The sequence below is a fragment of the Heteronotia binoei genome, chromosome 19, assembly GCF_032191835.1.
Source record: "Heteronotia binoei isolate CCM8104 ecotype False Entrance Well chromosome 19, APGP_CSIRO_Hbin_v1, whole genome shotgun sequence".
NCBI classification, from domain to species: Eukaryota; Metazoa; Chordata; class Lepidosauria; order Squamata; family Gekkonidae; genus Heteronotia; species Heteronotia binoei.
The window spans coordinates 8,587,539-8,659,627 of record NC_083241.1 but is presented as its reverse complement, the minus strand read 5'-3'; the positions used below and the strand labels follow the sequence as shown (position 1 = coordinate 8,659,627).

General features: G+C 45.7%; 1 non-coding gene across 1 annotated transcript; it reads right to left on the bottom strand.

Moving 5' to 3' along the window:
- Positions 1-49,987: 49,987 nt before the first annotated feature.
- On the bottom strand, positions 49,988-50,060 carry TRNAT-GGU (transfer RNA threonine (anticodon GGU)). Its single transcript has one exon. It is a non-coding gene; the product is annotated as a tRNA-Thr (tRNA).
- Between the last annotated feature and the right edge of the window lie 22,029 nt (positions 50,061-72,089).

Genomic DNA, 72,089 nt, shown 5'->3' with positions numbered 1-72,089 from the left:
AACATAAGAGAAGCCATGTTGGATCAGGCCAATGGCCCACCCAGTCCAACACTCTGTGTCACATAAGATCATAAGAGAAGCCATGTTGGATCAGGCCAATGGCCCATCTAGTCCAACACTCTGTATCACACAGTGGCCAAAAAATTTATATATTTTTTATCTAACCCCTTCTTGAAGCTGGCTATGCTTGTAGCCGCCACCACCTCCTGTGGCAGTGAATTCCACATGTTAATCTCCCTTTGGGTGAAGAAGTACCACCTTTTATCCATTCTAACCTGACTGTTCAGCAATTTCATCGAATGCCCATGAGTTTTTGTATTGTGAGAAAGGGAGAAAAGTACTTTTCTCTACCTTCTCCATCCCATGCATAATCTTGTAAACCTCTATCATGTCACCCCACAGTCGACATTTCTCCAAGCTAAAGACCCCCAAGCATTTTAACCTTTCTTCATAGGGAAAGTGTTCCAAACCTGTAATCATTTTAGTTGCCCTTTTCTGCACTTTATGCAGTATTATGGATTTTCTCAGTATTATGGATTTTCCCGATACAAACAAATTGTTGTGTATTTGTTTGTTTGTTTTTTTGCTTAACAACATGGGTGAAGTTCTTATATGCTGTGGCAAAGTTCCTATATGCTGCTGTTCTTATATCTAGTAACATACTGTAAATTTGCAATATTTTAATATGGATGATTTCAATCTATGACTCATTCCACGTTGAACTCTTTATCTATTTTAATCAGGGGGGGAATTCTAGCATGAGCTCCATTGAATATCAGGCCACGCACCCCTGATGTAGCCAGTCCTCCAAGAACTTACAAAAAAAGAGTCTTGGAAGCTCTTGGAGGATTGGCTACATCAGGGGTGGGTGGCCTAATATTCAATGGAGCTCCTGCTAGAATTCCACCCCTGATTTTAATTAACCTTTATCTGTAATGCCAGTAAAGGTAAACTGACTAACCAAAAAAAGCAACATCTTTTTTATCAGCTACACAGAAATGTGGCGGAGAAAGGCTTTTTCATTCTGTGAAGACTTTATTTCACTCTCACATCTTCCATATCCCCCCCCCCCCCCCGCCCGCCACTAGTCTCTCACATAGCATTCCTACAGTACAACCCTGACACAGCAGAGAGCCAGAGACTTGGTGTCTCCAATTACACTTGAAAAGACATGTATAAATCGTCTGACAAGTTAAAAATTAGCGGCAAGTTATGGGCCTAGCAGGATTTCCTAAGGAGCTGTCATAATTTATAATGCTTTGCCCTGAATTTCATGTGAATTCTATATATCCAGGACCTTTTAATTGGTAAGCATAAAGGTGTATCGCTACTCACCTAATGTATTCTATTGCTCAACAAAAGATTGTTGCAGAAGCCGGGGATCGTGACAAATGATTTACTATTAAGAACATTCTGTAATTATTGTTCGGTGGTACCGCAGACCGATACATCATTAACATGATAGACGATCTTTTATATCAGCAAAAATAACTAAATTAATAAAAATGGCTTCATTCCAAACCCTGTCAGAAAGCCAATACTCGGAACAATCGCAGAGCAGGGGTACCTGGGAAGAGGCATTAAGAAATCTTGCTTAGGAAATAAAGCCTTGAGATTTCCCCCTCCGGAACAGAGCAGCAGAGGCGGAAGCTTCAAATGGAACAGTTCTTCAAGCCTTCACTCATAGAAAGGGAACTCCTAGAACGGGGGTCCCCAACTCCTGGGTCATGGACCAGTACCAGGCCGTGACCTGTTAGTAACTGCCGCCGGGCTCTTTTTTTAGCAGGAACTCCTCTACATATTAGGCTATGCCCCCCTAATGTAGCCAATCATCCTGGAGCTTACAGTAGGCCCTGTATTAAGAGCCCTCTAAGCTCTTGGAGGATTGGCTACATCAGGGGGGCATGGCCTAATATAAGAGGAGCTCCTGCTAGAAAAAGAGCCCTGGGACCGGCCTGTGAGTTGTATAATTCTTTCATTATATAATACAATGTAGTAATAATAATAATAAGACGACATTGGATTTATATTCTGCCCTCCACCCCACCCCCCCACCCCCAAATTTCAGCGTCTCAGAGCAGCTTGCAATCCCCTTTCCCTTCCTATCCCGCAACAGACACCCTATGAGGTGGATGGGGCTGAGAGAGCTCTCCCCAGAAGCTGCCCTTTCAAGGACAGTGCTGTGAGAGCTATGGCTGACCCAAGGCCGTTCCAGCAGCTGCAAGTGGAGGAGTGGGGAATCAAACTCGGTTCTCCCAGGTTAGAGTCCGTGCACTTAAACACAACACCAAACTAATATAAATAAAGTGCACCATTGTATCATCCCAAAACCATCCCCACCCACCCCATCCGTGGAAAAATTTTCTTCCACAAAACTGGTCCCTGGTGCCAAAAAGGTAGGGGACAGCTGTCCTAGAGTAACAATGCAAAAGGTTAAGTCCCTAGCAATATTCCAGCGGTCATGAGCATGATGGTGCTAGCCAGTACCTTTCTTGCTGCCCACTGAGTACTTTTGGAAAACAGCTATGGCCAGTGGGCCTCTATCCCAGCAGGGCCTCTGATTGGGCATTGGCAGGGGTCATTTTGTAGAAAAAGAGGTACCAGAGCTCATTAGCATAACTCATTTGCATATGCCACACACCCCTGACATCACTGGAAGGTGTACTAAATTAGATCAGCTCAGCATCTACCTTAAAATGCTTCTTGAGTTAGAATTGCCATAATAAAACCTTATTCCCATCTTACTTTTCTCCTATGTGGCCACAGTTGCATGATGAAGATTTCCATCTAGAATCATGGAATCATAGAGTTGGAAGGGATCTCCAGGGTCAACTAGTCCAACCTCCTGCACAATTCAGGACGTTCACAAATACTGCCCCTCCTAAATTCACAGAATCTGTATTGCTGTCAGATAGCCATCCAGCCTCTGTTTAAAAACCTCCAGAGAAAGAGAGCCCACCACCTCCCAAGGAAGCCTGTTCCACTGAGGAACTGTTCTGTCTGGAAGTTCTTCCTAATATTGAGCTGGAACCTCTTTTGATTTAATTTCAACCCGCTGGTTCTGGTTCTACCTTCTGGGGCACAGAAAAAAAATTCTGCACCATCCTCAATATGACAGCCCTTCAAGTACTTGAAGATGGTGATCATGTCACCTCTCAGCTGCCTCCTCTCCAGGCTAAATATGCCCAGCTCCTTCAAACTTTCTTTGTAGGACTTTGTCTCCAGACGCCTCACCATATTTGTTGCCCTCCTCTGGACCCGTTCCAGCTTGTCTATATCCTTCTTAAAATGTGATGCCCAAAACTGAACACAATACTCCAGGTGAGGTCTTAGCAGAGCAGAGTAAAGGGATACCATCACTTCACATGATCTGGACACTATACATCTGCTAATACAGCCCAATATTGCATTTTCCTTTTTAGCCACTGCATCACGCCATTGACTCATGTTCAGGGTATGGTCCACTAAGACCCCGAGATCCTTTTCACACATATTATTGCCCAGACAAGTCTCCCCTATCCTATGATGCATGGGATTTTTCTTACCTAAATGAAGAACATTTATCCCTGTTAAAATTCATTTTATTGGTTTCAGCCCTGTTTTCCAGCCTGTCAAGATCATCCTGGATCCTGTTTCTGTCTTCTACTGTATTTGCAACCCCTCCCAATTTAGTATCATCTGCAAATTTAATAAGCATTCCCTCAAGGGCTTTTTTGGTAGAAAAAAACCAGCAAGAACTCATTTGCATATTAGGCCACATACCCTGAGATCACCATTGATTCATGCAGGGGGGCTTTGTAGAAAAGCCCAGCATGGGCTTATTTGCATATTAAACCAAACCCCCTGGCACCAAGCCAGCCAGAACTGTGTTCCTGTGTGTTCCTGCTCAAAAAAAAGCACTGATTCCCTCTATTCCTTCATCCAAATCGTTTATAAAGATCTCGAACAAAGAGGCCCTAAGACAGATCCTTGAGACACTGTACATGTCACTCCTCTCCAAGAGGATGAGGAACCAGTCACAAGCACTCTTTGGGTGCAATCTGTCAACCAGTTACAGATCTACCTAACGGTAACAGGATCCAAACCACATTTTACCAGCTTGTCAACAAGGATAGTATGTGGAACCTTATCAAAAGCCTTACTGAAATCAAGATAAACGATGTCTACAGCATTCCCCTGATCCAGCAAGGTAGTCACTTTCTCAAAAAGAGAGAGAAAGAGAGAGATCAGGTTAGTCTGTCTGCTTTCTATGTTATTTTCCCATTTTTTGTGGAGAAAAATATTAGAAAGTTTGTCAAATCTTAAGAACATACAAACATAAGAGAAGCCATGTTGGATCAGGCCAATGGCCCATCCAGTCCAACACTCTGTGTCACACAGTGGCCAAAAAAAAAAAAAACTGCCATCAGGAGGTCCACCAGTGGGGTAGAAGCCCTCCCACTGTGCCTCCCCCACAAGCACCAAGGATACAGAGCATCACTGCCCCAGACAGAGAGTTCCAACAATAAGCTGTGGCTAATAGCCACTGATGGACCTCTGCTCCATGTGCTTATCCAGTCCCCTCTTGATGCTGGCTATGCCTGTAGCCGCCGCCACCTCCTGTGGCAGTGAATTCCACATGTTAATCACCCTTTGGGTGAAGGACTTCCTTCTATCCATTCTAACCCGACTGCTCAGCAATTTCATTGAATTCCCACAAGTTCTTGTATTATGAGAAAAGGAGAAAAGTATTTCAAGAACTGGCTGAGTAATAGGAAGCAGAGAGTGAGTACAAATGGGCAGTCTTCGCAGTGGAGGACAGTAAGCAGTGGGGTGCTGCAGGGCTCGGTACTGGGTCCCATGCTCTTTAACTTGTTCATAAATGATTTAGAGTTGGGAGTGAGCAGTGAAGTGGCCAAGTTTGCGGATGGCACTAAATTGTTCAGGGTGGTGAGAACCAGAGAGGATTGTGAGGAACTCCAAAGGGATCTGTTGAGGCTGGGTGAGTGGGCGTCAACGTGGCAGATGCGGTTCAATGTGGCCAAGTGCAAAGTAATGCACATTGGGGCCAAGAATCCCAGCTACAAATACAAGTTGATGGGGTGTGAACTGGCAGAGACTGACCAAGAGAGAGATCTTGGGGTCGTGGTAGATAACTCACTGAAAATGTCAAGACAGTGTGCGATTGCAATAAAAAAGGCCAACGCCATGCTGGGAATTATTAGGAAGGGAATTGAAAACAAATCAGCCAGTATCATAATGCCCCTGTATAAATCAATGGTGCGGTCTCATTTGGAGTACTATGTGCAGTTCTGGTCGCCACACCTCAAAAAGGATATTATAGCATTGGAGAAAGTCCAGAAAACGGCAACTAGAATGATTAAAGGGCTGGAGCACTTTCCCTATGAAGAAAGGTTGAAACGCTTGGGACTCTTTAGCTTGGAGAAACGTCGACTGCGGGGTGACATGATAGAGGTTTAAAAGATAATGCATGGGATGGAGAAAGTAGAGAAAGAAGTACTTTTCTCCCTTTCTCACAATACAAGAACTCATGGGCATTCGATGAAATTGCTGAGCTGACAGGTTAAAACGGATAAAAGGAGGTACTTCTTCACCCAAAGGGTGATTAACATGTGGAATTCACTGCCACAGGAGGTGGTGGCGGCCACAAGTATAGCCACCTCCAAGAGGGGTTTAGATAAAAATATGGAGCAGAGGTCCATCAGTGGCTATTAGCCACAGTGTGTGTGTATATATAAATTTTTTTGCCACTGTGTGACACAGAGTTTTGGACTGGATGGGCCGTTGGCCTGATCCAACATGGCTTCTCTTGTTCTTATTTCTTTCTCTCCCTTCTCTATCCCATGCATAATCTTGTAAACCTCTATCATGTCACCCCGCTGTCAACATTTCTCCAAAGAACCCCAAGCATTTTAACCTTTCTTCATAGGGAAAGTGTTCCAAACCCTTTAATCATTCTAGTTGCCCTTTTTTGTACTTTTTTTCCCAGGGTTCTTAGAGACCATCTTAGAGTTCAGCAAAATTCTCACAGGGGGTTTGAATAATGGGGCCCAGAAGCAAGGGTTTTTTTTGGGGGGGAGGGGTTAAGAAAGAAAGAGCACAATAAAATCTAGAGGTTCGGAAGCTGTGCTCCTGTGAGCTCCTGCCAAAAATGAGGCCTGGCCATTGGCAATCTTTTTGACTTGCAAATATATATTTTAAAAAGTTTTGGTAGCAGCTGCCATCATGGCAAAAGGATTTTCACCGCACGACTGAAGGTCTGCGTATATGCAAGAAGAACATTTTTGTTTGGGTTTTTTTAGAAATAATACTAATACAGGCATCTTGTTAAGCAGAGATTCTGACTGAAAGATTGAAGGGTTACTATTAGAGTTATGCATAGATAAATCGTATTGGAATGCATTTTTAATAGAAAGTGTATTTAATTGTTTTAGTCATTGTTGTGACCCACCCTGAGCCGTGTTGTGAAGGGGGAGGGAGAGCTAGAAACAAAATCAAATCAAAATAAATAAATATTGAATATATATATTAATCTCCTAGAGATGGCTATTAGTCCAAAGCACCGACAGTCTCACTGAAGGGCTCTTTTTCTAGCAGGAGCTCCTCTGCATATTAGGCTGCACCCCCTGATGTAGCCAATCCTCCAAGAGCTTACAGGACTCTTAGTACAGGGCCTACTGTAAGCTCCAGGAGGATTGGCTGCATCGGGAGTGTGTGGCCTAATATGCACAGGAGCTCTTGCTAGAAAAAGATCCGGAACAGCAACACGCATCTTGGACTTTTAATGACTGTAAAATGTCTGGGAATTATTTTATTGCATATTCTGCTTTTAATATATCATGTTGTTTTTAACTGTTGCTAGCTGCCCTGAGTCTGTTATGGGAGGGCGGGATGTAAACTTGATCAAATAAATAAAAATAAAATAAAATAGAGCCTTTTTAAAATAAAATTAAAAAATCAGAAATGAAACCACGCATCATCAGGAGAGGGGGAGGAGAGGGAGTGGTTTGACGATGAGGACAATCCAATCAGTGAAAAGTGGTCTGGGGGTGACTGGGAGTGGGCGGGACAAAGGAAAGCGACACATGAGGAAAAAGGCAACTTAAAATCATCTTCTGAGGAGAAAAAAAAAACCGTTGGAATAAAAGTGGTCTCAAAACTAGGTGATTGCCTAGGGCGCCGGCCTTTTGGGGGTGAAAAATTTGGAACTCCCATGTGACTCGGTGATGGTAGACAGTCTAGGGCTGTCCCTGTCAAAAGGACTAAAACAAACATGAGGGAAAACAAACAACATGAAGTGAAAACTAAAGGCACAAAAAAGGCACGCGGCAAATGGGAATAAACCAAGCCATATGGGGCCGGAACTGATTTTAAAAATCCATGCAGAAATTCTTCTGTATTTTTCAGCGGACAAGAGAGACAGTTAATGCGATCGTGTTCCCTGCTAGCAAGTCCTGTCTGAAAAATGATTTCTTTCACCAGTTTCGCAACTCACTTGCTGCGGAAGGCTTGCGCCTTTTTTCCACAGCTCAGGCAAATGAAAGGAAGGGATTTGCTGTCCCCCCTGTACAAACAACCCATTGAGAGAGACAGGCGAAGCACCCCACAGGAGTGAAAGATGTAAATGATTTGCTCAGTTACTCTGTGAAATGAAATCTCCTTAGAGCCAGCAAGTATGAAGCTTTTTCCTTCCACAGTATTTCAAGTCACATATTTCCAATGAGAGAATGAAGATTGTCATCACAATGCCAGGCACATTCGCTGCCCTGGAAAGAAAGCTGACTGTCCTGTAAAGTAGTGGTTCCCACCGGGAACTGGTTTTGGGAAGACCGTTTTTCCATGGACTGGGGGGGGGTGGGGCTGAAAATCCCTGGGCCAAAGGAGGCCAAGCTAGAAACAACAAGGGAGCAGGCCTTCTCGATAATGGCACCCCAATGGTGGAATCAGCTGCCAGAGGAGGTGCGGGCCCTATGGGATCTTAATCAGTTCCTTAGGGCTTGTAAAACCGCCCTCTTCCAACTTGCTTTTTAAGGTGGAACCTTGGCAATAATATTAAGCCGTTTTATATATACTGAGACTGTAGCATCATTAAATTATACTGGTTTTTAGATAATTATTTAATTTAAATTAATTTAAATTTATGAATTGTATTTTAATTGTTATTATTCTGATTTTATTGTTATATCATGGCATATGTACCATGTCTTGTAAGCCGCCCGGAGCCTGCCTTGGCGGGGAGGGCAGGGTATAATAAAAATTTATTATTATTATGGTGTTGGGATGATGTAATTGTGCACTTTATTTTGTTGGGGTGGTTAAGTGTTCAGACTCTTATCTGGGAGAGCCAGGTATGATTCCTCCACTTGCAGCTGCTGGAATGGGCTTGGGTCAGCCATAGCTATGGCGGAGGTTGTCCTTGAAAGGGCAGTTTCTGTGAGAACTCTCTCAGCCCCACCCACCTCACAGGGTATCTGTTGTGAGGGAAGGAGATCATGAGCCACTCTGAGATTGGATATAAATCCAAAGTCTTATCATTATTAGTAGTTTTACTACATTGTAATATATAATGAAATAATTACGCAACTCACAGCCCGGTCTATCCATTATGTATTCAAAATGCTAAGCACCCAAATCTACCAATTGCAGGCCCTCCACTCCCCCCCCCCCCCAGTAACACCCCAAGCATTCCCAGTTACAAAGAAATGAAAGTACATTCTCTGAGAGTCAGAAAACACTGCATGACCTTGGCACTAATGTGCACATATTCCCAGGGCAGAAGAGATTACTAGGGATGGTAAAGACATAACAGGCAGGCAGTTACAAGCAGAATAATAACAAGGCAAAGCATGGGCCCTTTATGTCATGGGTGTCAAACATGCAGTTCGGGCGTTGAATGAGGCCCCCGGAGGGCTCCTATCAGGCCCCCAAGCAACTGGCTGTCATCTGCTTCCTCCTCCCTCTCTCTTGCTTCCTTCTGCACTACAGCTTGCTTTGCAAGGCTCACTCAATCGCACAGGAGCTACAGAGCAAAACCTCTGTTTTCTCAATTGATGGAGGAATAGCTTGCTTTGCCAGGCTCTCTCAACTACTGAACCCAGCCTCTCTTCCTTCTATTGGCTGAGGTTCCCTCCCTCCTGGTCCCTGGGGAAGGAAGGAAAAAGCCAGAGCTTCCTTTGCCATGTTCTCTGGATCCCATGGGAGAAATATAAAATTGGTATCTCTGTGACCTAATCTTAAATAGGTGCACACACGGTCCGGCCCGACATGGCTCAGCCCAACCCTACATGGTCCGGCCCAGCAAGGTCTCATTTATGACAGATCTGGCCCTCGTAAGAACATATATATGAACATATGAAGCTGCCCTGGGTCCATCAAAGTCAGTATTGTCTACTCTGACTGGCAGCGGCTCTCCAGGGTCTCAAGCTGACGTTTTTCACACCTATTTGCCTGGACCCTTTTTAGTTGGAGATGCCGGGGATTGAACCTGGGACCTTCTGCTTACCAAGCAGATGCTCTACCACTAAGCCACCATCCCTGCCCTGCTCTCCAGGGTCTCAAGCGGAGGTTTTTCACACCTACTTGCCTGGACCCTTTTTAGTTGGAGATGCCGGGGACCGAACCTGGGACCTTCTGCTTCCCAAGCAGATGCTCCACCACTGAGCCACCATCCCTCCCCTGCTCTCCAGGGTCTCAAGCTGAGGTTTTTCACACCTACTTGCCTGGACCCTTTTTAGTTGGAGATGCCGGGGATTGAACCTGGGACCTTCTGTTTCCCAAGCAGATGCTCTACCACTGAGCCACCGTCCCTCCCTAAGAAATGAGTTCAACACCCCTGCTTTATGTGTTCAACAACCATGGCAAGAGGCACCCTTGACATGCACCCTGGCAAGCCGGCCACTGGGGTAGGATGTGCACATAACGCACAGTATTGCACTCCTGGCAGCTAAAAAGGTAAAGGCAGTGCCCTGTGCAAGCAATGAGTCGTTACCGACCCTTCGGGTGACATCACGTCATGACACTTTCTTGGCAGACTTTTTTTTTTTTCTGGGCTGGTTTGCCATTGCCTTCCCCAGTCATCTACATTTCCCCTCCAGCAAGCTGGGGACTCATTTCACTGAACTCGGAAGGATGGAAGGCTGAGTCAACCTTGAGCCCAGCTACCTGAACCAGCTTCCACCAGGATCGAACTCAGGTTGTGAGCAGAGCTTGGACTGCAGAACCGCAGCTGACCGTTCTGTGCCACGAGGCTCTACAACGGTGCTATTCCCAGCTGTGCTCGCTGTCCAGTGCTGTTGGGGAAAGGGCACACATGCTGTGTAGGCAGCTACAAGTCAGCGTTCTGGCAGGTCTGATTAGGACTGCTAAACCCCCAGTCCGGGCAGGGGTCCCCCCTCCTGGGAGATTCCCAACCCGTCAACCCACATTGGGCCATTGAGGGGAACCTCCCCCAATGTCGTAAGCACGATGATGTCACCTGGAAGTGATGTCATCATGCTGGCGATGGCTCGCGGCGGCTGCTCTAGCCATTTCCGGGGAAACTCTATGGTTTTCCCAGACGTTCTAGCCATTTGGGAGGGAAAACTCTATGGTATAATAGAAAATGCGGGGGACTTAGCAATCCTAGAGCTTATGAGCAGGTGGCATGGTCCTTGCGAGTGGACAGGAAGGGGGAGTGAGTGGGGGGGGGGCTTTAGTTTCGTTTATTCGATATATATCCCCCCTCCTTGCCAAAGCAGGCTCAGGTAAGCACGAGTGGGGGACTCTGGCCTTTCTTTCTTAGAGCTCTCCAAAATCTGAAACTGGCCTTATAGCAGAGAAAGAGGAAGAGATTGGATTTATACCCCACCCTTCACTAACCAAAGGAGCCTCAGAGTGGCTGATGCCCTGTAAGGCAGGTGGGGCTGAGAGAGCTCTGACAGAAGTCGCTCTTGAGCAGAACAGCTCTGAGAGAGTTGTGAAGCAAGGTCACATCAGCAGGTGCATGTGGAGGAGGGCTGGAGAATGAAACCCTGTTCTCTCAGATAAGAGTCTGTGCACTTAACCACTACACAAAACTGGCTCTCTTAGCGGTTGAAGGGAAGATAACTTGGGGCAGAAATAGTTCCCCACAGTCTGAAATCCACCATCTTAAGTACCTACCTGTCATGTTATCCCCCCTCCCACCCTTTAAAACTACCAATAAATTATCATCTATGGAAATAAATTTGCCCTGCTTTATTATAATTCCTCTGGTAGAAGCACACGGAAGCACTTAGGTAGCTATTTTGTATCCCTTATTATGCAAACTCTAAATCTTGATGGATAGGGTGCCCTTAGTGATTCGGAAGGCCTGACCATGGGAAGAAATTTGTTTCGCTAAAAGTCTCGGGGCGGCAGTTAACCTGGAAAAGCGCAGGCCTGAACTGCAGCGGCTACAAAGGGAGGGGAGAGTTATTGGGGGGGGGGGGAGAATCGAAATAAAAAGCATACAAATGTACTCTCAGTCTGACTTAAGACACAAGGTTGTCTTCCCAGGGAAAATCATCTCACACTCACTGGGGAGGGGATCCTGATTATCCCTGAAGAGGAATAGAAAATATTGTGGCCTTTTTTTTTTTTTTTTAAATTACTGCGATTGAAACAAGAAACATATTGTGAGAGATGCTGTTAGTTGTAGGGTTGCCAGGTCTGACTCAAGAAATAGCTGGGGACTTTGGGGGAGGAGCCAGGAGACTTTGGGGGAGGAGCCAGGGACAAGGGTGTGAGAAGCATGATTGAACGCCGAAGGTCGTTCTGGCCATCACATTTAAAGGGACCACATGCCTTTTAAATGCCTTCCCTCCATTTGGAATAATGAAGGATAGGGGCACCTTCTTTGGGGGGGTCCTGGTCCAATCTTTTTGAAACCGGAGGGGTGTTTTGAGGAGAGGCACTGGATGCTATGCTGAACATTTGGTGCCTTTACCTCAAAAAACAGTTCCCCAGAGCCCCAGATACCCCTGGATCAATTTTCCATTATGCCCTATGGTAATTGGTCTCCCTAGGGTATAGTGAAGTACCCAGCGGACGTTTCCTCCCCTTTCACTTTCTGCTAACTCTGATTTGGGGGGAAGGCCTCCAAACCAGGGGAACCCCTGCCCCCAACTGGGGACTGGTAACCCTAGCGTGATAAGGAGAGAGAATAGAGAAGGCAGAAGATGGCAACCTCAAAGCAAGTTTTGATGGCAATCAAGGGTGGAATTCTAGCAGGAGCTCCTTTGCATATAAGTCCACACCTCACTGATGTAGCCAATCCTCTAAGAGTTTACAAAAAAGAGCCTTGTAAGCTCTTGGAGGATTGGCTCCATCAGGGGTGTGTGGCCTAATATGCCAAGGAGCTCCTGCTAAAATTAATAATAATAATAATAATAATAATAATAATAATAAATTATTTTTATATCCCGCCCTCCCCCGCCAAAGGCAGACTCAGGGCGGCTAATTCTACCCCTGAATGGCATGGTTGCAATTCACCTGCCGCTGTTACACTTTTGTTGCTCACCTGTGGCTCCCACTCACATTTCACCTACTTATCTTTGTGTATTGACCTGATTCCGTATTTTAGCTGCAATGAGACCTTCTTGTGTTGGAACAATAGGGTACAGATATTTGCAAGAGATCATCAAAAACTTACCACGCACCATAGACCACATACCATAGACCTTTATTGCCATTAATACAAGAATACAATATACTTTAAAACCAACAGTGACACTATAGAATATAATAAAACCTTAAAAAACCAGCAAAAGTTAAATGACATATAGCTGTGGGCTATGCATGAGTAAAAGCCTCTCTGATTTGGATCGCAACCTGTAAAAAGCAAGCAACGTGAGCAGTGACAAAGTTGTGTTTCCCGTGGAGCAAAAAACGAACCTTGGCATTGTCAGAAAGGCCTTGATGGTCAGAAAGCAGAGCATCTAGGTATCTTGTACGTGGACTGCTATAAAAAGGGCAGTCCAAAAGAACATGAGGGACCGTTTCGATGACTCCTTGACTACAAGGGCATCGTCTAAGATTGCGGGGGATTCTGTGGTATCTTCCGAAAAGGATGGCCGATGGTAATGCATTAAATCTAGCCAAGTCACCAAAAACTTAAGAGGAGCTATGTTGGGTCAGGCCAATGGCCCATTCTGTCCAACTGTGTGTCAGAAGTCTAGGGGCCATCAGTGGGGCTAGAACTCCCTCTCTCACTGTTGCCCCTCCAAGAATACAGAGCATCACCGCCCCAGAGAGAATGTTCCATCCATGCCTTGTGGCGAATCCCCACTGATGGACCTCTGATCCATATGTTTATCTATAGTACAAAAATCCCGTTCTACCAGAAAAAGAAGTGGTGGAACAAATGCCTTCACTAAAACAATGAAGGCTTTATTGCCTTGCCTTCAAGTCTTGGCCGAGCTGTCTGTGCCGCAGGCTTTCCAGATGGGGAGAACTTAACCTCTGGCCTGAATTAGGATCCATGAAAAACCCCACCGGTGTTCACTGAACATGATCCAGACAAAGCACTGATGTAATGTTAGAACCAGACAGTACCGTACACACACTTGGCTGCTGCTGAAAATAGCAACTATGCATTGACGTTCCCTTCCTTTGTGTCAAATGCGAACACAAAAAGGGTATGCTCACACCAATACTCCCTCTAAGCTGTGGAGTTCTGTGAGCAAAAATTCTGCTTGGTGAGCTATTGTCGTTAAAGTTGTGAGCTACTGCATAAATTACTTTACTCTGGGGCCATTTATCCTGGGCTAAGACAAAAACGTGTGAGCCGGAGGCTAAAAAATTGTGAGCTACCCAAGGGTGGAATTCTAGCAGGAGCTCCTTTGCATATTAGGCCACACACCCCTGATGTAGCCAATCCTCCAGGAGCTTACATGGCTCTTTTTTGTAAGCTCTTGGAGGACTGGCTGCATCAGGGGTGTGTGGCCTAATATGCAAAGGAGCTCCTGCTATAATTCCACCCCTGGAGGTAGCTCATACTAACTCAACTTAAAGGGAACAGTGGTTTTCACCATTGGTCCATCAAGGTCTGTATTGTCTGCTCAGGGCTGCAGCGGCTCTCAAATGGATATTACACCTTTTAGTTAAACCCCATTAAGTTCCATGGATTCAGGAGGACATTAACTGTTTAGCATGACATCGTTACTTGTGTATTCAGAGATCATGACTGAGTGAAGATGTCTCTTTCCCTTTTGGATTGTGTTAGATTCACTGGTATAACATAGCCACAAATCTCTATTAGGCTGCAGAGTACAGAAGGCTTACATGCAGCAGTGGGGAAGAAGAAGAAGAAACTGGATTTATATCCCGCCCTGCACTCTGAATCTCAGAGTCTCAGAGTGGCTCACAATCTCCTTTATCTCCCTCCCCCACAACAGACATGCTGTGAAGTGGGTGGGGCTGAGATGGCTCTCACAGCAGCTGCCCTTTCAAGGACAACCTCTGCAAGAGCTGTGGCTGACCCAAGGCCATTCCAGTGGCTGCAAGTGGAGGCGTGGGGAATCAAACCCGGTCCTTCCAGATAAGAGTCCGGACATTTAACCACTACACCAAACTGGCTTCTTGGCACCACGTATGCTACAAAGAAACAAAGTTTATTTATTAGGGTACACCATTCTAGATAGTATAGATACAAGTGGGCAGCTGTGTTGGTCTGAATCAATAGAACAAAATAGGTGTCAAGTTGCGCCTTTGAGACCAACAAAGTTTTATTCAGAACGTAAGCTTTCGTGTGCTCCAAGCACATTTCCTCGGTTGAGGAATCAGGCACAGTGAGCAGAGCTACATATAGCTGGTGGTAGGCAGTGATTTAGAATGCAAAATGGTACAACTTTAAGATCCAATGACAGAATAGTAAAATTAACAAATTGAGCAAAAACTTTGATCTGGGTTGCATGAGCATGAGAAAGCAATAAAACAGTAATGTGTTTTATTCTCACACTCTGAGACTCTGAGATTCAGAGTGTAATGCAGGGTATAAATCCAATTTCTTCTTCTTCTTCTTCTTCTTCTTCTTCTTCTTCTTCTTCTTCTTCTTCTTCTTCTTCTTCTTCTTCTTCTTCTTCTTCTTCTTCTTCTTCTTCTTCTTCTCCTTCTCCTTCTCCTTCTCCTTCTCCTTCTCCTGTTCTTAATGAATGATTCCAAGCTTTTTTCTGTGCACACCGCAATATATTAATTTTAAAAGCCCCAAACCTTCCCGAAGTAAGTGGCAACCTTGCCTCTTAAAAGTTGAACTGGCTGTTCTGTGACTTTAAATGAAAGCTTTCGGCATTGTTGGGCAAATAAATTTAAACCACTTAACATGGCAGAGAAGGTCAGGAAAGCTTATTATAGTGATCATAGCGTTACTGCGCTCGCCATTGACCGCTGTTCTGTAGAATCGCCAATAATCAGAGGCCGCAAGCTGTGTTTGTCGAGAAAGGTCATCGTTCATTTCTCCCCACCCCCCCTCTGAAGCATTAATATCTTTTGTTTGTTTGGCTCAACATGAAACAGGAATCGATAGAGGTAATTCGGGCAGCAATTAGCCACTCATCTGTCAAACGGTGTCTGGGTGTATTTAACAAAAAGACCCTCGGAAAAGGTTTGGAGGAAGAAGGAAAGTGGCTCTATAATCAACAATTTATATTTTCGACATGACATGTTGTGTATGTAGCTGCAGAGCGACAGATCCCTGGATATTTAAGCAAATATACAGAGCGCATGTTATAAACCTGCAGTCGGAGGCCCTGGAAGTCACGGGAAAGGGAGGGAGTTGGATGCTTTGGGAAAGGTTTGACCTACGAGACCTTTGGGGAGATGTGGAATTTGAACTCGAGAAAGAAACAGGCCTTGCAGATGGGATGAGGCAGCAGCGAACCATCTACCACAGGGGTGGCCAAACTGTGGCTCGGGAGCCACATGTGGCCCTTTCACACATATTGTGTGGCTCTTGAAGCCCCCACCGTCCTGTCAGACAGCCTGGAGAAGGCATTTCTCCCTTTAAATCACTTCTCAAAGCCAAGCCGGCCAGTGGCTTGGAGAATGCATTTAAAGTTGCTTTCTTTCTACCTCTACCTCCCCATCTTCCTTCCTTCCTTCCTTGCAGCTCTCAAGGAGAGCCAGTTTGGTGTAGAGGTTAAGTGTGTGGACTCTTATCTGGAAGAACTGGGTTTGATTCCCCACTCCTCCACTTGAAGCTGCTGGAATGGCCTTGCGTTAGCCATAGCTATCACAAGAGTTGTCCTTGAAAGGGCAGCTGCTGCGAGAGCTATCTCAGCCCCACCCACCTCACAGGGTGTCTGTTGTGGGGGGAGAAGAAACAGGAGATTGTAAGATGCTCTGAGTCTCTGATTCAGAGAGAAGGGTGGGGTATAAATCTGCAGTCTTCTTCTTCTTCCTCTTCTTCCATCATCTGACTTTCATGTTCTTCAGCTCTCAGACATCTGACATTTATTCTGTGTGGCTCTTATGTTAAGCAAGTTTGTCCATCCCTGATCTACCATAACCCAAACTGGTACAATGTGCCCTACGCAACAAGCTAGAAATATGTGGTCACTAACTTCGTATTTAGATAGTCAGTTGGTTAAACCGTCTGTTAGCTGCCTTTCTCCCTTGCTGAACTCTAAGCAGCTTAGGGTCCGAATAAACTAGAATGAAAAACACAACAAAAGCAACCGTTACAAAACCGCAAAACCCACAGGTTAAAAAAAAACTCCAATTAGGACTGCCAATAATAGAAGCTAACTCAATCAAAATGGAAAAAAACTGGCTTCGAGGGCTTCCTGATGATTGACAGCGAGGGGGCTAGATACACCTTCCTGGGCGAAGGGTTATTCACAGAATGCTCAAGGCACTTAATGCAGCAGAGTTTATCTGGTTCGTGGGAGCAGACAAGAAACAAAGTGACACGTGGAGCCCCTACAACTGTGCAAAGCTCATATGAGTCCTTCATTTTGAGGACCTCCATTCTAGACATGAGAGAGATAGGGTTCTAATCTCGTCTATCTAGCTAGGTTGGACAGAGATGCAGAAGGCATGGCACAACCTCATGATGCCAAGATGTGAGAAGTGTGGCACAGTGTGGAGAAGAAGATATTGGATTTATATCCCGCCCTCCACTCCGAAGAGTCTCAGAGCGGCTCACAATCTCCTTTACCTTCCTCCCCCACAACAGACACCCTGTGAGGTAGAGGAAGATATTGGATTTATATCCCGCCCTCCACTCCGAAGAGTCTCAGAGCGGCTCACAATCTCCTTTACCTTCCTCCCCCACAACAGGCACCCTGTGAGGTAGATGAAGATATTGGATTTATATCCTGCCCTCCACTCCGAAGAGTCTCAGAGCGGCTCACAATCTCCTTTACCTTCCTCCCCCACAACAGACACCCTGTGAGGTAGAGGAAGATATTGGATTTATATCCCGCCCTCCACTCCGAAGAGTCTCAGAGCGGCTCACAATCTCCTTTACCTTCCTCCCCCACAACAGGCACCCTGTGAGGTAGATAAAGATATTAGATTTATATCCCACCCTCCACTCCGAAGAGTCTCAGAGCGGCTCACAATCTCCTTTCCCTTCCTCCCCCACAACAGACACCCTGTGAGGTGGGTGGGGCTGGAGAGGGCTCTCACAGCAGCTGCTCTTTCAAGGACAACCTCTGCCAGAGCTATGACTGACCCAAGGCCATTCCAGCAGGTGCAAGTGGAGGAGTGAGGAATCAAACCCGGTTCTCCCAGATAAGAGTCTGCACACTAACCACTACACCAAACTGGCTCAGGTGTCAGAACCAGAAGGAAGGAAGATTCCCTGGAAGTTGCAATTTAAACATTAAAGGGATAAAATCAGAGTAGTAGAAGGGAAAGATGATAAGTGTCCTGGCTCAGGGCTTTTTTTTTTTGTAGCAGGAACTCCTTTGCATATTGGGCCACGCCCCTGATGTAGCCAATCCTCCTGGAGCTTACAGTAGGCCCTGTACTAAGAGCCCTGGAAGCTCTTGGAGGATTGGCTACATCAGGGGAGGGGGGTGGCCTAATATGCAAAGGAAGTCCTTCTACAAAAAAAATCCTGTCTTGTCCTACCTATCTCTCTGACTCTCTGATCTCTCTCGGCTTGACTTCGCGAACGAAGATTTAAGAAGGGTGCAGTAGTCCACGTCTGCTGCAGGCTCGCTGGTGGCTGACAAGACCAATGTGGGACAGGCAGATCCGGCCACAGTGGCTGCAGGGAAAAGTCTGATTTGGGGTTGGTGCTGTAGCAGTGCGATTCTTCCTCAATCTCCTTTTGTCCTCAAGACCAGCTATGCGTGCGTTCTCAAAGGAAGAGACAGCCTGGTGGATGGTGTGCCTCCATGCTTTGCGATCTGAGGCTAGGTCAGACCACTGGTGATGGTTGATGCGACAGGTGCCAAGGGATTTCTTCAAAGAGTCCTTGTACCTCTTCTTTGGTGCCCCTCTATTTCGATGGCCAGTGGAAAGTTCGCCATACAGAGCAATCTTGGGAAGGCGGTGGTTTTCCATCCTAGAAATATGCCCTGCCCAGCGCAAGCTGCGTCTTCACAGCAGTGCTTCGATGCTTGTAACCTCCGCCCTCTTGAGCACTTCAGTGTTGGTCACAAAGTCACTCCAGTGGATGTTGAGGATGGTGCGAAGGCAGCGCTGATGAAAGCGCTCAAGGAGTCGCAGGTGATGACGGTATTAAAACCACAATTCGGAGCCGTAGATGAGGGTTGTCAACACAACCGCTTTGTAAACATTGATCTTTGTGCCTTTTTTCAGATGCTTGTTGCTCCATACGCTTTTGTTTAGTCGGCCAAATGCACGGTTTGCCTTTGCCAGCCTGTTGTCGATCTCCTTGTCAATCTTGGCATCTGAGGAGATGATGCACCCCAGGTAGCTGAACTGCTGGACTGTCTTCAGTACTGATTCACCCACAGTGATGCAGGGAGGGTGATAATCTTCCTGGGGTGCAGGCTGGTGGAGAACTTCTGTCTTCTTCAGACTAACTTCTAGGCCGAATAGCTTGGCAGCCTCTGCAAAGCAGGACGTCATATGCTGCAGAGCTGATATCGAGTGGGAGACGAGTGCAACATCATCAGCAAACAGTAGCTCTCAGATGAGTTTTTCCATTGTCTTGGAGTGAGCCTTTAGTCGCCTCAGGTTGAACAGACTGCCATCAGTGCGATAGCGGATGTAGACACCATCGTCATCATCTAGATCTACTGCGGCTCTTTGAAGCATCATGCTAAAGAAGATCGTAAAGAGAGTTGGCGCGAGAACGCAGCCTTGCTTTACACCTGTGCCTATTGGGAAGGGCTCCGAGAGGTCGTTGCAGTGTCTGACTTGGCCTCGCTGGTCTTCATGTAGCTGGATGATCATGCTGAGGAATCTCGGGGGACATCCTAAACAAAGGAGAAAAGTCAGACTGCTCCAACTACCAAGGGTAACCCTGCTCTCCATCGCAGGCAAAATCCTTGCCAGAATACTTCTGAACAGACTGGTGCCCACCATTGCAGAAGAACTCCTCCCAGAGAGTCAGTGCAGCTTCAGAGCTAACAGGAGCACCACCGACATGGTATTTGTTCTCAGGCAGCTCCAAGAGAAATGCAGGGAACAGAACAAGGGTCTATATGTGACTTTTGTCAACCTTACCAAAGCTTTCGATACCGATAGCAGGAAAGGCCTGTGGCAAATCTTGGAACGTTTAGGATGTCCCCCGAGACTCTCTTATAGGCCCCATCTATATAGTCCCCATCTGAAGTCTGTGTCCCCGGCCCCTCCGATCCCCTGCTACCCCTAATTCCACTCCTGAAAGATCTTTTTTAGCTTTCAGTGGTTGTTGTTTTTTAAAGCTTTGGTTTGTAATGAATTTGAAAAGGAAAGGCCACTCAGTCTGTTAGGGAGGGGGAAAAAAAATCAGATCATGAAAATATTTTCAAGAGCTCAGTATTTGTTTTCATTTTTCAACATTCAACAGATGGATCAGCAATTAAGCCTTCTCTGTGGGAGAATTTGAACCTGAGTCTCTGAGATTTCATCTAGCACAGGGGTGGCCAAACTTGGTTAACAAAAAAGCCACATAGAATAAATCTCAGATGTACGAGAGCTGCAAGACAAGGAAGGAAAAAAGGAAGGAAGGAAGGAAGGAAGGAAGGAAGGAAGGAAGGAAGGAAGGAAGGAAGGAAGGAAGGAAGGAAGGGAGGGAGGAGGGAGGGAGGGAGGGAGGGAGGAGGAAGGAAGGAAGGAAGGAAGGAAGGAAGGAAGGAAGGAAGGAAGGAAGGAAGGAAGGAAGGAAGGAAGGAAGGAAGGAAGGAAGGAAGGAAGGAATAGATGTGGATGGAGGAGGGAGAGGTGGAAAGAAAGCAACTTTAAGCACATTCTCCAAACCAGCAGACAGGGCAGTGGAGGCTTCAAGAGTCACACAATATGTGTGTAAGAGCTGCGGTTTGGTCACCCCGGTCTAGTATTTGCTGAGCCGTGTTTACAAAAAAAAAAAAGATACATTTTTTAAACTTTTATTACTAAAAGTCAAAGTGTGTGTGGGAAGGGGACAGGACGATTTGGGGGACAACACCAGAGATGAAGAAGGAATTTAAAAAAAAAAAAAAAACCTTCCCAAGAAGAGAAAAAAGGAGTGTCACCTTCTCTTCCATCATTTTAGAAACAAAATACAAGTCCAAACGGGTGTTGCCTGGTTCTAATAAGCCAAAAATTCTGCCCCCCCCCCGCCCCAGCCTGCCATACAGAAAGATAAAAACAAAGCAGGGATAATTGCTCTTTGGCATGAAAGGTTTTGTTTGTGTTTATGGCAGAATTTCTTAAAAGCTGAGCTTCTCGTTCATCTGTGGATTTCGTTAAGAGGAGATAAAAGCAAAGCCATTCCATTCATGGATAGTTTCTACTTGGGGATTTTTTCCTCATTGCAAATCTATGCTGTTAACAAAAAAAAAATACTTGCACATAATTAAAAAAAATGTTAAAAGAATACAAGGATAAGGAGGATGCGACTGGTTTTACCCTGAAAAAAAAATGTGAAATACCATTTTGGACACTAAAGTTGTTCTCCCTACCCCACTTTCAGACTCTGAGCTGTTAGGGGAGGACGGATATAAATTTGACAATGAATGAATGAATGAATGAAATTAAAAAGAAAACTGCAGCATAGAAGTATTGGAATGGAGAAGTTCCGTTGACTATCAGCTAACCAAAACCCAGTGCCCTGAGTCTTTAATACAATTATTACGACTAATCTCAATTGGATAATTAGTTATAGGAATATTCAGAAACATTTGCAATTGGCTGTTATTCCGGGGCTCAGCTGTCTAGCTTAGAGTCTGAGGAGATCAGAGGGCAAAGTCAGAGTGTGTATAACTGACATGGATCTTCCCCAATCAGCAGAGTTACGCAGAGCTTTTGTCATCAAAGAAGAATGTGCTGCTACCAACCAGGGGCTTGGGGCCGAGGGCCACTTCCATGCATGTAAACTGTCATCTGTAATACAGAGAATGAGAAACAAGATCAAACCAGACAAAGTGGGAAAGAAATAGGGTTGCCAAGTCCAATTCGAAAAATATCTGGAGACTTTGAGGGCGGAGCCAGGAGATTTCGGGAGTGGAGCCAGGAGACATTGGAGGTAAAGCCAGGAGCAAGGTTGTGACAAGCATAACTGAATTCCAAAGGGAGTTCTGGCCACATTTAAAGGGACCGTGCTCCTTTTAAATACCTTCCCTCCATTGGAAATAATGAAGGAGAGGGGTGCCTTGTTTGGGGCTCATAGAATTGGACCCTCTTGTCCAATCTTTTTGAAACTTGGAGGATATTTGGAGGAGAGGCTCTGGATTCTATGCGGAAAACTTGGTGCCTCTACTTCAAAAAACACCCTTCCAGAGCTCCAGATACACAGAGTCCCAAACGCTTGGGACTCTTTAGCTTGGAGAAACGTCGACTGCGGGGTGACATGATAGAGGTTTACAAGATAATGCATGGGATGGAGAAAGTAGAGAAGGAAGTACTTTTCTCCCTTTCTCACAATACAAGAACTCGTGGGCATTCGATGAAATTGGTGAGCAGACAGGTTAAAACGGATAAAAGGAAGTACTTCTTAACCCAAAGGGTGATTAACATGTGGAATTCACTGCCGCAGGAGGTGATGGCGGCCACAAGCATAGCCACCTTCAAGAGGGGTTTAGATAAAAATATGGAGCACAGGTCCATCAGTGGCTATTAGCCACAGTGTGTGTATATATATAAAAATTTTTGCCACTGTGTGACACAGAGTGTTGGACTGGATGGGCCGTTGGCCTGATCCAACACGGCTTCTCTTATGTTCTTATGAGATCAATTTTCCATTATGTCCTATGGAAATCAGTCTCCATAGGGAATAATGGAGTGCCCAGCAGACATTTCCCTCTCACCCTGAAGTGGGGGAGGACCTCCAAACCAGGGGATCCCCTGCCCCCACCTGTGCATTGGCAGCCCTAGAAAGAAAAGTCATCGCTAGAACACTCTTTTCCTACTATACATTTCCTTCCTGGACTCTATTGGCTCTACCATGGAGTTTCATGCAGTTGTAACCTTTACTGTTATGAGCTCTTCATTGGGCCAGACTTCCAGACTTCTCGGAAGCTTCAGTGCAGAATTTATTTTATTGATTTGTTTACTTGTTTTATAAGAGCCCCGTGGCGCAGAGTGTTAAAGCTGCAGTACTGCAGTCCTAAGCGTTGCTCACAACCTGCGTTCGATCCCCGGTGGAAGCTAGGTTTTCAGGTAGCTGGCCGGCTCAGGTTGACTCAGCCTTCCATCCTTCCGAGGTCAGTAAAATGAGTCCCCAGCTTGCTGGGGGGGGAAGTGTAGAGGACTGGGGAAGGCAATGGCAAACCACCCCGTAAAAAGTCTGCCGTGAAAACGTTGTGAAAGCAGCATCACCCCAGAGTTGGAAGCAACTGGTGCTTGCACAGGGGACCTTTCCTTTCCCTTATTTATTTTACACCCTACCTTTCTCTCCGGTCAGGACCGGACGTGGCCTACATTGTTCTCCTCTCTTCCACTGTGCTCTCACACCAACCCTGTGAGATTAAGTTACGCTACGGGTGCATGACTAGCCCAAGGTCACCCAGCAAGCTTCTGTGGCAGAGTGTGGGTTTGAACCGGGGTCTTTAAGATCTGAGTCCAGCCACTGCACCACACTGGCTGCTGCCTGTTTGTTCACTTCACATTTGGAAACGACTGCATGGCATGCCTATTTGCCTCCGGGCTCAATGGAAGAAGAAGACTGCAGATTTATACCCCACCCTTCTCTCTGAATCAGAGACTCAGAGCGGCTTACAATCTCCTATATCTTCTCTACCCACAACAGACCCCCTGTGATGTAGGTGGGGGTGAGAGAGCTCTCCAAGAAGCTGCCCTTTCAAGGACAGAGTCTCAGAGTGGCCTACAGTCTCCTTTACCTTCCTCCCTCACAACAGACACCCTGTGAGGTGGGTGGGGCTGAGAGAGCTCTCCCAGAAGCTGCCCTTTCAAGGACAGAGTCTCAGAGTGACCTACAGTCTCCTTTACCTTCCTCCCTCACAACAGACACCCTGTGAGGTGGGTGGGGCTGAGAGAGCTCTCCCAGAAGCTGCCCTTTCAAGGACAGAGTCTCAGAGTGGCCTACAATCTCCTTTACCTTCCTACCGCACAACAGACACCCTGTGAGGTGGGTGGGGCTGAGAGAGCTCTTCCAGAAGCTGCCCTTTCAAGGACAGAGTCTCAGAGTGGCCTACAATCTCCTTTACCTTCCTCCCCCACAACAGTCACCTGTGAGGTGGGTGGGGCTGAGAGGACTCTCACAGCAGCTGCCCATTCAAGGACAACCTCTGCGAGAGCTATGGCTGACCCAAGGCCATTCCAGCAGGTGCAAGTGGAGGAGTGGGGAATCAAACTCGGTTCTCCCAGGTAAGAGTCCGCACACTTAGCCACTACACCAATCTGGCTCTCTTTAAGCCAGAGCTTCTCTTTAAGGCCTTCTACGATCTAGGAAGTGGGAGCCATGCAGCAAAAGAAATGCATCTGCCTGTATGAATTGCCCATCGTTGATCTGTTTCTGCTCAGATTTACCTTCTGAGAGCCAGTTTGGTGTAGTGGTTAAGGGCGCGGACTCTAAACTGGGAGAACCAGCTTGGATTCCCCACTTCTTCACATGCAGCCAGCCGGGTGAGCTTGGGCCAGTCGGTTCTCTCAAAGCTATTCTCTCAAGAGCAGTTCTCTCAGAGCTCTCTCAGCCCCACCTACCTCACAGGGCATCTGTTGCAGGGAGAGGAAGGGAAGGAGATTATAAACTGCTCTGAAATGCCAAGTGAAGGTCAGGGTATAAATTCAACTCTCCTTCTCCTCCTTTAAGAGTAGCCTGTTCCTCCTCTAGTTGAGCGTAAGTCTTCGCTTTCATGGGGTTATCAGAGAGCATCTTGAGATGGTCCTTGCCAGGGGTCATTTTGTACAAAATTGGTGGTGGAGCTCATTAGCATAAATCATTAGCATATGCTCTCCCAGCCAAAAACAACCAGATGAAAGAAAGAAGAGCCTCAGGCGAGCGAGGTCTGTTTGGGCTGGCTAGAGATCCAGCCAGCCCAAGCAGGCCTTGCTTGCCTGCGGCTCTCCTGGGCTGCCCCGCCTCAGTCAAAAGGCCAGCAAGCCACCCGCCACCCAAAATCACATCAGAAGTGGAGAAAGGGTGGGGGGGGGCTTCTCCAGGGATTAATGAGGGCTGCTGTGGGCGTGGCAAAGCCCCTGGTGGCTGGCTGGCTGCCCGCTCTCCTAATCCAGGGATTGTTATGCAGCTGCACCTCCTAGTCAATGGGCAAGGTAGGTGGGGAAGAGGAGGGGGAACCCTCAGAAAGGTTTAGGAGCTTCGCTCTTGTGAGCTCCTGCTGAATCTGAGGCCTAGTCCTTGTTTATGACCAGGCAAGAGTGCCCTCTGCAATGGATGGCTTGAATTCAGAATTCCATCTGCAGAATATGTGGAAAAAGGAAAAGTCTCCTGTGCAAGCACCAGTCGTTTTTGACTCTGGGGTGACGTTGCTTTCACAACATTTTCATGGCAGACTTTTTATGGGGTGGTTTGCCATTGCCATCCTGAGTCCTCTACACTTCCCCACCAACAAGCTGCTGGAATGGCCTTGGGTCAGCCAGAGCTCTCTTATCTGGGAGAACCGGGTTTGATTCCCCACTCCTCCACTTGCACCTGCTGGAATGGCCTTGGGTCAGCCAGAGCTCTCTTATCTGGGAGAACCGGGTTTGATTCCCCCCTCCTACATTTGCAGCTGCTGGAATGGCCTTGGGTCAGCCATAGCTCTCAAAGAGGTGGTCCTTGAAAGGGCAGCTGCTGTCAGAGCTCTCTCAGCCTGACCTACCTCGCATTTGACTATTGTATAACAACTCAATACGACATTTACGTATATATTTCTTAATTCCAGTGATAAATAAGCCTCCAAACTGAAGAAAGACGGATGAAATGTGTTGATATCTAGAACAGACATCTTTGGAAGGGCTTCTTTATTTCCATGAACTAAATACTGGAAAATTGTCCCTCCTCGGTGATTGGAAAGACTGTTTTTGAACCGTCTTTCATTGATGTCTTCTTGCTACATGCTCTTGTCTGTTTGAAGTTCTATGTGCAAGCTCTGTCAGGACACCACTGACCTTTACATTACACTGTTTTGTTGTTTAAAATTTATGGTGTCTCTTAGCAGTTTTTCTATTTACCCTGCTGACCTACCTCACAGGCTGTCTGTTGCGGGGGAGGAAGATAAAGGAGATTGTAAGTCACTCTGAGACTCTGAGATTCGGAGTGGAGGGCAGGATATAAATCCAGTATCATCCTCCTCCTCCTCCATGAATCCTTGTAATCAGGGCTCTTTTTTTGCAGCAGGAACTCCTTTGCATATTAGGCCACGCACCCCTGATGTAGCCAATCTTCCAAGAGCTTACAGGGCTTTTAGTACAGGCCTACTATAAGCTCCAGGATGACTGGCTACATCAGGGGTATGTGACCTAATATGGAAAGGAGCTCCTGCTACAAAAAAACCCCTGCTTGTAACAGCAATTTTGGGGGGAGGGTTTGAACCTGGGACCTTAGGAATGAAAGGTAGGTGCTCTGCCAATGAGCCATGGCCCTTCCTATCCTATTAGCATTTTGCTGGAGTTGCAAAGCCTTTTCCCCCCGGTTTTATAAAGCATTTGCATCGTTGTTGGCACCAGGTTCTGCCTGAGAGCCCTGCGCCATGTTGCTGACTGTTTTGTCATTTCAAATCACATCTTGAATGGTGAAAAGGCAGGGCACGCATTTAGAAAATGAACAGGAAAATACTGAAAGGCCAAGGCAGCTCGTGTGGAGAGTTTGAAGAAGAAAGTTAAAGTTCCTTCCTGATCCGCAGGTATTTGGGACTCTGGGGGCTGTTTTTTGAGGTAGAGGCACTGAATTTTAAACACAGCATCTAGTCCCTCTCCAAAAAATACCCTCCACGTTTCAACAAGATTGGACCAGTGGCTCCAATTCTATGAGCCCCAAAAGAAGGTGCCCCTATTCCTCATTATCTCCAAATGGACGGAAGGCATTTAAAAGGTGTGTGATCACTTTAAAAGTGATGGCCAGAACTCCCTTTGGAGTTCAATTATGCTTGTCACACCCTGGCTCCTGGCTCCGCCCCCAATTTCTCGTGGCTCCAGAGAGAGCCAATTTGTTGTAGTGGTGAAGTGTGCGGACTCTTATCTGGGAGAACCAGGTTTGATTCCCCACTCTTCCACTTGCAACAGCTGGAATGGCCTGGGGTCAGCCATAGCTCTTGCAGGAGTTGTCCTTGAAAGGGCAGCTGCTGTGAGAGCTCTCTCAGCCCCACCCACCTCACAGGGAGTCTGTTGTGGGGGGAGAAGATATAGGAGATTGTAAGCCGCTCTGAGTCTCTGATTCAGAGAGACAGGCGAGGTATAAATCTGCAGTCTTCTTCTTCGTCTTCCATCACCTCCAACATCTCCTGGCTCCACCCCAAAAGACCCCAGACATTTCTTGAATTGGATCTGGCAACCCTACTGCTTCCCAAGTGTTGTCCTCTTTGCATTGCCTCTCCAGTGCCAACCGAGATGGGAGGTATAATATAGTGGGTTCAATGCATGGAAGAGGCGAGGGGGTGGCGAAGCATCAGCTCTTTATTGATTACAGTATCCTGAGGCATACCCATAAGACTGCTGGACCGGGCCCTCAGGGCCAAATATATACACACCCCTGTTCCCACGCAAGCGTTTGATTGGTCCATTCAGACCAGTAGGGGGCCCTTGATTGGAGCAGGGCAGCAGGGTTTTGGATCCTGCTGCCCATTGTTCCCACGTCCCCAAGCTCTGGCCATCTGGCTCCAATGAGCCAGGCAGGAACATGCATTCAGTTCTCACTTGAGTCCGCATACATTAGAAGAAGAAGAAGAAGATATTGGATTTATCTCCCGCCCTCCACTCCGAAGAGTCTCAGAGCGGCTCACAGTCTCCTTTACCTTCCTCCCCCACAACAGACACCCTGTGAGGTAGATGAAGATATTGGATTTATATCCCGCCCTCCACTCCGAAGAGTCTCAGAGCGGCTCACAGTCTCCTTTACCTTCCTCCCCCACAACAGACACCCTGTGAGGTAGATGAAGATATTGGATTTATAGCCTGCCCTCCACTCTGAAGAGTCTCAGAGCGGGTCACAATCTCCCTTCCCTTCCTCCCCCACAACAGGCACCCTGTGAGGTAGATGAAGATATTGGATTTCTATCCCGCCCTCCACTCCGAAGAGTCTCAGAGCGGCTCACAATCTCCTTTACCTTCCTCCCCCACAACAGACACCCTGTGAGGTGGGTGGGGCTGGAGAGGGCTCTCCCAGCAGCTGCCCTTTCAAGGACAACCTCTGCCAGAGCTATGGCTGACCCAAGGCCATGCTAGTAGGTGCAAGTGGAGGAGTGGGGAATCAAACCCGGTTCTCCCACATAAGAGTCCGCACACTTAACCACTACACCAAACATTACAGGAGGCCGGTGTCCTCCTTGGTTGAACTGACACTTGCTTGACTCAGTCCCCATTCTAGAATGTCTGAAAGAAATCCTTCTTCTGTAATCCTCCACATTAAAACTGCATGATATCCCGGCGAGGGGAAGAGCACAGGGGAGTTAAACGAAAGCAAAGTTAGAGGGTTTTCCTCATAAAACCAGATCTTCCTTGACACTTTTAGTCAATGCAAAAATAATTGTGGAACTATAAAAGGTTTTTTATGGCCAATTATTCTTGTCTTAGTAAGTACCTATAATCATAACTGCCTCTGGAAAAAAAAAAAAAAAGCAAAAGTAATAATCCCCCGCAGACAAGACTCAAACTTTCCCTCCAGGATTATAAGGCGAGAGCAAATGGTTTCTCATGCATGCATAAAATATATGAATATTGAGACAGAACTGGCGTTAAGGTCAGGGAGTTTGACATCTTTTTATTTTCTCGCCCACTTTCGAGAAAATATACAATTCATCCTGATTGGGCCGCTGACACCCGACGGATTTGCATCGCTGCCGCCTGAGAAATGTCTATACGTGTGTTAATGCCTTCGATATTACAAGCTCAGGTAAAAGCTTCTGTATGAGAACCGAAAGGTGGAAAGTGTAACATAAGAGATTAAGATGACACTGGAAAGCGTCAAAAGGAGATGCCATTCTTCAGTTAGTGGGAAGGGATAAAAAACACTGGGTAAATCCAGACCAAGGAAATCAGCGTTGGAGGGAGTAATGGATGCAGATTTTTCCCTCGCTGAGAGTGAACAGGCCTTCCACCAAGTCCTCCCCACAGTGAGGCTGATTCCGCACTAACCTTGCTCCGCGCCAGGCTTCCATTTCTCTCCGGAGCAAGCTAGTGGTTTCTCACCAGCTGTTCCACGTCTGCATTTTGTGCCAGGGCAACCCGTAACGTGCCACACCGCAGCATAAACCTGGTTTTTTTTGTGTGTGTTTTTTCAGATTTACGCTGCAGAACAGCAAATCACGGGTTGCCCCAGTGCAAAATGGCAGTGCGGAGCAGCTGCTGCAAAAATTGCTAGAGGAACAGAAGCCTGGCGCAGAGTACGGTTAGTGTGGAATCAGCCTGAGATGCCATTAAAAAAGTAAAAGTAGTCCCCTGGGCAAGCACCAGTCATTTCCGACTCTGGGGTTACATTGCATCATGACGTTTTCATGGCAGACTTTTTGCCCTTGCCTTCCCCAGTCATCTACAATCCCCCCCCCCCCCCCAGGAAGCTGGATACTCCTTTTACTGACCTCAGAAGGATGGAAGGCTGAGTCAACCTTGAGCCGGCTACCTGAACCCAGCTTCCACCAGGATTGAACTCAGGTTGCGAGCAGAGTGTCAAGATCGACTAATAAAGACTTAAGACTGGGGGATCCCGGCCTAGCAATAGGCCCTGTTAAAATCATAATGGATTCACTGCTGCTAATATTTTACCTTTGTTGCTTCCCTTCCCCCCTTTGTTCTTATTTTGATTTGTAACTGGTGTGAAGGAACTAGTTGGCGCCTTCTCAGGGCCTGAGGTGGGAGGAAGCCCTGCATAACAATCCAAGGACACTGGCTAGCTATCACCTGGGAAGTACCTTGTAGTTGTGTGTGAATGTTCCCTCATGTAACCCCCCCCCCCATAGGAATGCTTTTGAAATGTATCTTAAAACCCATGTATCAATGTATTGGTTTCATTCTTAGCAAGCTAGAGACTTGTGCCAGAGTACCGGTTATCAATAAATGAACTCTTAGTATCAACTTTGACTCATTCTTGAATCCATCGTCTTGACACAGAGAGCTCAGACTGTAGTACTGCAGCTTTACCACTGCGCTACGGACCTCCTAAGATGCCATTACCTCTATGAAATCCCCAGCGAGAGCCATGGGATCTTTCATCCACCCCTTTATAGGAGGCAACACAATGTGTTTGGAGGATCCATTGCAAGCGTCTTCCTACAATGTTACACAGGGAATGCCTCCAAATGTCTGAAGCACCTCCTGCTCCAATATGGCAGAGGAAGGACTGTATTGGCTATGGTTGCCAACTCCAGGTTGAAAATAATTGGAGAGTGGGGGGCGGAGCCTGTGGAGGAGAGGGAGCACAGCAAAGATGTGACACCAGGGAGTCTACCTTCTGGAGCTGCCATTTTCTCCAGGATGCCTGTAGCTAGAAACATAGAATCCTGGAGAAAAAGGGACCTCCAGGGTCATCTAGTCCAATCCCCTGCACAATGCAGGAAACTCACAAAGACCTCCCTCTAAATTCACAGGATCTGCATTGCTGTCAGATGGCCATCTAGCCTCTGTTTAAAAACCTCCAAGGAAGGAGAGCCCACCACCTCCCGAGGAAGCCTGTTTCACAGAGGAACCGCTCTAGCGGTCAGGAAGTTCTTCCTAATGTTGAGCCGGAAACTCTTTTGATTTAACTTCAACCCGTTGGTTCTGGTCCTGCCTTCTGGGGCCACAGAAAACAATTCCACTCCATCCTCTCCATGACAGCCCTTCAAGTACTTAAAGATGGTGATCGTATCACCTCTCAGCCACCTCCTCTCCAGGCTAAACATCCACCTTTCCTCATAGGACTTGGTCTCCAGACCCCTCACCGTCTTCGTCACCCTCCTCTGAACCCATTCCAGCTCGTCTATATCCTTCTTGAAATGTGACTTATGATTACAGGCAGGGTTTGTTTTGTAGAAAAAGCCCAGCTGGAACTCATTCACATATTAGTCCACACCCCCTGATATCACCATTGTTTTGCTTGGGGTTTTTTTTTTTTTTAGAAAAAGCCCAGCAGGGGGCTTATTTGCATATTAGGCCACACACCCCTGACGCCAAGCCAGACGGAAGTGTGTTCCTGCTCAAAAAAAGCCCTGATTACAGGAGATCTCAAGGCCCTACCTCGTGGCTATCGCCCAAACAATCAGCTCTGATTCCAGAAAGAAGTGACTGGGCACCAAGATGCACACTTATGGGCACTTTTGCAGCCTCAGCTACCCCGATGAGGATCACTCAAGTACAATACAAGTAAAAAAATGTGCTTTTTAAAAGTTATGTTGCCTTTTAAACTGTTCGCTGCCCTTGAAGGCCCTAATCGAGTGGAAATGGGGGGTACAAATGTTTCAAATTATTATCATTAGGGTTATTTTTTGGGGGGCAGCAGGGACTCCTTTGCATATTAGACCACACACGCCTGATGTAGCCAATCCTCCTGGAGCTTATAGTAGACCCTGCTGCAAAACAACAACAACAACAGCCACAAAAACCTGATTCTCATCATTATTTATGAATTGTCACATTCTAACTGGTAGAGGGTATTTTGCAACTGGAGATCTAGCCAAGTTCTTGGGAATTGCAGATGTGACTTTGAAGGATTCTTGCTGTTCAAAATAACACTATTAGGGTTTGTAGAATCTTTCGGGATCAAGTGCCGTGTTCTACTGGGGAAAGTTTTCCTTCCAGACGTTTCGTTCTCAGCTGCGGAGAACATCCTCAGTGGCGTTGCAGCCGGAGCAGGCGCTCAGACCTTCTTGGCTGCTGTGCATTGCTAACACTGTCAAAATAACACTGTCTTGTGGAGCTAAGCTGAACGCCCAGAATGCCCAGGTGTCTCCCAGGACCTCCAGTCACTGCTCCAGGGGTTCAAATGACATCTGGTATGATGGTCCCTTCCAACTCTTTGATTTTATGATTCTTCTAGAGGCGCTTTAACTCTATTTGTAGGTCTTGGTATATTGTGGTATTCACTTGCTCTTTCTGAGAACCAGTTTGGTGTAGTGGTGAAGTATGTGAACTCTTATCTGGGAGAACCGGGTTTGATTCCCCACTCCTCCACTTGCACCTGCTGGAATGGCCTTGGGTCAGCCAGAGCTCTTGTCGGAGTTGTCCTTGAAAGGGCAGCTGCTGTGAGAGCCCTCTCCAGCCCCACCCACCTCACAGGCGGGGGGGGGCTGGAGAGGGCTGTGGGGGGGTGGGGAGGGAAAGGAGATTGTGACCGCTCGGAGACTCTGAGATTCAGAGTATAGGGTGGGATATAAATCCAATATCATCATCATCCTTTGGTAGTGAAGAGCAGTTTATAAATCCAATCTCGTCCTTGTCCTCCTCCTCCTCTTCTTTTTCTTTCTGGGGTGGCTTTTTAAAAACCAAGAGACTGCCATGGCAGGATCAGTGATCCAAGCCCTGTTTCACATTTGATGATGGTGATGATGATGATGATGATGATATAGCACAGGGGTCCTCAAACTACGGCCCGCGGGCCAGATGCGGCCCGCTGAGGACGTTTATGCGGCCCGCCGGGTTATGGCAAAATCAGACCGGAAGTGACATTCGACCTAAACTCGTGTTAGCAACGCACACTTCCGGCACTGGGCTGAGGCGGCGGAGACAGAGTGTGAGGTGATACCGAGGTGAGGTGAGTTCCCAGGCCGGGGTGTGTGGTGTGGGGAAGGGAGAGAGATGCAGAAGACGGAGAACTGACGGCCCGCGGCCTTGTACAGTAACGGCAGTCCGGCCCTCCAACAGTCTGAGGGACAGTGAACTGGCCCCCTATTTAAAAAGTTTGAGGACCCCTGATATAGCACATTGGGGAAACCATGCAAAGTCCCCCTCCCAGATGTAGTCCACCGGGCTCTGCCTAAAGTCTTCTCGATGCACTTGTTCAGTCGTTTAGTCCCTCCCAAGTTAAATAAACTTTCCTGAGATTACTTCTCTTATCCCTGTCAAGGATCTTTCACCCTGAGGTTGTAGAGGCTGAGTGGATGATCAATTCATTGCCAGCCGGTGCTGTAATTTAACTTGCTGTGTCTGACAGGAGATGGGGGAATGGCTAAACAGAGGCTTTGCTTGTAATCTTCTTATCATCTTATCCTGGAGAGGTTTGGAGAGGAGGAGGAGGAAGCCTTTTCCAGCCCCGACTTGGAGTCGAGGGTTGCCGCAAAGGGGGGAAAATAGTCTTCCCAGGTGTCTGAAATAGAAACACTGGAACACTCCCTGTCTGCTGACTGACTAGCAAAGCTTTAAGATCATTCATGACGTCACAGTCCTGGCTAACATAGAATCATAGAGTTGGAAGGGACCTCCAGGGTCATCTAGTCCAACCCCCTGCACAATGCAGGAAACTCACAAACACCTTCCCCTAAATTCACAGGATCTTCATCGCTGTCAGATGGCCATCTAGCCTCTGTTGAAAAATCTCCAAGGAAGGAGAGCCAACCACCTCCTGAGGAAGCCTGTTCCACTGAGGAATCACTCTAACAGTCAGGAAGTTCTTTCTAATGTTGAGCCAGAAACTCTTTTGATTTAATTTCAACCCATTGGTTCTGGTCTTTACTTCTGGGCCACAGAAAACAATTCTGCACCATTTTCTCTATGATAGCCCTTCAAGTACTTGAAGATGGTGATCATATCACCTCTCAGCCACCTTCTCTCCAGGCTAAATATGCCCAGTTCCTTCAACCTTTCTTCATAGGACTTGGTCTCCAGACCCCTCACCATCTTTGTTGCCCTCTTCTGGACCTCTGGACATCTTTGGCTTGATTGTCTACAGGGGTTTGCTTAGATCTAGGCCTGCCCAGCCTCTTGTTATGGTGGGAGGCCTCTCGCTGGCAGGTTTTGAAGGCAGGAGGGAGGGGGGGAATAAAATAGTCCCATCACTGACGTGGTTATGTCACTTCCAGGTACAACCTGGAAGTGACAAAAGGAAACGCCAGAAACTCTATGAAAAATTCCTGGGCTTGGACACTTCTCCCTGTCACAACACAAGGAGCAAAGTTGTCAGACATTGTAACTTACTCTTAATTGTACCTTGAGTAGATATGTTCCCTTGCTCTAACTAACGCCATTTTGTATGCTGTTACTAACCGTGAGAATAAAGATCTGCATTTCAAACAGAGAGAGACAGTTGCTAACCACAAAGGAGGAATTCCTCACTTGGCACCAGCAAGCGCCTTGAGCCTTTGAAGATGGCATGCCCCAAGGTAACCAGCGGGGTTCCTTCCCTGGGAAAGAGATAAGGGAGTATGGGAACAGACAACTGTCTCTCAGGGTGTGAGAATGGTTTTATTGTTTTGCTTTCATGTACTCTACAAAATACCAGGCATAGCCTTGGAATGTATCAAACTCAATCTGCTTCTATCCCAGACCGCTAGTTCTCAAATAAATGGATTAATTTTGAAACAAAATGGTTCGTTTTCATTTGAAGTTCCAAAAGTCTGACAAAAGTCTCCCCTCTCTCTGGAAACTGAAACAGAACAGTGTCTCTTCCTCATTGCAAAGAGCTAATCCCAGCTTTTTTCTTTGAGGGTGCTTCAGAAGAGCTTAGAAGGCATGACCTTTGTGCCTGCAGAGAGAAGTCCATTCAGGAACAGTCGCCACCATTGCAGGACATTCAGTTTGGTACTTCATAACATTTTGGCAGAACTTCTCAGCATTTTGTCAGTCATTTTTGTGGTGGCCCTCACTACCAACCGATTTCGCACTCAGCTTACCCCGCCGTCACGTTCCTCTTCTCTGCACAGCGTCCTCCCGATTTTCCACTATCTGCTCTGGAGCTACAGCAAACATCACGGTTTTCGCTGGACCAACGGAAACTGGTTTTTAGCGGTTTCCATTTGCCACGCAAACCCTGCGATATTTGTTGCCACTCCGGAGCAGATAGGGGGAAATCTGAAGGATGTTGCATGGAGAAGAGGAACGTGACAGTGGGGAAAGCTGAGTGCGAAATCGGTCACCCAATGAGGTGAAGGTGGCCAATGAGCTGATTGTCATTGGAACTCTTGGAGCAGTTAGAAGTCTCCAGAAACACCTGGGCATTCTGGACAGCGTGTGGACAGAAACACCTGGACAGCGTCCTCCCAATTTCCCACTATCTGCTCTGGAGCTACAGCAAACATCGCGGTTTTCGCTGGACGAATGGAAACTGGTTTTTAGCGGTTTCCATTTGCCACACAAACCCTGCGATATTTGTTGCCACTCTGGAGCAGATGGGGAAAATCTGATGTTGCATGGAGAAGAGGAACATGACAGTGGGGAAAGCTGAGTGCGAAATCGGTCACCCAATGAGGTGAAGGTGACCAATGAGCTGATTGTCATTGGAACTCTTGGAGCAGTTAGAAGTCTCCAGAAACACCTGGACATTCTGGGCATGGAGCAAATAACCCCAGCTCACCTCTGTAAGTCAGTGTTGCTTGGACTGGCAGGAATCCTCTGCAGTTCCCAAGAACTCGGCCATATCTTGAATTGCAGAACACCCTCTAACAGTCAAATCTGTGACAATACACAACAAACATAAGGCCTGTTCAGACGCACAGTTTAATCAGTTGTTGCTGCTGTTTCCTACTGGATTAAAAGTGGCTGATCAGACAGCAACATAGGCCTCCTGGTAGTCAATCCTTGTCGCCCCCTCCCAATCCTTCTCTGAACTGGATTATTTGTTACCCGCTCCTTTGCGGTGTTTTTTTCAGTTGTCCAGTTTCACCTCGTAGTTTTCTCCGTTAGGATAGTTCTGCTGCGAGATTAACCAACTTCCGGATGTCTGAAGGCTGTCCCAGAGCAAAAGGAGCCTTAGACATCCAGTTTACGCCGCCATTTTGTTTTTACTACTTAGCGATATGTGCATAATCACATAATGAGCTTTTTCCCACACAGCTTACCGCGGAGCGAAGTACCTCCTCACCGCGCAGCGTCTGCTCGGATTTCCCACCAACTGCTCCGTGGAAGCAGGAAGTGCCGGGCCTTTTGCATCACAAATGTAAATCGCTAAAACCCAGTTTACGTTAGTGACGCAAAAGCCGCGGATCTTCCTGCTTCTGCGGAGCAGTTGGTGGGAAATCCGAGCAGACGCTCCGCGGTGAGGAGGGACTTCGCTCCGCGGTAAGCTGTGTGGGAAAAAGCTCAGTGTTTTCTGATCTATGCACATATGCACATAGTGGCGGGGGGGGGGGGATAACTGCATGGTGCTGTCGTGTGGATGGCAGAAAATCGTTTCACCACAGAACGATTCGAATTGTAGTATGGCAGTCTGAACAATAATATCTGGAACAAAGATATTTGGAACAGAACCAGGTCAGTTTAACACAGACTCAACACGCTGTGAGAACTGGGCCATAGTAAATCATTTTTCCTGTTTGTTTCCATTCCCACCTTTTCCATCAGTAGGTTCCTCAATCTTGTTAAAAGTTCTGCTTGACTTTTTTTATTATATATTTCTCCCCTGGTGGTTTCATTAAGAAATATGTCCGTCTGGAGGTTTTCATTTTCTGTTTTCCATCCAAACCTTTTCATACTGCTCAAGTATTCCAAAAAGTGGACTTTTCACTGAAAAGAGCCTCCTTGCCAAAGTCCAAACAAACAGGAAGCAGGGTCCCAGTTTTATATGCGCTCAAATGCAAAATACATCTCTGGGCTGGCATTTCTTTACTTCCCATTCAATTTGCGTGAGGGGTGAAGAGGGTGAGAAGAAAAGGCGGGGCAGGCACAAGAGACGTCATTCACACTGCGGCCACATGGGCGTCCCCGGGAGGAGGACGAGTCAAGCGATTTGGTTTTGTAGGATATTTGGATGTATTGGGGTGACGTGTGTGAGGGACCAAACAAATACACCATTTCGCACAGGGTGGAATCTTTGGCCACAACTGTGGTGGAGAAAGAAATCAAAACAGTTTGTTTATGCTGGCCCATTTTAATATTCTCCCATCAATGGTGCTATATGGGAGTTTTAAGGGAATTCCATATCCAGACAGGTTATGCCCATGTGGGATGAGGGCGACTGGGCCTGTAAAACAGAGCTCTCTTGACAGGCTTTCAGCGGACAAGCAATGAAAGTTAAACAACTAGTGTGATATGCTGGCTAACAAAGTTTAATAAAACCATTTGAAAACCTTCATATATTTTAATAATTCATATAGTAACAGAGGTCCAATTCGAACATTCCCATATTACCAAAAAAAAAAAAAAAGTCCAGTTTGGTGTAGTGGTTAAGTGTGCGGACTCTTATCTGGGAGAACCGGGTTTGATTCCCCACTCCTCCACTTGCACCTGCTGGAATGGCCTTGGGTCAGCCATAGCTCTGGCAGAGGTTGTCCTTGAAAGGGCAGCTGCTGTGAGAGCCCTCTCAGCTCCACCCCCCTCACAGGGTGTCTGTTGTGGGGGGAGAAGATATAGGAGATTGTGAGCCGCTCTGAGACTCTTCAGAGTGTAGGGCGGGATATAAATCCAATATCTTCTTCTTCTTATGAGCACCCAGATGTAAGCTCATTTTGTCAATAGACTTCCTCGGGAGTAATCCTTTCTATGTTTCTTCCAGGGTTAACAGCCTCTAGTACCAACCAAATGTTAATATTCTTCTGCAACATCTTCTCTCTCATTCACTCAATGACACTTAAGTGTACATATATATTTTATATAGGAGCTTGAGACAGTCCAAACTTATTCATTTAACCAGATTCACAAGCCTTCTGGAGTTTGCTGGCCTAGCTCGCCACAATATATTACTAAAAGCAAGCTTTTCTTTAGATGGTCAGTTGCTCTTATACTCTATAATTAATTGTACGTTTTAAATTTTAATTTCAAGCAAGTCATTCTTTTGACAGCAATTTAGCTCAAAGCCACTTAAGTGTATTTGAGGCTTTCAGCTGAGGCAGTAGACATCGCTTGTAACCGGCTTTCCCCCTTCATTCCATCCCAGAGCTGTAAGACCTGCTGAACCTGGACATTAGGCCGTGTCTGTGAGGCAGAAGTCGTCATTTTAGTCTCTACTATTATTTCGCAATTTTAGATTTTATATATCTTATATTGGTTTTTAACTGTTGATTGTTCTATGATGTAACCCGTCCTGAGTCTGTTCCATGGGAAGGGCGGGCTAAAAATCGGATCAAGTAACCAAATAAATTGAAGATAGCAATCGCATTTTCTTGCATTGTAAATTTTAACACAATCTTCGCGTTGCGTTTTTAAAGCCTTTTCTGCAGCTGTTAGAGGGTCGATCTGATTCTTGTAAGGCCTTCCGACTTTTAACCTCAAATAAGGGCAAAATCAGAGTCAACTCTGCAGCAAAATTCCTCTACTCTGCTTTTAGGAGATGTTCCTTTTGTCCATAGATTCTATTGCAATCCATTTGAATCATGCTGTTATGTCAACAAGAAGAAGATATTGGATTTATATCCCGCCCTCCACTCCAAAGAGTCCCAGAGCGGCTCACAATCTCCTTTACCTTCCTCCCCCACAATAGGTACCCTGTGAGGTGGGTGGGGCTGAGAGGGCTCTCACAGCAGCTGCCCTTTCAAGGACAACCTCTGCCAGAGCTATGGCTGACCCAAGGGCATTCCAGCAGGTGCAAGTGGAGGAGTGGGGAATCAAACCCGGTTCTCCCAGATAAGAGACCACACACTTAACCACTACACCAAACTGGCTCTCCAAAGGTGATGAGGATGAAGAAGAAGAAGAAGAAATCAAAACAGTTATTCGTAGGTCATATTATTTTGAATCTGAAATTCAAAATTGTCCCTCCTAGAGAAGGCAATAATTGGGTATGGCCTTTCACAGCTCTAGCCTATGTCTGACAAGAAGCAACAAGAAGAAATCCAGATGAAGCTGGTAAAAACAAAAATAAAAGAGGAACGAGTCGGGATTTTAGAGTTATCCACCAAGCTATTAAGCAGCAGCAAAGTCCTGAGAAGCAAACCATCCACGCGCTGCCTTCAAGTTTCCCCTCGCAGTCCGGCTTTCGAGTTGAGACTCCTGTCGGAGCGCATGGAATTAATTAATGCTGCGTTTAAAAGGGCTATTAAGGGGGACTTCCAACTCCTTTACTGTCTGAAGGCTATTTCTCACAGTTGTTATTTATTAGACCCAAGTTGTAAAATGGTCTGTAAGAATTACAGTAGACTGAGGCGATTAGCAAAGGGCATGGTGGGTGTTCGTGGTTCAGGCTTTAGCCGATCCTGGTCAAAGGGGCATGAATACATCGCTGAGAGAGAATCCCAATCCTTTGAGAGGAATATGATGAAGACAAGAACATTCTGCTAGGTGAGACTTGTGGCGTCTGGGAAATATGCACTGGCACGCTCCTTGGCACCCTTAGGCACTGATTTGGGAACCACTGTTTTCAGGTTTTATACGATGTTTTGTTGTTCTTCAACAACTAACTAAGCTTTAGAGTTGAGGTGGAGAAAAAGCTCTCCCCCATCCATCGCCCATCCGGCTTTAACACTTTGTCATGATAGAACTAACTTTAGAACATAAGAGAAGCCATGTTGGATCAGGCCAATGGCCCATCCAGTCCAACACTCTCTCGCACAGTGTCCAAGAAACCAGGTGCCATCAGGAGGTCCACCAGTGGGTCCAAGACACTAGAAGCCCACCCATTGTCCCCCCCCCAAAAAAAATCAAGAATACAGAGCATCACTGCCCCTGACAGAAAGTTCCAACAATAAGCTGTGGCTAATAGCCACTGATGGACCTCTGCTCCATATGTTGATCCAATCCCCTCTTGAAGCTGGCTATGCTTGTAGCCGCCACCACCTCCCGTGGCAGTGAATTCCATGTGTTAATTCCATGTGTTAATTCCATGTGTTAATTCCATGTTCACCTTTGGGTGAAGAAGGACTTCCTTTTATCTGTTCTGACCTGACGGCTCCACAATTTCATTGAATGCCCACGAGTTCTTGCATTGTGAGAAAGGGAGAAAAGTCCTTCTTTCTCTACCTTCTCTATCCCACGCATAATTTTGTAGACCTCTATCATGTCACCCCTCAGTCGACATTTCTCCAAGCTAAAGAGCCCCAAGCGTTTTGACCTTTCTTCATAGGGAAAGTGTTCCAGTCCTTTAAAGCAATTTAAAAACCTGGCCTGTAAAGCAAGAAGGACATGGGGCAAAATAGGGTTTCCTTTTTTTGCTTAAATTATCCAGGACTGCCACTAACTCAAATTCTGCAAGACGCAAGTGCAGACAGACCATAGCCTGCCCTGTCAGTTCCTCCATGCTTGGTCTCTGTAATTCATTAGACCAAGAAATCAAACTCACACCCTAAATAAGCTACAGCTGCCACCGGTGGTGGCGGCAGCTGCTAATGAGGGAAAATGGAAAGCACAATCAGATTAATTGGCACGCATGGGGTGGGGCAGGATGGAGGGAGGAGAGGAGAAAGCAGACGGTGGCCAGGTTTTCCAGCAGTCTACTTCGGGCTTGGAACCTGTGAGCTGCAATTCATTTGCTCTCACAATTCCAGCTCAGAGTTCTCTTTCAGAGATTCCCGGGTTTGACATTCTAGTCCCATATTTATATTTGATAACGTGTCATTCCGCCCCCCCCCCCCTAATTAGCCAATGTCACTTGGCAGAATTTGAAGGTACAAAACTGCCTTTTACCAAGTTTGGTGCAATGGTTAAGTGCACAGGCTCTTCTCTGAAAGAACCAGGTTTGATTCCCACTCCTCCACATATACCTGCTGATATCACCTTGGGTCAGCCACAAATTCTCTCAAAGCTGTTCTGCTCAGGACCAGTTCTGGGAAGAGCTCTCTCAGCACTACCTGCCTCACAGGGTGTCTGCTGTGGAGACGAGAAGGGAAAGGAGATTTGTAAGCCGCTCTGAGACTCCTTTGGCTAGCAAAGGGTAGGATATAGATCCAATCTCCTCCTCCTCCTCCTCCTCCTCCTCCTCCTCTTCTTCTTCTTCTTCTTCTTCTTCTTCTTCTTCTTCTTCTTCTTCTTCTTCTTCTTCTTCTTCTTCTTCTTCCTCTTCGACTTCTACTCCAAGCAGGGGGGGTTTTCCAGAGATGCAGGCAAGGGTTTTTTCCCAGTCCTGCTCTTTGAGATCACTGGTGATGGAACTTTGGACTTCTACATGCCATACCATTGAGTTGTGCTCCTTCTCCCAACAAGAACTTCCTGACCAAGCATGTTCAATATAGAACTGGTCTTTCCCAGTCTTACTCTTTGAGATCACTGGTGATGGAACCTTGGACTTCTACATGCCCTACTTTCGAGCTCCTCCTAACAAGAACTTCCTAACCAAGTGTGTTCAGTATAGGAAAGTTTGGAGGTTTTCAATTACTAGGCTAGGTGCTATTTTTCATAAGTGTTGGTAGAAAGAACAGGATGAATCCCACCCTTGTAACCATATTCTATGGAAGGTAGACAGTCCAAGAGAAGACAATGGAAAGGGCCAGTAAATGTGTAGCCGCTGCTTCCTTGGGAATCTTGTACCATGGTGTGTGTCCTATTTCTGTATGTCACTCCCCCTCTCCTATAGCACAAACAATATTCCAGTTTGCATACTGAAAGTCAACAACTGAGAGATGATAATGTCTGGTTATCTGTCCTGGGTCTAGTCTGAGGCCTTGTTTGACAAACTCACTGCCACAGGAGTTGGCGGCAGCTACAAGCATAGACAGCTTCATTTGGGGAGGGACGATGGCTCAGTGGTAGAGCATCTGCTTGGTAAGCAGAAGGTCCCAAGTTCAATCCCTGGCATCTCCAAAAATGGGTCCAGGCAAATAGGTGTGAAAAACCTCAGCTTGAGACCCTGGAGAGCTGCTGCCAGTCTGAATAGACAATACTGATTTTGATGGACCAAGGGTCTGATTCAGTATAAGGCAGCTTCATATGTCCATATGTTCAAGAGGGGATTGGAGAAACATATGAAGCAGAGGTCCATCAGTGGCTATTAGCCATAGTGTATTGAAAAACTCTCTTTCTCGGGCAGTGATGTTCTGTATTCTTGGTGCTTGAGAGGGGCAACAGTGGGAGGGCTTCTAGTGTCCTGGCCCCACTGATGGACCTCCTGATAGCACCTGTTTTGTTTTGTTGCTTTTTTTGCCACTGTGTGACACAGAGTGTTGACTGAGTGGGCCACTGGCCAGATCCAACATGGATTCTCTTAAGTTCTTAACTCCCAGGTCAACTGAGTGTTAGCTGGTCCTCCACAGCACTATCTCATTTGGACTTAAAGCAAACTTCAGCACATATGCCATAGTACAGAAATCTGAACAGGTCCAGAGGAGGGCGACGAAGATGGTGAGGGGACTGGAGACCAAGTCCTATGAAGAAAGATTGAAGGAGCTGGGCATGTTTAGCCTGGAGAGGAGGTGGCTGAGAGGTGATATTTGATACAGGTACTTGAAGGGCTGTCTTATAGAGGATGGTGTGAAATTGTTTTCTGTGGCCCCAGAAGGTAGGACCAGAACCAATGGGTTGAAATTAAATCAAAAGAGTTTCTGGCTCAACATTAAAAAGAACTTCCTGACCAAAATTGCCAAAGTCTTTTTTTGAATTAGTAAAACAGGAAAATTTGGAGGACATATGGAGAAAGTTTAACCCTGAAGTGCGGGACTATACTTTTTTTTCTGCAAGACATAAGACATTTTCTAGAATTGACATGCTATGGGGAACCAGAGATTTAGGCCTCATAACAAGAAAGATAGAGATTTTGCCTAAAATTGGCACTGACCATAACCCAATAATGTGGATTACAAAACTGTCCAAAAGATTGAGAAGATGGAGATTGAATGAAGACTTGCTACAGAACAAAGAAACAGTGACTTTCCTAGGAAAAGAAACTAAAGAATTTTTCCAAGTGAATGATAAAGAAGATATCGATTTTCAGACGGTCTGGGATGCTTATAAAGCAGTAATGAGAGGGTTGCTGATTACTTTGAACAATAAAGATAAAAGGGAAAAAGAAAAACAACTACTGGATATTCAAAATGAAATAAAGAAAAAAGAAAGAGAGCTGAGGAAAAGACCAGGGAAAAAGAAAATTCTAAGGGAAATTTCAATATTGCAAACTCAATTAAGACATTTATTAAACAAAGAAGTAGAATGGAATTTGAAAAGGCTCCAGCAAAAATCGTTTGAAGGAGCAAATAAGACGGGGAAATACTTGGCGTGGCAGCTGAAAAAAAAGAGGGAAAATAAAATAATTAATAGAATTGTGATAGATGAAAGAGACGTAGTTACTCAAGAGGGAATAAAAAGAGAATTTTTTAAGTATTATGCCAAGCTGTTTAAAGGTGCTGAAGTAAAGAGAAAAAAGATAGATGAATATCTACAGAAAATAAAAATTGAGCCATTAACTGAGAATATGAGAAAAATTTTGAATGACCCAATTGAAAAAAATAGAAATTGAGGCAGCAATCAACGTGATGAAAAATGATAAAGCTCCCGGGCCAGACGGTTATACAGCCAAGTATTTTAAAATGTTTAAAGATGAATTAATACCAAAATTACAGAAGCTGATGAATGCAATAAGAGTCAAAGGGAAGGTACCAAATACATGGAAAGAAGCTGTTATTTCTTTGATACCTAAAGAAGAAAGAGATGTTACAAATGTGAAAAATTACAGACCAATTTCACTTTTGAACAATGATTATAAAATATTTACAAGAATTCTGGCAGAACGTCTTAAGCAATATTTGATAAATTTTATAAAAGAGGACCAAGCCGGTTTTCTTCCCAAAAGACAAATAAGAGACAATATTAGAACTGTTGTAAATATTGTAGAATATTATGAAAGACATCCAGAAAAGGAAGTAGCGCTATTCTTTGCGGATGCAGAAAAAGCATTTGACAATTTAAATTGGGACTTTATGTTTGCAGTGATGGAAAAAATGGAGCTTGGAGAAAGTTTTATAAGAATGATAAAGGCAATATATTCTGAACAAAGTGCAAGGCTGTGCATCAACGCAGATCTTACAGATGAAATGAAAATTAGTAAAGGTACCAGACAAGGCTGCCCGCTTTCGCCATTGCTGTTTATAATGACTCTTGAAATTTTACTAATGCAGATTCAAGAAGAAAAAGATTTAGAAGGACTACAAATAAAAGGATTTACCTATAAATACAGAGCATTTGCAGATGATATAATGTTTATAAATGAAAATCCTTTACAAGTTACACCTTTGTTGTTAATGAGAATACAAGAGTTTGGGGAGTTGGCGGGACTTTATATAAACAAAGAAAAATCAAAAATCTTATGTAAGAATATGCAGAAAAATAGACAACAAGAACTACAAAGACTAACGGGTTGTGAAGTTACCTCTAAGGTAAAATCCCTAGGGGTAGAGATAACAATGAAAAATATTGATTTGTTTAAGAACAATTATGAAAAGCTATGGCGTAAAATAGAAGAAGATATGCTAAAGTGGAACAAGCTCAATTTGTCACTGTTGGGTAGAATAGCTGCAGTAAAAATGAATATTTTACCAAGGATTATGTATCTGTTTCAAACCATCCCCATTGTGAAAGATGCTAAGCAATTTGATAAATGGCGAAGAAAAATTTCGGAATTCGTGTGGGCCGGGAGGAAACCTAGAATTAAAATGAAAGTCCTGATAGATGCGAAAGAGAGAGGTGGATTCCAATTACCAGATTTGAAACTGTATCATGAAGCAATTTGTTTAGTATGGTTAAAAGAATGGATAATGTTATTAAATAAAAAACTTCTAATGTTAGAAGGCCATGGAAAAAAATTCGGCTGGCATGCATATTTGTACTATGAAAAAAAGAAGATGGACGGTCTTTTCTCTCACCATTATATAAGGAGTAGCTTATTAAATGTGTGGATAAAGTACAAGAAATATGGTGATGAGAGGAGACCTTTATGGATAGTGCCGGCTGAAGTGATAAAGTTAACGGCCAAAACAGTCAAGGAAAAACAACTATCATACAACCAGTTACTAAAAATACAAAGCGGGAAAATAGAATTGAAAACTGCAGAAGAACTAAACTATAAATATGATTGGTTTCAAATGCAACAAATAAAAAGTTTGATGGAGAATGATATCAAAGCTGAAGGAATAAGGAAAGAACAAACAGAAATGGAAAGAGTTCTGCTTGGAGATAATGAGAAATTAATTTCAAAAGTGTACAAATTACTTTTACAATGGGCTACAGAAGATGAAGTAGTGAAATCTCAAATGATAAAATGGGCAATTAATGTAAATAAAGAAATAAAGATGGAATCTTGGGAATATCTGTGGAAAAATTCCATGAAACTCGCAACATGTCATAGTATTAAAGAGAACTGTTTTAAGATGATGTATAGATGGTATATGACTCCAAAAAAATTAGCAAAGATGAACAATAAGATGCCAGATAGGTGCTGGAAATGTAAAAAGCATGAAGGTTCTTTCTACCATATGTGGTGGACTTGTGAAAGAGCTAAAATGTTTTGGCAAATGATTCAACAAGAGATATCTAAGATCCTGGGATATGAATTCAATAAAGAGGCAGAGACTTTTCTGCTGGGATTACAAATGGAAAAATTTCCAAAAGAAGATAGAACATTAATATGGTACTTGCTCTCAGCTGCTAGGACATTGTATGCGCAGTTGTGGAAGCAAGAAAAAATACCAGAAAAATGGGACTGGATTATGAAAGTTATGTCATGGAGTGAAATGGACAAATTAACAAGAAAATTAAGAGACTGTGATTTAGAACTTTTTAACCAAGAGTGGAAGAAATTCAGAAGATATGTAGAGAAAGAGTGGAAAATAAAAGGACATTGGACAATTTTTGAGGATTAAGATTTTTAAGATAACAATATAACTCTTGAAGGGGGTTCTTCTTCCCTATGTTTCTTTTTTGTTTCGTTTTTTTTCTTGATAGTTAAGGGTACCTTTAATATCTGTTTTTTTAAAGAAAATAACACTGGCGGGGGTCAAGTAATTGGGGGAGGGGTGGGAGAAAGTAAGATGTGGGGTAGAATGATGGTCTTTTTCTTAATATATATTAAGCTTTTTATAAGTTGTAGTTATAGTTCTACTACCATATGTTACTAATAAAATTGTTTATTCACAAAAAAAAGAAATGGAGCCATATCAAACACGTGAGCCTCAGTCAACAGTTTGAAAAGAGAATTCTATCCCCACACCCCATCACACCCTTTTCTTTTAAGAGCTCTGAACAAGACCAGAGTCAACAGCCCATCTGGGAAGTAGACTTCATTTATTGGCTGGGGCAGGATAACCACAATCGGCTCATGCTTCCTTTATGACATTGCCCATGAAAATGCTTCCCACTGATTTACATACTTGTCTTCACAATTTACTTGGAATCGACTCGCTCAACTCCTACTCGGAGCAAAGAATCTGGCAGGAAGAAGGTCTCAGAACCAAGGGACGCCTGAAACTTGGTTTATTGCAATGCTTGTAAAATAAGGAATGAACCCACAAATATATATTCCCCCCTTCTCGTTGGAATCTGCTATGAGAAATGCCAAGCCAGCTTGGCAGTGTTCTACGTTACGCTTCAGCCAAAGTCTCAATACTGGATTTCAGGGCTTTTTTTGTAGCAGGAACTCATTTGCATATTAGGCCACATACCCCTGATGTAGCCAGTCCTCCTGGAGCTTACAGGGCTCTTAGTACAGGGCCTACTGTAAGCTCCAGGAGGATTGGTTACATTAGGAGGGCTGTGGCCTAATATGCAAAGGAGGTCCTGCTATATAAAAAAAGCCCTGCTGGGTTCTAATTGTTTTGAGAATCACCATCCTGTCCAGTGTTCCCTCTAAGCTGAGATAGTGGGAGCTAGTTTATCATTTGTTAAGCCTCCAGCTCACACAATTTTGCCTTAGCTCAGGAAAAAAAATAATTTATGCAGTAGTTCTAGGGTTACCAAGTCCTATTCAAGAAATATCTGGGGACTTTGGGGGTGCAGCCAGGAGACTTTGGGGGTGGAACCAGGAGATTTTTGGGGGTGGAGCCAGGAGCAAGAGTGTGACAAGCATAACTGAACTCCAAAGGGAGTTCTGGCCATCACACTTAAAGGACTGCACATCTTTTAAATGCCTTCCCTCCAATGGTAATAATGAAAAATAGGGGTACCTTCTTTGGGGGCTCATAGAATTGGACCCCCTGGTCCATTTTTTTTTAAATTGGGGGGTATTTTGAGGAGAAGCACTGGATTTTACGCTGAAAATTTGGCACCTCTACCTCAAAAAACAGCCCCTCTGGAGTCCCAGATACCCACAGCAATTTTCTATTATACCCTTCGGGAATCAGTCTCCATAGGGAATAATGGAGTGCTCAGCAGACATTTCCCTCCCCACCCCCGCTTTCTGATGACCCTGAAGCGAGGGGAGGGTCTCCAAACTGGGGGATCCCCTGCCCCCAACTGGGGATTGGCAACTCTAAGTAGTTCACTACTTTAATGCCAGTAGCTCATGAAGAAGAATTTTTTGGTCACAAGACTCCGCAGCTTAGAGAGAGTGCCGTTCCTGTTCTGTTTCTGACTGATTTCCTGAAGAATCTCGACTCCTACTTCCCTGCCTAAAGTATAAATTCATATATCTGTTCATAAAGGCTTCTGGAGAAATGCTGTGTATGTTATTCACATTCTTTTTGGCACCCCTTTTGTTTCCTGAAATGTTTTACCTTTACCAAGAAGAACCTTGGATTTCGCTTTCAAGGAAATGCAAGTGAAAAAATTAGGGGCGTTTTCGCACAGGGCTTACCCCGGAGCGATGTCCCTCTTCACCGTGCAGTGTCTGCGCGGATTTCGCACCAACTGCTCTGCAGAACCCGGAAGAGCTGCGTAGTGCCGCGGCTTTTGCATCGCAAATGTAAACCGCCAAAAACCAACTTTACATTTGCGACGCAAAAGCCGCGGCTCTTTGCGGCTCTTTGCGGCTCTTCCGGTTTCTGCAGAGCAGTTGGTGCAAAATCCGCGCAGACGCTGCGCGGTGAAGAGGGACGTCGCTCCGGGGTAAGCCCTGTGCGAAAACGCCCTAGGTTTCTAAAAAAAAATCAGTGAGAAATTTCATTAACTTAATCAAAGGGTTTCTTTTAATTATTATTATAAGGAGGATGCCCTGAATTAATTTTAAACATTGCCAAAAGTTCACTAGTAATATTAGTCAGAGGCAGCCTGAAATTAAACTTTTTTTTTTTTTTGCATAATCTAGTTGCATATAAACTTGTCCATTGAATAGTAGGTGCAGCTGCACCACAATCCCTGGATTAGGAGAGCGGGCAGCCAGCGAGCCACCAGGAGCTCTGCCACACCCCCAGCAGCCCTCATTAACCCCTGGAGAAGCCCCACACCCTTTCTCCACTTCTTATGTGATTTTCAGTGGTGGGTGGTTTGCTGGCCATTTGACTGAGAGGGGAAGAGGCCAAGGAGAGCCCCAGGGGAGTGAGGCCTGCTTGGGCTGGCTGGATCTCTAGCCAGCCCAAGCAGGCCCCACTAGCCCAGGGCTCTCCTTTCTTGCCTCGGGTTGCTTTTGACTAGGGTGGATGGGTGGCATATGCTAATGAGCTATGCTAATGTGCTCTGCCACCTATTTTTCTACAAAAGTCCTGATGTGCTAGCAAACTCCGGTAGCTTCAGAAGAGTCTCGAGAGGGAAGGCAATTGTTGCTGATGCTGTGTCATCACAGTCCTCCCCACCACTCTAGGAATTTCCCCCAATCTCCATAGTAAAGCAGATCGTGATTAAGGGAGATTCGTATGTCAATGACATCATTGCGTGATCTTAGGCAGTGCAGTGTGAGTCAGGCATTTTCCCTCCATAGAAAAAGAACTGGCAGCTCTTGGAAGCAGAGAGAGGGAGTGAGCAGCGAGCCTCCCCGTGTCAACTTTTGCATAACTTGTAGCAGCTAGGAATTCACAGAGTTGCATTGCATAGAATTATAGAATCAGAGTTTGAAGGGCCCATAGAGGCCATCTAGTCCAACTCTCTGCTCAATGTAGGATCAGCCTATAGCAGGGGTGATTAAACTGGCTTGGGAGCCACATGTGGCTTATTCAAAGATATTGTATGACTCTTGAAGCCCCCACCGCCAGCTGGATCTTATCCAAGCCAAGCTAGCCAACAGCTTTGAGAATGCATTTAAAATGGCTTTCTTTCTACCTCTGCCTCATTCATCAATTTCCTTCCTTCCTTCCTTCCTTCCTTCCTTCCTTCCTTCCTTCCTTCCTTCCTTCCTTCCTTCCTTCCTTCCTTCCTTCCTTCCTTCCTTCCTTCCTTCCTTCCTTCCCTCCCTCCCTCCCTCCCTCCCTCCCTCCCCCTCCCTCCCTCCCTCCCTCCCTCCCTCCTTCCTTCCTTCCTTCCTTCCTTCCTTCCTTCCTTCCTTCCTTCCTTCCCTCCCTCCCTCCCTCCCTCCCTCCTCGCTCTCTCCCTCCCTCCCTCCCTTCCAATTCCAATTCTAATAACCTTTAATGGCATAACAATAGTTTACAAAAAATGAATGAGCATACAATTTGCCCATATGTCAAGAAAAAACAATATAGATACATCAAACTGTAACAACAATTGATAATTAATAGCAACAAGGATAAAAAAGGACAATAATCTTAATCTTGAGTATCACAGACAACAAAAAGGATTAAACATTAAAAAAAAATCCCTTCAATGGCATAAAATTATGAAACAAAAGGAATAGGATCCAAAATGGGCGAAACCGAGTAAAAAAAATCACTCCCTCCCTTGTCTTGTGGCTCTCAAACATCTGAAGTTCATGTCTTGCGGCTCTCAAACATCTGACATTTATTCTATGTGGTTCTTACGCTAAGCAAATTTAGCCTGGAGAATCCCTGATCATTATTTTTCCAGCTGCTGCTTACAGACTGCCAGTGAGGGAGAGCTCACCGCCTCCTTTGATAGCTGATTCCACAGTTTGTTCCTAATATCCACCCCCCCCCCATTTCTTTCATATTTAGCCATGGTCGGGGGGGTGGGAATCGTCCCACCTATTTTCTTTGACCAATTCAAAGTGATCTAGTGTGCATGCATGTGAAAGCTCATATCCAGAATGAAACTGACATTATGAAACTTACGGAAACTTATATTCTGAATAAAACTTTGTGGGTCTTAAAGGTGCTGCTGGGCTCAAAAGTTGAACATATGAAGCTGCCTTCTACTGAATCAGACCCTCTGTCCATCAAAGTCAGTATTGTCTACTCAGACTGGCAGCGGCTCTCCAGGGTCTCAAGCAGAGGTTTTTCATGCCTACTTGCCTGGACCCTTTTGGGAGATGCCAGGGATTGAACCTGGGACCTTCTGCTTACCAAGCAGATGCTCTACCACTGAGCCACCCTCCCTCCCCTGCTCTCCAGGGTCTCAAGCGGAGGTTTTTCACGCCTACTTGCCTGGACCCTTTTTAATTGGAGATGCCGGGGATTGAACCTGCGACCTTCTGCTTACCAAGCAGATGCTCTACCACTGAGCCACCCTCCCTCCCCTGCTCTCCAGGGTCTCAAGCGGAGGTTTTTCACACCTATTTGCCTGGACCCTTTTTAGTTGGAGATGCCGGGGGTTGAACCTGGGACCTTCTGCTTACCAAGCAGATGCTCTGCCACTGAGTCACCATCCCTCTCCAACTTTGTTTTCTTGCTTCAGACCAACACGGCTACCCACTTGAATTTATCCCCATTTTCATGCCTTTCTTTTATGTGATTTTCGAAAAAGAAATCACGGGCCATTTTTATACCGCAAGATGCAAAAAGCAGGCACCAGTGTCAATGGCAAATTTTCAGTTGGATGTCAATCATGCGCATGGGGAAACCGCCAGCCATGTTTGAACTTTCCAATCAACCTGAACGACAAAATTCAATAACATCCCAAGAAGCGAATGTCCTTGCTTGAGGACCAATGTGCGCTCGCCTTGTGGAAAAGTGGCAGAGGAGATAAACTCGGTTGGGAACAGTCACACACCCCAGACAAAAGCAGCAGAAGAGAAGACCCTCGACAAAATTAATCTGCTGTGCCCCATAAGGAAATCCTCCGCTGACATTTGCCATTCCTGTCAGGCTTAATAAAGAGCTTTTAAAAAAAAAAAAAAAAAACCTAACCCTGTATTTGCCTATTCAACACTTCAGCCCTTCAGCTGATTTTGGAAATTATTTCTGATTTATGACTTTCTTTCTAACAGGTGTCGTCTGGCCTGTCAATTATCCCTCAAAGCAAATGCTAAGTGAATCCTGGCTGGGTAAAATTAACAATACGGTGGAAGGGCTGGGGGGGTGGGTGGGGAAAAAAAAAACATGTCGGCGCCTCCTTGTGAAGAAAAGAGAGGTTAATTCCACTAAGGATTTGACTTAACTGCTTCTGGGGATATTTATGGGCAATGGACGTGGGTGAGCGGTAGCGGGGGGGGAGAAAGATGCTGCAGATGGTAAAAAGGTTCAGGACCCCCTACCCCCGTCAGGTGCAGACCACCACACTAAAACAACAGACCTCATTACTACCACAAGGGCTCCTTCGGGCCTGCTGCCATTTGAAGCCTTTGGCTGATTAACTCGAGGGAGGCCACACTCGCTAGGGAGCTTAAAACACCTTGTTCCTTATTCCTCCCAATTTGACACAAGAATGAGCTTTGATCTGGGCTCATTACAGGCTCGCCATTTCTCTTCCTCCCCCTCCCCCTACCAACCGCTTACTGCAAGCAGATGGGGTGAGCAACTCAGACAACAGAAACAGGACTCCCGCCTGCCCTCTCACACACTCCCTACTGTTTCTGTTCTATTCAGGACCCTTTCAGCCCCAAAGTTCCTGTTGTGAGGAGAGGAAGGGAATGTGAGTTCTGAGGTAAAGAAAAGTGGGATATAAAAACAGCTTCTTCTTCCCCTCCTCCTCCTTCCTCTTTCTCCTCCTCTTCTTATTCTCCTAGATGCTCTGAGCCATAGCCCCCTATCTAACATTTCATAAGTACAGGTTTGGAACAGGAAATCATTTTCCAGAAATTATTTTGTCAATACATCTAGTCCCCCCCCCCAAAAAAAAATCCCAGCGTATCAGAGATTAGAAGCTTCTGAATTGCCAATATTTCTATATTAGTTGTCCTTGTCCTTGAAAGGGCAGCTGCTGTGAGAGCCTTCTCAGCCCCACCCTCTTCACAGAATGTCTGTTGTGGGGGGAGAAGATAAAGGATTGTAAACCGCTCTGAGTCTCTGATTCAGAGAGAAGAGCGGGGTATAAAACTGCAGTCATCATTGTCTATATTAGTTGTTTTGGAAGTCCATGCTCCTGTAAAGTTAGAAGCTATTCCCTTCAGCACTCCAATGTATGCTAATTTCCTCCCCCCCCCCCCATTCATACGGGGTGGGGGTGGGGGTGGAGAGTCAGATCAATTCCGCACTAGCAGTTGCTTTGCTCCCAGGCTTTTGCTTTCCCCAGCTCAAACAATCGATTCCCTGCCAGTTGCTGCAGGGGTGCATTTTGATCCGCAGCTCCCGCCAATTTCGCCTGCGGCTTCTGGAACTCTGAAAAACAAGAGCAGGAAGCCATGAGGGAAATTGGAAAGAGCCGTGGGTCAAAATGCACCTTGTAGAAACTGGTGGGAGATTGATCACTTGAGCCGGGGAAGGGAGGAGCCCAAAGGTGGAGCAACTGCGAGTGAGGTCTTATACTGGGAAAAGGAAAAATCCAGATCCAGCTCAGTCCTACAATACTCCACATTAATGACCCATTTGCTTTCACAAAAAAATGAAATTATGTGGATGACCAAATCTCCATTTGGATGGATAATTTCTAATTCCAGTACCAATAAAATCCTGCAATAGATGACTTCCCATCACCCTTGTCAGAACAGAATGTGAATCCAAATTCCTGGGCATCGGATTGTTTATACTTTTTCCATCTGGGATAGGAATCTTTTGTTGCAATTACATCATTTCTGTGTGTGTGTGTGTGTGTGTGTTTTAAAGAGAGAAAGTCTGGTTAGGTGTCAGAAACTATATAATTAAATGGCAAACGCTCAGGGCTATATTTGACCCAGTTGTGGGATACCCTGTTTTCTGCAGCCCCCAGGCGAGTAAACCACAAATAAATCCCATTTTAATGAAAGGAACCTTATTTTGTCTACAAAATGTTGAAAGTCTGGGACCATAACAAGTGTGCCGAGAATGGCAGGCTCCCAGAGTCCCGGCTGCCTGGTTTGCTCGCGTAACCTCATATAATCATACTTGAAACTGCATATGAACTTTTATCACAGACAGCTGGAGAGAAATGAGCAACGGGATTGCTGTGAAAACACGTCCAGGAACGGCAGGCTGTGCTTTGCCTGGTGCAATGGTTCTCTAAGCAAGCACCTTTAATTTCCATTTCTCTCTCTCTCTGTCTCATAAGAGAAGCCATGTTGGATCAGGCCAGTGGCCCATCCAGTCCAACACTCTGTGTCACATAAGAACATAAGAGAAGCCCTGTTGGATCAGGCCAATGGCCCCTCCAGTCCAACACTCTGTGTCACATAAGAACATAAGAGAAGCCATGTTGGATCAAGCCAATGGCCCCTCCAGTCCAACACTCTGTGTCACATAAGAATATAAGAGAAGCCATGTTGGATCAGGCCAGTGCCCCATCCAGTCCAACACTCTGTGTTACATAAGAACATAAGAGAAGCCCTGTTGGATCAGGCCAGTGGCCCATCCAGTCCAACACTCTGTGTCACATAAGAACATAAGAGAAGCCCTGTTGGATCAGGCCAGTGGCCCATCCAGTCCAACACTCTGTGTCACATAAGAGAAGCCATTTTGGATGAGGCCAGTGGCCCATCCAGTCCAACACTCTGCGTCACATAAGAACATAAGAGAAGCCCTGTTGGATCAGGCCAGCGGCCCATCCAGTCCAACACTCTGTGTCACATAAGAACATAAGAGAAGCCATGTTGGATCAGGCCAGTGGCCCATCCAGTCCAACACTCTGTATCTCATCTGATCCTATTATGCTGCATAGAGGAACTAGGCAAGGCTGCCCACTATCACCAGCCCTGTTTGCCCTTGCCTTTGAACTTCTTGCTGCAGCCATACGATCGGATCAAGAAATCTCTGGTGTTCACATTGGCTCTAACACTTTCAAAATAAGTCTGTTTGCAGATGACATGTTCATGTATTTAACCAACCCAGTCTCCTCACTTCCAAAGCTGGATTCTTTGCTTATGCACTTTAGCAACTCTTCAGGTCTCTCTATCAATCAATCCAAATCAACTCTGCTTCCACTTCACGTCTCATCCCCTATGGAAAGCTATATTCGACAAAATTATAAATACCACTGGGCAACAAAATGTTTATCCTACCTGGGCATTTGCATTCTGTGTGTTCTAAAAGACATCATTAAACTTAACCATCTCGTTACTTTTCAAGACGTTCAGCAGACCGTGCACAAATGGAACACATTGTCTCTTTCCTTTACTGATAGATTAAACTTTATCAAATCATTTTTGTTTCATAAATGGTTATTCTTGTTTCGCACAATACCGGTCAGTCCACCTCCAAAACTTATCGCATCCAGGCAGCGATCTCTAAACTCTTTTTCGTGGCAGAACAAAAAAAAACTAGGATCAGTTTTTCCATAACAAAACGGCATTCTACACAAGGAGGTCTGAACTACCCCAATCTTCTCAAATACTATAAATCGACATTGCTGTCAAACATTGTCCGAATGCTACAGTGTGATTTACGGGCAGACTGGACTAAAGCTCTAATTCCGCTTGTCTTTCCTAGATCTCTTGCAGAAACCATCTGGGCTGAGCCTCATATACGAACGAAATCACTTCAGCGTAATATATTTTTAAAATCTGATCTTCATATTTGGGACTCACTCAGGGACAAGCTGCACCCCAAATTATCTAGATACTCCGCCTTCCTTTTCCAGCACTGGTTCCCACCTGGTAATGATCTTAAAATAGCACAGTGCTGGAGGGCTGCTAACTTAACACGATTGAAAGACATTGCATCTGCTGAGGGTCTTTTATCAAAACAGAAACTTCTGTTAAACAATTTTATTTGGTAATATATGGTAAACATATCCAATACTAAAACAAATATTAATAAACACACTACCTCCCCCATACATTACACTTTCCCCACCTCCCCTCCCCCCAAAATTTTGACTTCCGCCAGTGCCATTATCTAAAATTCTATTATTAAAAGGTATGTTTAACTTTAAAAGAATCTTAATTAAAAAAGGAAATATATATCATTTTGCTGAGAAATAAACAAACACATTTCTTATACTTTATAAAGTCCCACCCAGTTATTATAGTTCATCTTCTTTCTTCTCCTAAAAATCTAAGTGGTATTCTCAAAAATTCTTTCCTGTTTCCTGTCCCACCCCGCACCCGCCAAACTCCTGTGTGGTCGGGTGTAGGATTTAGGGAGGTTGGCTTGTTCTTTTTCTTGAGCGAACGAGGAGGATCCCACGGAACTGTCCCACAAGCGGTCCGCTTTCCTCTATATTTAAAATTTGAATTCTATGTTAGAATCTCTGTATTGTAAGCCGCCCTGAGCCCACTTCGGTGGGGTAGGGCAGGATATAAATCAAATAAATAAATAATAAAATAAATAAATAAAAACCGCCCAATGTCCTTTTACTTTTCATTCTTTTTCTATATATCTTCTGAATTTATCCCAATCCCTTTTAAATCCCTCTAATTCATAGTCTTTCAAGATTCTTGTAAATTTATCCATTTCACTCCATGACATGACTTTTTACAATCCAGTCCCATTTTTCTGGTATTTTATCTTACTTCCATAACTGTGCATATAATGTCCTAGCAGCTGAAAGCAAGTCCCAGTTTACAGTTCTATCTTCTTTTGGAAATTTCTCCATTTGTAATCCCAATAGGAAAGTCTCTAGAGTTCTCTTAAGTTCATATCCCAAAGTTTTAGAGATTTCTTGTTGAATCATTTGCCAAAACTGTTTCGCTCTTTCACAAGTCCACCACATATGGTAGAAAGAACCTTCATGCTTTTTGCATTTCCAACATCTATTGTCAAAACAGAAACTTAAACAAGCTCTTCATAGTCCCATTTCATGGTTTTTGTACTTGCAACTTCAGCATGTGGTCTCAACTTTCAAACTAACTAAAATCATGACAGCCCAACTTTCTGATTTTGAATGTGTCCTTAAATACTCAGAGGGTATTAATCTCCAATAAGGGTTTAATCTCCAAAATCTATAACATTCTGATCCGTATTCAGTCTACATAGGCTTCCCCCTACCAATGCAAATGGAGTCAGGATTGTGGAGTAACACTTACTGAGGAAAACTGGTCAGAAATATGGTCTTCTAAACTATTGAGGAGTCCTCTAATACATACAAAACTACAATCCTTTAAGCTTCTGACATGATGGTACCTCACACCCAAGAAATTATCTGCAATGCCATCTAATCATTCATCATTATGCTGGAGGAAATGTGGAGAAGTAGGTACTTTCGCCCACTGCTGGTGGCAGTGTCCCATCATTAAAATTTACTCATATTCACCTAATTACTGGCTTTGCAATTCCATTTTCACCTCAATTACTTTTCTTAAACCTCTGGACTGGAATACAAATTCCTCGTCATAAACAAGATCTAATTTCAAGTCTCCTAGTAGCAGCCAGAACTGCAATTGCCTCATCGTGGAAATCTCCTCAAGCTCCTTCTCTCTCAAGCTGGTTTGCCAAAATCTGGGACATCCTTATCATGGAAAAAATCACTGCTCACATACTACACTCTGACATTTGCCCTAAAAACTCACATTTCCTAGGAAAATGGTCCTCATTTGTAGATTGTGTAGCAATTCATGATCTCTAACCATACAATTCAGAATATCTCAACTTACTCTATCTCTAATTCTTTTTCCCCCTTTTATAATATCTTCTTTCCTCCTCTGTTTCTTCTAGTCATGGTCTACATCTCGCACAAGGTGCATACTACTGTTGCAGAAGGTACACTTTATAGTAATAGTAATAGTTTATAGAATAGTAATAGCATTTACTATACTCTTTGCATTGATATTCTTTAAATTAGGTTTGTGTTTTAGGTTTTAAATTCCATAACTGATTGATTATGGCATCTTACATAACTTGATGTTAAACTACTTGCTAGGTTTCCTATCTTTTAATTTCTTTTTTATACATAAGGTGGCTGTTATGTTCTTGTCCAATACGGTTTACAGCTTGTTTATACATACTTCTTACTTAGCTATAGTCAATATTATTTACTGCACTGCAATGTTATTTACAATGTTATTTACATCCTTGTTCCTTTGCAATCTTGTTTGTTTTTTGTATTGGAAAACTCCAATAAAATGTTAATTACCAGTCCAACACTCAGTGTCACACAGTGCCACTGATGGATGTCTGCTCTATATGTTGATCCAATGGCCTCTTGAAGATAGGAACATAAGAGAAACCATGTTGGATCAGGCCAATGGCCCATTCAGTCCAACACTCTGAGTCACATAAGAACATAAGAGAAGCCATGTTGGATCAGGCCAAGGGCCCATCCAGTCCAACACTCTGTGTCACATAAGAACATAAGAGAAGCCCTGTTGGATCAGGCCAGTGGCCCATCCAGTCCAACACTCTGTGTCACATAAGAACATAAGAGAAGCCATGTTAGATCAGGCCAATGGCCCATTCAGTCCAACACTCTGTGTCACATAAGAACATAAGAGAAGCCATGTTGGATCAGGCCAAAGGCCCATCCAGTCCAACACTCTGTGTCACGCAGTGGCCAAACCCCCCAGGTGCCATCAGGAGGTTCATCAGTGGGGCCAGGACACTAGAAGCCCTCCCACTGTTGCCCCCCCTCCAAGCACCAAGAATACAGAGCATCACTGCCCCAGACAGAGAGTTCCAACAATATGCCGTGGCTAATAGCCACTGCTGGACCTCTGCTCCATGTTGATCCAATCCCCTCTCGAAGCTATGTTTGTAGCCGCTGCCACCCCCTGTGGCAGTGAATTCCATGTGGTAATCACCCTTTGCGTTAAGAAGTACTTCCTTTTATCCTTTCTAACCTGACTGCTCAGCAAATCCCATTTCTCCCTCCCTCTCTCTCTCTCTCTCTCTCTCTCTCTCTCAATATGCTTTTCTATTCAAGTGTTCTATGCCAGGGGTGATTTTGTAGAAAAAGAGGTGCCAGAGCTAAATTAGCACAACTCATTTGCATCACTCATTGGCACATACCACACCCCCCTGACATCACCAGAAGGTGTACTCAATTATGTCAGTTCAGCATCTACCTTAAAATGCTTCTTGAATTATAACTGTCATCCTAAAACCTCATTCCCATCCAGTGTTCCCTCTTAGTTGAATTAGCGTGAGCGAGCTCACAATTTTTTAGCCTCCAGCTCACACATTTTTGTCTCAGCTCAGGAAAAAAAAAATGGCCCCAGAGCAAACTAATTTATGCAGCAGCTCACAACTTTAATGCCAGTAGCTCACAAAGTGGAATTTTTGCTCACAAGACTCCACAGCTTAGAGGAAACATCATACTTTTAAAATTACTTTATCCTACGTGGCCACAATGGGATGAGGAAGATGGTCATCTGTCTATATGCTTTGGTTATTTTCCCATTTTTCGTGGTGAAAAATATGAGAAAGTTTTGTCAAATCTTAGAGTTCAGCAGAATTCTCACAGGGGTTTTGAACAATGGAGCCCAGAAGCAAGTTTTGGGGGTGGGGGTGGGGGCTAAGAAAGAGCACAATAACATTTAGAGATTCTGGAGCTCTGCTTCTGTGAGCTTCTGGCTAAAATGAGGCCTGCCTATTCCACAGAAGCTGAGAAAAGAGAAAGCCAGGCAGAAGAAGGGAGATACATTTCCAATGTAAAACGTTTCGAGTTACGGAACGAGGCAGCCAAAAGAACCAAAGCATTTCCTTTACTTCCAGGCTGCTTTTCAGCTGCAAAATGAAAGCAGGAAATTGACCCTGTGATCTAAGATCCAGCCGCCCAGGGGTCGTTTTGTAGAAAAATAGGTGGCAGAGCTCATTAGCATAACTCATTAGCACATGCCGCTGCCCCACAGCCAAAAGCAACCTGATGCAAGAAAGGACAGCTCCAGGCAAGCGAAGCCTTCTTAACCTAGCTAGAGATCCAACCAGCCCAAGCAGGCCTGCCTGGGGCTCTCCTGGGCCGCCCCCCCCCCCAGTCAAAAGTAGGCCTGCCAATCCCCAGGTCCCAGCGGGGGTTCTTCCACTTTCCCAGGCTCCTTCCCACCCTCAGTCAGCTGGCAGGCGGGGTGAAGCCCCGCCCCCAGAGGCCCATGTGCCTTTCCCCTTCCGGAGGCTTCAGTCTCCGATTGAAAGGCTTCCTCTTGGGATGGGGTGTCTGTGTTGCTTTGAAGAAGTTGGCAGCAACTCGTGAGTAGAGAGGCCAATCCCTCACTTCAGAGTCGCCAGAAAAGGGGGAGGGGAGGAACGTCTGCTGAGCACTTCATTATTCCCTATGTGGAGATCGATTCTTATAGGGTGTAATGGGGAATTGATCTGGAGGTTTCAGGGGCTCTGGGGGAGCTGTGCTTTGAGGTAGAGGCACCAAATTTTCAGTATAGTATCTAGTGCCTCTCCCCAAAGTACCCCCCAAGTTTCAAAAAGATTGGACCAGGGGGTCCAATTCTATGAGCCCCAAAAGAAGGTGCTCCTAGCCTTCATTATTTCCTATGGAAAGAAGACATTTAAAATGGTGTGCTGTCCCTTTAAATGTGTTGGCCAGAACTCCCTTTGGAGTTCAATTATGCTTGTCACATCCTTGTTCCTGTCTCCGCCCCAATGTCTCCTGTCTCCACCCCCAAAGTCCCCAGATAATTCTTGAATTGGACTCGGCAACCCTAGTCAAAAGGCCAGCAAGCCACCCACCATCCAGCCTCGCACTCCCAGACCGTACGCTCCACCCTCTTTGCTGCCTCCAGCCTGGGGCTTGCAAAGAGAGCGAGAGATGCAGAGCCGCCCATGAGCCGCCCCCCTCCTGGGAGAAGCTGGGCCTGCCGCTACCAGTTTCACTGCACATGACTCTCTCTAGCTGTGTTGGGGGGGGGGCAAGGTCTCCCATTGGGCTGTGTGAGAACACTCCTCCATGAAACGCAGCTGATGGCACTGTGCTGTTCTGTGTCAATATGTGGAAAGTAACCTACTGAATGGGTGATGTCATTTCTGGTGATATCAGGGGGTGTGCCCCAATATGCAAATGAGTTCCTGCTGGGCTTTTTCTATTTTTTTTTTAAACCCTGCTTGCAGCTATGTTGCACTAGGATCTTTGCAAGAAGCATGGCTTCCCGTTAGCCAAAAATCCACTGGGATCACAAACTAGGCAAGATCATGGAGAATGATGGAAAGATTCTTTGAGACTTCTGACTACAGATAAACACCTGGAGCATAACACCCTTTGTTGAAGAATTGTAGAAATAATGAGACACAGGATTTGGATCATAGAGTTGGAAGGGATCTCCAGGGTCATCTAGTCCAACCCCCTTCACAATGCAGAAAACTCACAAATATCTCCCCCTAAATTCACAGGATCTTCATCGCTGTCAGATGGCCACCTAGCCTCTGTTGAAAAACCTCCAAGGAAGGAGAGCCCACCACCTCCCGAGGAAGCCTGTTCCACTGAGGAACCACTCTAATGGTCAGGAAGTTCTTCCTAATGTTGAGCTGGAAACTCTTTTGATTTAATTTCAACCCATTGGTTCTGGTCCAACCTTCTGGGGCCACAAAAAAAAACAATTCTACACCACCCTTTGTATGACAGCCCTTCAAGTACTTGAAGATGGTGATTGTAAGACAGAACACAAAAGAAGGGGACAGCAAAAGATGAGATGGCTAGACAGCATTACTGATGTAACTAACATGAATTTGAGCAGACTTTGGAGGATGGTGGAAGATAGGAGGGCCTAGCGTGTTGTCCGTAGGTCAAAACCATGGGCTTGCAAAGAATCGGACTCGACTGTGCAGCTGAACAACAACAAGAGCAAAAAGGTAGAAACAGCAAAGGTTGGCACAAAGAAACAAAAGCCCTGACGCGACTAGCTATACATTCCCTTCCTCTAATCCCAAACAGACTCACCACCCCTTGGGTGAGGCATCCCTCCTGGTGTAGCCTTTCTCCAGCTCAACATTCCCAGAGAGAATCCACTTCCCTCTCTAGCTGGCCTTTTTCTTGTTTCCTCCCAGGTCCCACCCCCCTGTGCAAGTTTTCCCTCCCAAACTGCAGCCTACACCGTCAGAGGGACAGAAGGGATTCTGGGAAATGTGGGCCCTGCAGCTACTCTGACACAGGCTTTCCTGGAGCCTGTAGGCTTCACTAGACCTAGGATCATGACAGACGATATTGCAGACGTGAGGGTCCAAGGCCACGAAGGACTTTCAATTTGATAACCAAAACACTGTGATGATCGCCGACATTGTGCCCGTGAAGTGCTTTTTAAATGTGCTACGGAATTGCTAGGTATCGTTACTGTGATGCCGATAATTGATAGCAACTTACCTGGGTGAGCAAGGATGCATCTCTCCCCACATCCGCTCTTGTTCTGAAATGCCCTTTAAATGAAACAGCACCGATAACACCAATGGTCATTTTCTTTTTTTTTGTCTCCTGCAAGGATATGATATCCATTCATCTGTTCCACCTGAGCAGAGGGTATAGTTAGCTGTGCTGAATACCACTGAAGATAGGTTTCAATTTCCCAGGTGGTCGCAATGATATATTGACTTTCCCGGTGACCACTAACCTCTGGGTTTTATCACCCTGAGCCCTATCATTAGCGTGTTGCTCAATCTTGACATCCTACTGCAGCTCTCCTGGTGTGGCAGTGATTGTGTGGTGTGTAATGGCAGGTCTTCTTTGGGAAATAATGGGTATCAGCTCATGGACGGGTTACTGTATAGACCCTCAAACACCTTCAGCCGAGACGTCCCAGCTTTTGCATTCTTTCTCAGTTTACTCGTTCCCTCAGAGAAAAGCTTGAACATCCCCAGTGCATCTGAATGAATTTTTCAGAGACAGCATAGTGTGATGGCTGGAATGTTGGACGAAGATTTCAGACAATAAGATTGCCAGACCTAGTAACACCAGGACTTATTTAAGTTGGAGCTTGGGGGAAGCTATGTCATGCAGTGTGGCAACATGAACATATGAAGCTGCCTTATACTGAATCAGACCCTTGGTCCATCAAAGTCAGTCTTGTCTTCTCAGACTGGCAGCGGCTCTCCATGGTCTCAAGCTGAGGTTTTTCACACCAACTTGCCTGGACCCTTTTTGGAGATGCCAGGGATTGAACCTGGGACCTTCTGCTTACCAAGCAGATGCTCTACCATTGAGCCACCATTCCTCCCCTTAGACATATGAAGATATGAAGTTGTCTTCTACTGAATCAGACACTTGGTCCATCAAAGTCAGTATTGTCTTCTCAGACTGGCAGCGGCTCTCCAGGGTCTCAAGCTGAGGTTTTTCACACCTACTTGCCTGGACCCTTTTTGGAGATGCCAGGGATTGAACCCGGGACCTTCTGCCTACCAAGCCAATGCTCTACCACTGAGCCACTGATGCTCTACCACTGAGTCCCTCCCCTAAACATCCATTCCAGGTGAAAATGAGGAAGTGACTTCACTGTTTAGTGATGTTCTAGGAATTTCTCCAGTTTCTATGACAAAAGATCATAGAGATCAGGGGAGTTGCTTGAAGGGCGCGCAACGGAAGGGACTGCTAATGCCGGATAAAGAAACTCACTAGTCGCATGCACATCGTTGTGAGCATTGGTTCCAGATAATGTGAAGTGAATTGATCAAAATGAAGGTCTACAACCGAAACACGGCTGTTTAAATCTAGGAAATGTGTTATCATTTACACTTCATTATAAAGACATTGCCTCATCTGGAGAGCTACCGTTGGCCACCCCTGCCTTATGTGTTGAGTCTTCAATGTACTGCAAAGTAGCTTTTGACATCGCTGGCAACATCGTCATGCATCAGGAGAGGTCAAAGTGCACCTGCTCGGACTTTGCACTCCTTTGGAGTCTTTGCTCAGCATGGACTCTTTCATGATGAAAAATGGCAAATGCTTTATTGTAATTTTGATTTATAATTTTGGATATATACATTATATGTTACAAAACAGTATGAGATATTTCTTTAACAGTGAATCCTTAAAAAATTCTTTCTCCTGAGCAACTACAGCAGAGTCTAGGAAATTTCACTGAAATTGACTTTTTTTTTTTAGAACACGGGTCTCCCCTTTTTCCCAAATCTTATTGTTCAGCAAAATTCTCACAGGGGGTTTGAACAATGGAGCCCAGAAGCAAGTATTTGAGGGGGAGGGGGAATGCACAGGAACGCAGTTCCGGCTGGCTTGACATCAGAGGATGTGACCTAATATGCAAATAAGTTCCTGCTGGTCCTTTTCTACAAAAAAGCCCTGCTCAAAGCAATGGTGATGTCAGGGGTGTGGCCTAATATGCAAATGAGTTACTGCTGGACCTTTTCTACCAAAAAGCCCTGTTCAAAACAATGGTGACGTCAGGGGTGTGGCCTAATATGCAAATACATTCCTGCTGGACCTTTTCCACAAAAAGCCCTGTTCAAAACAATGGCAATGTCAGGGGTGTGGCCCAATATGCAAATGAATTCCTGCTGGACCTTTTCTACAAAAAAAGCCCTGTTCAGAACAATGGTGACGTCAGGGGTATGGCCTAATAAGCAAATGAGTTCCTGCTGGACCTTTTCTACAAAAAAGCCCTTTTCAAAACAATGGTGACGTCAGGGGTGTGGCCTAATATGCAAATACATTCCTGCTGGACCTTTTCCACAAAAAGCCCTGTTCAAAACAATGGTGATGTCAGGGGTGTGGCCTAATATGCAAATGAGTTCCTGCTGGACCTTTTCTACCAAAAAACCCTGTTCAAAACAATGGTGATGTCAGGGGTGTGGCCTAATATGCAAATGAGTTCCTGCAGGACTTTTTCTACCAAAAAAGCCCTGAATATAGCGCATACTAAACTTTCATCGCTCAGGTGAAGTGATTTATACATGGCGTTATTTCTATCACTGCTCAACCTTACACGGTGTTGTTTCTTGTTTTGTTGCTCCCACCTGGAGGTTGGCAACTCTAGATTTTCCGACCCAGGGAAGTGTGTAAGGCTGCTAGATGTATAGACACTGGCATGGAATTGTTTTCTGCTCATACTGGACTTGCTATTGGCTTTCACCAGGCTGTTAACTTTAATTTCATTCTGCATTAGCGCCTCTGTCCCATGTGATGGTTTTCTGATCCAGCGGCAAAGAATCCATTTGTAATTCAGATGGGCCCGGTTTATATTGGGGAGCCTTTTTTTGAAAATGGCTTTTCAGATCATCGCTGTCATATATATGTATAAAAAGGTTGAAAGTTATGATTTCTTCTACAAAAAATGATAAAAGTCAAGCTTCTTTCAGATGTCGACGGTTAAAATGCAGGACGGGGTATTTAAATGAAATCTGGAAGATCGGGATTATTGAATTATCGGTTTGCATTTCAGGTCAGGCAAGACTAGGAAAAGAGGCCCTTTTTTATTTAAATGGAGAGTTTAGTGGCTAAATGACTTTTCAAAGTCAGTCTGGGTTCCCTGTTTGTGAGGCTGTGCTTTTCCTTAAAAATTTCAGCTAGAGAAGGTGTGGACAAGTTGAAGCATTTTCAAAGTTCAAGATGCAGCCGGGCTTCGCTATTTTCTTTTCTTCGGCAATGTTCCCTCCAAGAGCAGAGATTTAGACTTTCAAGAAGAACTCTCATTCCTAGGGTTGCCAAGTCCAATTTAAGAAATATCTGGGGACTTTTGGGGTGGAGCCAGGAGACTTTGGGGGTGGAGCCAGGAGACATTAGGGGTGGAGTCAAGATCAAGGCTGTGACAAACATAATGGAACTCCAAAGGGAGTTCTGGCCATCACATTTAAAGGGACAGAACACCTTTTCAATGCCTTCCTTCCATAGGAAATAATGAAGGATAGGGGCACCTTCTTTTGGGGCTCATAGAACTGGACCCTCTGGTCCAATTGTTTTGAAACTTGGGGTATATTTTGGGGAGAGGCACTAGATGCTGTACTGAAAATTTGGTGCCTCTATCTCGAAAAACAGCCCCCCCCCAGAGCCCCAGATACCCGCAGATCAATTCTCCATTATTTTCTATGGGAATAAATCTCCCTAGGGAATAATGGAGTGCCCAGCAGACATTTTCCTCCCCTCCCCCCGCTTTTTGATGACCCTGAAGCGGGGGAAGGGCCTCCAAACTGGGGGATCCCCTGCCCCCACCTGGGGATTGGCAACCCTACTCATTCCCCAGGTAAAGTGGCAGCGGCTTCTATGTATGGTAAACGCCGTCACAGCACAACAGGGTGATTCATTTGTGGGGAGCCAAGATTTCTTTTGCTACTGTTCCAAGACATGCAGCTGAGGGTGGAAATTGGAGACTGCCCTACCCCCAGGTGGGGTCTGGAAGTCTTCTGGTATTACAACTGATCTCCAGGCAACACGAAGAGCTTAGCTCCCACGTAGAAAAGAGCTCCTCTGGAGGATGGACTGTATGGCAATATGCCCCACTCATCCTCAAACCTTGCCCGCCCCAGACTAGGTTTGCCAGGTCCCCCCTGGCAACCAGCAAGAGGTGAGGGGGCTTACCAGCAGTGGGGGGGGAGGCCTATCAGAGAAGGAGGAGGAGGAGAAGACCATAGATTTATATCCTACCCTTCTCTCTGAATCAGAGTCTCAGAGCGGCTTACAATCTCCTTTATCTTCTTCCTCCACAACAGGCACTCTGTAAGGCGGGTGGGGGTGAGGAAGCTCTGACAGAAGCTGCCCTTTCAAAGACAACTCTGCAAGACCTATGGCTGGTCCAAGGCCATTCCAGCAGCTGCAAGTGGTATAGTGGGGAATCAAACCCAGTTCTCCCAGATAAGAGTCCACGCAGACTGGCTCTCTGGAGGAAGAGGAGGAGAGTTGTTTCTTATACCCTGCTTTTCACTACCCAAAGAAGTCTCAGAGCATCTTATAATCACCTTCCCTTCCTCTCCCCGCAACAAACACCCTGTGAGGTAGGTGGGTCTGAGAGAGTTCCGAGAGGACCCAAGGTCACCCAGCTGTCTTCATGTGAAGGAGAAGTGGGGAATCCAACCTGGTTCTCCCAGCTTAGAGTCCACTGCTCTTAACCACTACACCAAACTGGCTCTCAATGAACAATGAACCAGTTGAGCAATGAACGCTGCTGTATTCTTTATTTTGAAATGTTATCAAAAGTCACAAGCTTTATGGCAGCGAAGAGCACGCCCAGCTTTTGTCTAAAGAAATGGGCTTTGGTCTTTCAACGAAAACAACCGGCAGGGATTTTTAGGGGACCAAGTCTCTGAAACAGTTAACCCCACCACAAAACTCAGTCTCCAGAGGGAACGAAGAGGAAAGAATCTGTCCATCAGCTAAAAAAATAAAAAACCTCCTCTGAGCTTTCAGTTAGACGTTTAATCATATTATGACTCCCCAAGCCATCCGAGCCAATTTAATCAAATTCTATCACGGACATGGCGGTATTGTTTTCCAAGCCTATTAGCAAAATAAAAGTTACCACTTATTAAATGAGGATCCTCCTGCATGCTGATTGCCTCGCTAATTTGGGGATGATTATTCCCTTATTTTGTTCTCCGTCACAACAAGACAAGGCCCTCCACACCACTGAGAAGTGAATGATGGCATGACGGTTCTTGGGAATGCTGCAGGAAGGGAAATGCTGAGCTCAGCCTCAGGGTTCCTGAATTCCTTTCTTGGATGGAGCTTAGAATCAATAGAATCATAGAGTTGGAAGGGACCTCCTGGGTCATCTAGTCCAATCTCTTGATGACATTCTGTTATCTCTCATCCCGGCCCGGGCTCATTTTGTAGCTCCTTTGCATATTAGGTCACACCCCCTGTTGTAGCCAATCCTCCGAGAGCTTACAGGGTAGGGTTGCCAAGTCCAATTCAAGAAATATCTGGGGGCTTTCGGGGTGGAGCCAGGAGACTTTGGGGGTGGAGCCAGGAGACATTGGGGCGGAGCCAAAAGCAAGGGTATGGCAAGCATAATTGAACTCCAAAGGGAGTTCTGGCCATCACATTTAACGGGACTGCACATCTTTTTAAATGCCTTCCTTCCATAGGAAATAATGAAGGATAGGGGCACCTTCTTTTGGGGTTCATAGAATTGGACCCCCTGGTCCAACCTTTTTGAAACTTGGGAGGTATTTTGGGGAGAGGCACTAGATGCTATACTGAAAATTTGGTGCATCTATCTCAAAAATCAGCTCCCCCAGAGGCCCCCGATACCCGCGAATCAATTCCCCATCATCCCCTATGGGAATAGTTCATGGAGGTGCATGATGGTTGTGGGGGCGGGGCTTCCCTGTAAAACCGGGGGATCCCCCTCTGGGACCTGGGGATTGGGAAGCCTATTACAGGGCCCCCTGTAGGAGGAATGGCTACATCAGGGGTGTGTGGACTGATATGCAAAGGAGCTCCTGCTACAAAATGAGCCCTGCATTCTGCTCTTAGCCGTTTGCTGCAGCTTGTAGATCAGAACAAAGCAGGGGTCAAGTACCAGCAAAGACCACCAGCGAAGTCTTAAAGGCGCCACTTGACTCCTGCTTTGTTCCACTGCTTCACACCAAGACAGCTGCCCACCTGGATCTATCTTGTAGGTCAGAACTTAGAGTAGGTTTGCCAGGCCTGTGTTGGAAATAGGGTTGCCAATCCCCAGGTGGGGGCAGGGGATCCCCCGGTTTGGAAGCCCTCCCGCCGCTTCAGGGTCGTCAGAAAGCGGGGGGGAGGGGAGGGAAATGTCTGCTGGGAACTCTGTTATTCCCTATGGAGATTTATTCCCGTAGAAAATCATGGAGAATTGATCGCGGGTAACTGGGGCTCGGGGGGGGGGGGGCTGTGTTTTGAGGTAGAGGCACCAAATTTTCAGTACGCATCTAGTGCCTCTCCCCAAAATACCCCCCAAGTTTGCAAACTCCCAAACTTCCAGGGGGTCCAATTCTATGAGCCCCAAACAAAGGTGCCCCTATCCATTATTTCCTATGGAAGGAAGGCATTGAAAAGGTGTGCCGTCCCTTTAAACATGAGGGCCAGAACTCCCTTTGGAGTTCAATGATGCTTGTCACAGCCTTGATCTTGGCTCCACCCCTAATGTCTCCTGGCTCCACCCCCAAGTCTCCTGGCTCCACCCCCAAAGCCTCCTGGCTCCACTCCCAAAGTCCCCAGATACTTCTTAAATTGGACTTGGCAACCCTACTTGGAGATTTTGGGGGTGGATTCAGGTGAGGGCATGGTTTTGGGGGGAGGGGGTTAGGGTTGCCAATCCCCAGGTGGGGGCAGGGGATCCCCCGGTGTGGAGCCCCCCTGCCTGCTTCAGGGTCATCAGAAAGCGGGGGGGGGGGAGGGAAATGTCTGCTGGGCACTCCATTATTCCCTATGGAGACTGATTCCCATAAGGTATAATGGAAAACTGATCCATGGGTATCTGGGGCTCTGAGGGGCTCTTTTTTTTTTTTTTTAGGTAGAGGCACCATATTTTCTGCATAGCATCCAATGTCTCTCCTCAAAGCACCCTCCAAGTTTCAAAAGGATTGGACGAGTGGTTCCAATTCTATGAGCCCCAAAAGAAGGTGCCCCTATCCTTCATTATTTCCAATGGAGGGCAGGCATTTAAAAGGTGTGGAGTCCTTTTAAATGTGATGGCCAGGACTCCCTTTGGAGTTCAATTACGCTTGTCACAACCTTGCTTCTGGCTCCACCCCCCAAAGTCTCCTGGCTCCACCCCCAAAGCCCCCAGATTTTTTTTTTAATTGGGCTCAGCAACTCTAGAGGGGGCTCAGCATGCTCCAGTGCCACAGAGTCCACCCTTCAAAGCAGCCATTTTATCCAGGGGAGGCAATCTCAGCCAGCAGGACATCAGTTGTCAAAGCGAGAGATCTTCAGGCCCCACCTGAAGGCTGGCAAATCCAACCAGGAGGCTGCGTAGACTTGCCAGTGTCATGGCAAAACAAATACCTGGGGAATTCACCACATTCCTTCATGCCAAAATACCGAAGGCAGATAAAATACCAAACGGTTGGCATTCCTAGTCTGAATGTGTCTTCAAGGCAACTGAAAGCCCCCCCCCTTACACAAATATCACTTTATTAAATGAATAGGAGCCGCCCCCCCCCCAAAAAAAAAAAATGTTTATTTGATTATTCCTCTCAGACATGAGAAACCCTGTGCTTTCGATGAAGTGAAGGAAAAAAGAAACTGCCCGCATAAATGCAAACTGCTATATGGGCTCTCCTCTCTCAGCAAGCACAATGATTAATCTTATCAAACATTGCCCCTTAGTTGAAATACTTTGTTAAATAGGTACTGTGTAACTGAAATGGATCTCAAATATTTCTGAATGAGCAATGAGGAAACATATGTTTCCAACCTGCAGTTACGAGTACTGTAAAATATGATGAAAACCACATGATTTCTTTCTTTTCTGCTCTCTTTTTTTAAAAGGAACAGATGTGAAGTAAATGCGGAGAGTCATAGTGAGGCCTAAAGTCCTCATAGTTCATTGTTAATATCCCCCCCTCCCCCCAAACAATGAATTGGGCCATATGGCATCAAAATTATATTGTTCTTCTCTGGAACTTAAAGAGGGCAACTCTTTAATATTTGGGGGTAATTGGGAAGGCCCTCTGGCTGTAGCTGCTACCAGCTGGCCAACAGGCCTTAAAAAGCCAATTTAACCAGCTAAGTGAAATCCTTTCACCCATCTGTGGGGTGTGTTTTCTGTAGGGCTGACAACTGTGTTAGAAACTTCCAGGAGTTTTTGAGGTAGGGCTGCCACTCTCCCACTGGGGGCGGGGGATCCCCTGCCCTGGAGGGCCCCAATCCACCAGCAGGGAGCTGGCTACTGGGGGGGGGGGATCCCTGCCTCCGAAGAGCCCCGTCAGTGTGCACCATCCTTGGCACGGTGATGTCACCCAGAAGTGACATCATCACATCGGGGATGCCGTAGCAGGGACACTCTAGGACGTGCGCTAAAACTCTATGGTACCATAGAGTTTTATCACGAGTCCTAGAGCATCCCCGGCACAATAAGATCGCTTCTGAGTGACATCGTGGTACCGCGTGGGCAAAGCGCACATGAGGAACAAGTCCCCCGCCACATCGGTGGAGGGACTTGGCAACCCTATTTTGAGGGTGGAGCCTGGGAAGGGAAGAGTTTGGGTAGGGAATGAAGCTCACCAGGCATATGATGCCACAGATATAGGCTTGCCAGGCTTTGGGTCTGGGCAGGAGATCCCCTGGTTTTGCAGGCTCCCGCCCATCACCAACCAGCTGGCCGGAGGGAGGAAGCTAGGGTTGCCAAGTCGAATTCAAGAAATATCTGAGGACTTTGCGGGTGGAGCCAGGAGACTTTGGGGCTGCAGCTGGGATCAAGGTTGCGACAAACATAATTGAACTTCAAAGGGAGTTCTGGCCATTTGTTTTTTTTTGCATATTAGGCCACACTCCCTGGTGTCACCATTGTCCCATACTGCGTTTTTGTGGGGAGAGCCCGGCAGGAACTCATTTGCATATTAGGCCACACCCCCTTGTGTCACCATTGTCCCATACTGCACTTTTTGTAGGAAAAGCCCGGCAGGAACTCATTTGCATATTAGGCCACCCCCCCTTGTGTCACCATTGTCCCATACTGCACTTTTTGTGGGGAGAGCCCGGCAGGAACCCATTTGCATATTAGGCCACACCCCCTGGTGTCACCATTGTCCCATACTGCACTTTTTGTGGGGAGAGCCCGGCAGGAACCCATTTGCATATTAGGCCACACCCCCTGGTGTCACCATTGTCCCATACTGCACTTTTTGTGGGGAGAGCCCGGCAGGAACCTATTTGCATATTAGGCCACACTCCCTGGTGTCACCATTGTCCCATACTGTGTTTTTTGTGGGGAGAGCCCGGCAGGAACTCATTTGCATATTAGGCCACACCCCCTGGTGTCACCATTGCCCCATACTGCACTTTTTGCAGGAAAAGCCCAGCAGGAACTCATTTGCATATTAGGCCACCCACCCCTGACCAGGGCCGGATCTAGGGGGTGCAGAGGGGGGGTGCTTCTCCCGGGTGCCGATGGAGGGGAGGTGCCAAATTGGGTATTTAGTCCATTGCATTCTATGGGACCATAAGATGGAATGGCCCATAAGGGGCATCATTTTCTAATTTGGCCCCCCCTCAAAAAACATGTCGATCCAGTCCTGCCCCTGACGCCAAGCCAGCAGGAACTGCATTGCTGTGTTTTCCGGCTCAAAAAAAGCCCCGTCTGATAGAAATCTTGGCGTTGATGAAGTTATCAAATTGTTTCCTCCCTCTGTCATTCCTCATGCAACTCCAGCCTTTCATACTCGTGGTGATACTCCACTACTTTTTATATTGGCAGTATTATTACTCGTGGTAGTTTTGTTTGTTCGTTTTAAACTATGTGGCTAAGTGTCATTTCTTTAGATAGCAGTAATCATGTATCGATTTTGACCAGAACTGAATTTAGCTTCAATTTGCCTTTGATTTATGGGCAAGGTCAGGTGAAATACCCCAGTATTTCTCAGTTAACAAAAAATCATTTCCTTGCAGTCTTTGCATTGATTCGGCACAAACAAAAAAGTTATCACCTCCAAGACACAAAACCTGCATCCAGCACGTGAGGTGTGAGAGCTGCAGGCGGAAATACAACATCCCAACATTCCTTGTTTACAGTGATCTCTAGTTAAACGTGCCAATCCCCAGGTGGGGGAGCAGGGAATCCCCCTGTTTGAAGGCCCTCCCCTGGCTTCAGGGTTTTCAAAAAGCGGGGGGGGGGATCTCTGCTGGGCACTCCATTATACCCTAACGAGACCGATTCCCATAGGGTATAGTGGAGAATTGATCCATGGGTATCTGGGGCTCTGGGGGGTTGTTTTTTGAGGTAGTGTCAAATTTTCAGCATAGTATTCAGTGTTTCTCCTCAAAACAATCCCTAAGCTTCAAGAAAGATTGGACCAGGGGGTGCCCCTATCCTCCATTATTTCCAAATGGAGAGTAGGTATCGAAAAGATGTGCTGTCCCTCGGAGTTCAATTGTGCTCATCACACCCTTGCTCCAGGCTCCACCCCCAAAATCCCCGGATATTTCTTGAGTTGGATTTGGCATCCCTATCACAACTGCCAAGCAATGCTCCTTCTAAGCTGTGGAGTCTTGTGAGCAAAAATTCTATTTTGTGAGCTACCGACAGTAAAGCCGTGAGTAAGCAATTTGGCTACTGCCTAAATTAGTTTGCTCTGGGGCCAACCTTCCTGAGCTAAGGCAAAAAATGTGTG